Consider the following 72,089-nt stretch of genomic DNA (forward strand, 5'->3'; position numbering starts at 1 on the left):
GATGGAAAGTGAAGAAGCTTGAGACAGAGAAGTCAGTAATTTGCGGGACAGAGCATCTTCCTGAAAGCGATCGCTGCACTATTGTTGCTATAGATTCTCTAATTTCGAGAAGATGATTCAATCCGAAGAGAGGATTTCGCAAGAGTTGAAGAGCATTGAAGAAAGAAGAATTTCAAGAGAGAAGATTTATTTCAAGATATCTGCTCAAGATATCGACAAGAAGAAGAAGAAGAAGAAGCAGACAACATCTAGAACAACTTAGAAGCAGAAGCAGTCACGTGAAGCGAACTGAAATACCTGTTATTTCTTCGATCAATTCAAGGAGTTATTTATCGTCTTGCACTGGACAGAAAAGACTGTGAATTTTACCTATATATTGACCGTATAAGGAGAGTAACTGTTATTGTTCTGTGTGTTGAACTGAGAACTGATTACAAAAGGGAGTTTAGCAATGTAAGGGCCAAAGATTCAGATAACGGAAACAGCCGTTATTTATAATAAAAGTGACGGCTCGCCATTTAAACACATAATAGTCAAGCAGTCTTCATGATTGGAAATAGGAAGCTGTGTTTGTAATATTCACACGACGTTATGAAGTTCCGCATCATATCCCAAAACATTTTTTTTTTTCAAAATTTTACAGTGTGATCATCTACAAAGCGACGAACTACGGGAGCTGTGAATATTTATTTGAATTTTAGTAATTAATTTTATAACTGACAAGAGAGCAAGTGCAGTAAAGGCAACAAGGAGTTTCCTTCACTGCACTACGACCGAAGGTGAGCCACATCGGCACTTTCAGAGATTATCACCCAACTACCATCCTCCATTCGCATCATTTGAAACCATAATTTTTAAGTATTAAATACATGTGGGTAAAGTCAGAAGAACAGTGCCAGCATTCCTTAAGCAAAGTAATTAATAGAGTTTCATAGCATATCAAGTGCATTGACAGCGTAGAACTCTTCTCACAGTTAGGTTATTTGCAATGGTACAACATAACTACAACTGTGCAAACATATGCAATTGTGCAAGAGATAATATCTTTTCCTGCCTCTTTCAGCATTGTCTTGTGCATTATCGAAATATCCGTTTCTTAAAACTTTCAAGAAATTTGTAAAAGAGTTGACGGTGATTTAATTTAACAATACAAGATTAAAGATAGGACACGACACAAAAATATAACGTTTACCATAGAGCCACGTTGAGTTTAAGATATCATTCAGTAGTGAGTTGATCTTCTGCTGCATCAAGTATCATTTTATACTGTTATAATGTAGCTGTAGTTAAGCATTCCACATTCACATGCAACCGTCATTCTGCCATCATTTTCAGTCTGAAAATTTCACGCAATACTGAACAGACAATACACATCAGTAGTGCAAATCTATTTAGTTGTTCTTTGTGTAACACTACACCAAACGTAATTAATGTATCTTACCTCACAGCTGTTTTCAATAGCAAACAATCAGTCTTCCAGCAATTATCATTACAATACACCTTCTGATATAGACTTACGTCTATGTATTCATATATTTGTATTCATTATCTTGTAAAGAATGCATGAGAGTGTTAGTTTGGCTGTACCAGGCAGACGTAAGAGGGAAGCTAGTCCCATACGCTATTCGAGCTTGGAACATCGTTGAAGGGCTCAATTAAAGGTACAGAAAGCACTTTCCGCCACGTACCGTTAGGTAGGCTGCGGTCTATGATGTAGATGTACAATACTTTCAAACTTTATCCATTGTCGTTCGACATTGCCAGTGTTGAAGAGAAATCTTCAAGATTACCGGTCAGGAAATTTGAGATTTTCTTTTCACTCTTGCTAAGCGGGAAGGTCCTCGACCTTTATTTTATATTCCTATTTACAGCCTATTCAGTGATGCTGTAACGGCCTTATAATCACCGATTTCCTGTTATATGCTGAGGTGGAAAGTTGGAGTATTTTGTCACCAAGAGATCTAAGACGTTACCTTAATTTTCGGTCAATGTGTTTAGAACAATTGCATACGATTTCCTGTTGCTACTACTCGTCTTAATTACTTGAGTTTCCCAATCTGTAGCTGGTAAGTCAATTTTAACGTTAAGTTTGTATTACATGCAGAACTAGAGTAACAAATTTCCAGGTCGAACTTCGACACTGCGTGATGCGATGTAACTTCTTAAAAATTGGGAGTTAAGTGCGATAAACTTGCTGCTAATAAGTCTCTGTCTAAAAGAGAGGTGAACTTCTTCTCATTCGATATCCTGGTGATCTTGACAAGAAAAGGATCGGTACAATTGCCATCATTATGCATTGCAACGAAATAACAGATACTATTTTATATGTTTTTGAGACATGTTATTCCTCAGAGCGATACCGGTGGTCCGTCGGCAAATAACAGCTCACCAATGAACGAGAACTCCCCCACTCACATCCTTATATACACATTCAAACACTTACGCCAGTGCTGATTTTATAGTTTTCAGTAATTGCGATTGAAAAGTATTTCATCAAGTCAACTTGACATACGTACAGAAACAATTTCATTTAAAAAAAGTAGCCAGAAAACAATGATAACGTTTGGATTTACCTCACTTATGGGGAAAAAACAGTTTGATTAATTACATAGTAACATAGTGTTCCTGGCATGATTTTGGAATACATTTTAACAGAGCTTTCAGTTAACATTTACGGTAATTCTGTATCTTACACAGAAAGCACCTTTTGACGATTTGTTTACACGTGTTGGGTTTCGTTATTTCGTTAAACTCACATAATTACTTCGAATATCAGTAAGCTCTGATAAAGCCGTTTCTTATAACGATGTATAGAAGCAGGTCTTATATTGTGCTGAACGTTGCCTTGCGAATTTCGCCGACAAAGAAAAGTGAGCGACGCGGTATGACACGTTTTCATTACACGTTAATTAAAACAGAATACGACAATTTCAAATGTTCCTACCAACTGGTCAAGTTTTTTGGATTTTATATGTTAGTACTTCAGTATCATTTACATATCACATTATTTAGTAGCTGGAGATTGTTACTTTGTTTACGCTTCTGCCATTATGATTATCTTCTTTTTTCTCTAATTTGGAGTGGTTGCATATGATAAAATTTGGTGTACTATGACAATACACAAAATAGATCCATTACATTCTTATAACAGTATTTTAATCTGGGTGGAGGCTAGCCCTCGTGAACTAAGAGTCGTTGTAACGGTCTGTCCAGTTTGCTTTCCATTCCGTTCCATCTGACTGTACTCAGCGGTAACGGTCTCAGAAAAGTTGGGAAACACTGGCCTAGGAGTAGCTATTGAGTGGCGCAACATGGCACTGTGCGAGACTCGCGATTTGAGTCGAGAGCAGAGCGTCGCTCGCACTGACAACCTGAGGCAGCGGGTCGTAATCACAACAGGTGACTCGAGGGAGTGGGGGGCAGAGGCGGTCCAGCATAAGAGCAGCGCTCAGGGACGCCCGCTTCGCTTTGCTGCGTCAGCGCAGCAGCGGAACACGTTTTACAAGCCAAAGGACCACCGCCGCCAGAGATGGAAAGCGAGTCTGTGTGTCGCCGACGCTTAACGCTACGACTCTCTTTCGAAACTTTACACTATAAATACGGGCTTCAGGGCGCGTACCCCACGCACTTTGTCCTGTTAACTAAAGGCGGCGTGATTATGCATATACAGTAACAGGGTAAAGCATCAGTTAGGAAATACTTTGACGATCACGATGTCTGAAAGTACGCAGTAATGATCAGGACGGTAATTTATTGTATTAGTGAAGACTCGATGAAGGAATACATCATTATAAAGTTCGATTTACGTTGGTCAGCTGAAAGAATGGTTGATTACTGCTATTCGTATTTCAATGAAGTATTAATAAAACAGTGAAGGATTAACCTCACCAGAACTAAAGCGGGCGAACTGATTCTGCACCAATTGTTTATGACTGGAATACTATCACGTACCAATCAGTTATACTCCTCCTGACGAGCTCAGTCACTACTCACGCGGAAGCAAATTTTCTACTTATGGGATTGAAAAATGTCAAGATTTAGAACGAAAAAATTATGAATTACTTAATACGGGAACTAATAAACCAACACCCTGTTGGAAATCCCCACATATGGGCCGTGTCAAGCGTTAAAGGTCACTCGGACTAAAGAAGAACGTAGCTCTGACTAGGACATGTGCCAGTGTTAAATACAACCGTATGTGTTTGCTGTCGGAGTAACGCCGATATACGCTAAAGTTATACACTGAAGGGCCAGAGAAACTGGTATAGGTATGCGTATTCAGATACAGAGGTATGTAAACAGGAAGAATGCAGAGCTGCGGTCGGCAACGCCCATATAAGACAGCAAGTGTCTGGCGCACTTGTTAGATCGGTTACTGCTGTTACAATGGCAGGTTATCAAGATTTATGTGAGTTTGAACGTGGTGTTATAGTCGGTGCACGAGCAATGGGACACAGCATCTCCGATGTAGCGATGAAGTGGCGATTTTCCCGTATGACCATTTCACGAGTGTGCCGTGAATACCAGGAATCCTGCAAAACATCAAATCTCCGACATCACAGCGGCTGGAAAAACATCCTGCAAGAACGGGACCAAAGACGAATGAAGAGAACCGTCCAACGTAACAGAAGAGCAACGCTTCCGCAAATTGCTGCAGATTTCAGTGCTGGGTCCCACAGCAAGTGTCTGCGTGCGAACCATTCAACGAAGCACCATCGATGTGGGCTTTCGGAGCCGAAGGTCCACTCATGTACCCTTGATGACTGCACGACACAAGGTTTACGCCTCACCCGGGCCAGTCAACACCGACATTGAACTGTTGATGACTGGTAAAATATCGCCTTGTCGAAGGAGCCTCGTTGAAAATGGTATGCAGCGCATGGACGTGTATAGGTATGGGGAAAACCTCATGAATTCAGTGACCCCGCATGTTAGCAGGGGACTGTTCAAGCTGGTGTTGGCTCTATAATGATGTGGGACTTGTGGAGTTGGAGTGATATGGGACCTCTGATACGTCGAGATACGACTCTGACAGGTGAAACGTAATTAAGCATCCTGTCTGCATCCATTCATGTCGATTGTACATTATGACGGACTTTGGCAATTCCAGCTGGACAATGCGACACCCCACACGTTAAGAATTGCTACAGAGGCTCCAGGAACACTCTTCTGAGTTCAAGCACTTCCACTGGCCACTAGACTCCCCAGATGGGAACATTATAGAGTATATCTTGGACGCCTTGCAAAGTGCTGTTCAGAAGAGATTTCCACCCCCTCGTACTCTTACGGATTTATGGAAAGGCCTGCAGGATTCATGACGTCAGTTCACTCCAGCACTACTACTGACATTAGTCGAGTCCATGCCACGTCGTGTTAACGGCACTTGTGCGTGCTCGCTGGGGCCCTACACGATACGAGGCAGATGTACCGGGTGTAGTTCGCTAATGAACAGACACGCTCCAAGCTAGTCACCATTAACCCAGGTTGTCAGTTCAATTGAGACAGAACGATGAAGAAATAATAATATCAATAACCTGATAAATCGGTGAATAGCTGTTGTTGGCAATTCGATAATAATAAAGGTGCCTGACGTCACTGTAATTCATACTTCTGCGAATTCTAACAAACAGATCTTTTCAAATATTCAAATACTGTTGATAACGTTCTTCCATTGAAAAATGAGACGTTAAATAAATAACGAAGAACTATTGCAATGCTGCAGTACGATAGCCGCGTCTTCGATGCAAACAATAATCACAGTAAAAAATAAAAATTAATCACTGTGGTTAAATAAAAAAGGAATTACTGAAATTCGCCATCTTATGCTGTTTTCGATAGTTCTTGCAAACATTAACTTCAAAACTGGAGTTACAGTTTTTGTTGCATTGTAGTATCAAAGGCATGACACTGCGAATTACTGTGGAAACAATTCAGATATTAAATATAGGTTCTTCGTGAGGTCGCCATTGGAACACATCCCAGAATAAGAGCATAATCTGTAAACAAAGTTATATTTAATTTATCAATGTTCATTATATAAAGGTCTGACACAATAAATCACAATTACATTAATTGTCATGTACAGGGAATAGGCATAATAATGTGAACACCTATACTTATATGGTTTATTAATAAGAGATTGAACCCCCATTTTCCCGTAATACAGCTGCAATTCATCTTGGAACACTGGCATAAAATGATTGTAGAGTCTCCAGTGGAATGTTATGCCACTCTTCAATGAGAACGTCTCCTGTAGTCACGAGAGAGGCGGAAATCTACCTTGGAGTCTTCGCTTCAATATCGGCCGCATGGGTTCGATGATGTTCAAGTCTGGGTGGGACTGTGCTATCCAAAGAAGACGCTGCATTTCAGTTGCATGTTCCTCATAGCACGACTGTACTGTCCTGGCTAGAGTCAGGATGGGACCAGCAAAATACCATGATATGGCTGCCAACACCACCACACTTCCACCTCCATGTTTAACGCTTGGAATCAAGCAATCAGGATTGTAGGCTTCTTTTGGCGTTCTCCAGACGAAAACCCGGCCCGGTGTTGGAAATAATGACAACGTTGACTCGTCGGACAATATATGTTTCCACTGACAAATGTCTGGTATTTATGCTCCTGACACCATGTTTTACGCTCCTTTGCGTTGGTTGTCATCACTAATGGTTTCGGCGTAGCGGCTCGTTCATGAATTTCGCTTTATAGAGTTCTCGGCGGAGAGTGTCGATAGATGCGGGGTCTCGAAGATGCCTATTGAGCTCTGCAGCCGCCGCAGTTTTGCGCTGTTTTGACACAATTCGTGTTAGCGTATGATGGTCTCCGTCATTTAGCAGTGATTTGCGCCCACTATTACGTTTACACGATGATGTCTTTCCATGTTTTGTGTAGGCTGTCATGACTGTTGAAACAGTTGCTCTTGAAACATTCAATAAGTTGGCTGACTTGGTTACTGATGCTCCAGCTAACCGGGCCCTAACAATCTGCCCTCTTTTGGAACTCTGTTAAGTGTTTCATTGTCCGTAGACCTCGGCCTCCGAATGCAAATGCGAAGTGTGCACTTCTCATAAACAATCTGCACTGATGCCTGGTCCGTACTGAGAGCGCACAGTCAAGCGCGACACGTGCCTCACCTGCATTGTTGACCGTCAAACACAACCATCCCCCTTACTACCACTGTTCACATTATTTTGTCTATCTCCTGTATTAAGAACGTGTTCTTAAACTATGTGATTGATACATATAGTCATAAAATGTTCTAACTACTGATATCGGTCCGTGTACGACAGTCCACGGTACCAATATGTTCGAAAAAGCCGCGCACGAAAATGCGATTTTTCAGTGGGTCATACAGCGGGCTCTTTTGATCGCAGAGACCAGTTGTGGGCATGGCCACTTCCTTCATTTCTACTCGTGGTAAATCGTCAAAATTTTTACTACATGCTCTGACATGTTGTTGGTTCCGGCACTTCAATAAAATTACAGAATTTGCGAAAATCCAATTAGTAAATGAGTATAGCTTTTTTCTCGTTGAGCAACAGAACAGCGGCCATTGTTGACGGCGGCGTGCATTCTTTCTACTGCGTCTCATAGGGATCAAAAGAATTCATTGAATTCGAAACAAAAGTGGTTCCTGAAGTTTTTACCATTTACGAGCCGTAGTATTTTAACATCACCATCAGTTCTGTGGGCCCTGTACCTGACAGAAACGAGAGAAGCATATTCACAGTTCACAGATAATGGCCAGTAAGTAATTAGTGCTTGCTCAAAATGATTGCAAGTCACTGATAAATGATTCGCAAATAATCTCAGGGACGCTCATTGCTTGCAGCAGTGAGAAATCAGTGGATGAAGTCGAACAGATTCGGCACATTGCGTCTCTTTAGTGAGACGTGCTAGCTCGCAGTTGCGCTCCAGGAGCTTTCTGAAACGAATATAACAAAAAAAATCATATATCTCCTTTTAAATGAAACATAAATATAACTCGTTTTTAACCTGTTTAATTATTAATCCAAACTAATTCTAACACAGAGAAAGAGAGAGACTTACATAAAATACGTCTGCTCAGTTCGATGGAGACAAGAAGAAAGAATACAGTCTGCTGAAAGGAGCTTCGCTCCTCGCTTACATTTTAGTATAACACATTTGAAAATAGAATTCGTCCGGTCCGTTTCAGCCACAGGCTGAGTTCTCTGATATCGTTAATCTGATTTCACAGATCGCACACTTTTTACTACATCTTATATAGACAACATGAAACACTTCCTTAAGAAAAGAGTGCACATTCGCGCAAGAAAATAAGTTTGAAATATATTTCTATATTTTAAAGTGATGACTTTCTTCAAGTAATGCTTCAGCTTTTAAGATTTAATTTCGGGAGCCTTGTACCTTTTTTCGATATCACTAACCGTTTGTTGTTGTTGTGGTCTTCTGTCCTGAGACTGGTTTGATGCAGCTCTCCATGCTACTCTATCTTGTGCAAGCTTCTTCATCTCCCAGTACTTACTGCAACCTACATCCTCCTGAATCTGCTTAGTGTATTCATCTCTTGGTCCCCTCTACGATTTTTACCCTCCACGCTGCCCTCCAATGCTAAATTTGTGATCCCTTGATGCCGCAGAACATGTCCTACCAACCGATCCCTTCTTCTTGTCAAGTTGTGCCACAAACTCCTCTTCTCCCCAATACTATTCAATACCTCCTCATTAGTTATGTGATCTACCCACCTAACCTTCAGCATTCTCTTGTAGCACCACATTTCTAAAGCTTCTATTCTCTTCTTTTCCAAACTATTTATCGTCCATGTTTCACTTCCATACATGGCTACACTCAATACAAATACTTTTAGAAACGACTTCCTGACACTTAAATCTATACTCGATATTAACAAATTTCTATTCTTCTGGAACGCTTTCCTTGCCATTGCCAGTCTACATTTTATTTCTTCTCTACTTCGACCATCATCAGTTATTTTGCTCCCCAAATAGCAAAACTCATCTACATCTTTAAGTGTCTCATTTCCTAATCTAATTCCCTCAGCATCAGCGACTTAATTCGACTACATTCCATTATCGTCGTTTTGCTTTTGTTGATGTTCATCTTATATCCTCCTTCCAAGACGCTGTCCATTTCGTTCAACTGCTCTTCCAAGTCCTTTGCTGTCTCTGACAGAATTACAATGTCATCGGCGAACCTCAAAGTTTTTATTTCTTCTCCATGGATTTTAATACCTACTCCGAATTTTTCTTTTGTTTCCATTACTGCTTGCTCAATATACAGATTGAATAACATCGCGGAAAGGCTACAACTCTGTCTCACTCCCTCCCCAACAGCTGCTTCCCTTTCATGTCCCTCGACTCTTATGACTGCCATCTGGTTTCTGTACAAATTGTAAATAGCCTTTCGCTCCCTGTATTTTACCCCTGCCACCTTCAGAATTTGAAAAAGAGTATTCCAGTCAACATTGTCAAAAGCTTTCTCTAAATCTACAAATGCTAGAAACATAGGTTTGCCTTTCCTTAACCTTTCTTCTAAGGTAAGTCGTAGAGTCAGTATTGCCTCACGTGTTCCAACATTTCTACGGAATCGAAACTGATCTTCCCCGATGTCGGCTTCTACCAGTTTTTCCATTCGTCTGTAAAGAATTCGCGTCAGTATTTTGCAGCTGTGACTTATTAAACTTATAGTTCGGTAATTTTCACATCTGTCAACACCTGCTTTCTTTGGGATTGGAATATTATATTCTTCTTGAAGTCTGAGGGTATTTCGGCTGTTCAAAAATGGCTATGAGCACTATGGGACTTAACTTCTGAGGTCATCAGTCCCCTAGAACTTAGAATTACTTAAACCTAACTAACCTAAGGACTTCACACACATCGAAGCCCGTGGCAGGATTCGAACCTGCGACCGTATCGGTCGCGCGGTTCCAGAGTGAAACGCCTAGAACCGCTCGGCCACTACGGCCGGCATTTCTCCTGTCTCATATATCTTGCTCACCAGATGGTAGAGTTTTGTCAGGACTGGCTCTCCCAAGGCCGTCAGTAGTTCTAATGGAATGTTGTCTACTAACGGGGCCTTGTTTCGACACAGGTCTTTCAGTGCACTGTCAAACCCTTCACGCAGTATCGTATCTCTCATTTCATCTTCATCTACATCCTCTTCCATTTCCATAATATTTTCCTCAAATACAGTGCCCTTGTATGACCCTCTATATACTCCTTCCACCTTTCTGCTTTCCCTTCTTTGCTTAGAACTGGGTTTCCATCTGAGCTCTGGATATTCATACAAGTGGTTCTCTTTTCTCCAAAGGTCTCTTTAATTTTCCTGTAGGCAGTATCTATCTTACCCCTAGTGAGATAAGCCTCTACAGCCTTACATTTGTCCTCTGGCCATCTCTGCTTAGCCATTTTGCACTTCCTGTCGATCTCATTTTTGAGACGTTTGTATTTCTTTTTGCCTGCTTCATTTACTGCATTTTTATATTTTCTCCTTTCATCAATTAAATTCAATATTTCTTCTGTTACCCGGGGATTTCTACTAGCCCTCGTCTTTTTACCTACTTGATCCTCTGCTGCCTTCACTACCTCATCCCTCAGAGCAACCCATTCTTCTTCTACTGTATTTCTTTCCCCCATTCGTGACAATTGTTCCCTTATGCTCTCCCTGAAACTCTCTACAACCTCTGGTTTAGTCAGTTTATCCAGATCCCATCTCCCTAAATTCCTACCTTTTTGCAGTTTCTTCAGTTTTAATTTACAGTTCATAACCAATAGATTGTGGTCAGAATGCATATCTGCCCCTGGAAATGTCTTACAATTTAAAACCTGTTTCCTAAATCTCTGTCTTACCATTATATAATCTATCTGATACCTTCTAGTATCTCCAGGATTCTTCCATGTGTACAACCTTCTTTTGTGTTTCTTGAACCAAGTGTTAGCTATGACTAAGTTATGCTCTGTGCAAAGTTCTACCAGACGGCTTCCTCTTTCATTTCTTATCCCGAATCCATATTCACCTACCATGTTTCCTTCTCTCCCTTTTCCCACTCTCGAATTCCAGTCATCCATGACTATTAAAATTTCATCTCCCTCCACTACCTGAATAATTTTATTTATCCCATCATACATTTCATCAATTTCTTCATCATCTGCAGAACTAGTTGGCATATAAACTTGTACTACTGTAGTAGGCGTGGGCTTCGTATCTTTCTTGGCCACAGTAATGCGTTCACTATGCTGTTTGTATTAAGTAGCTTACCCGCAATCCTATTTTTTATTCATTATTAAACCTGCATTACCCCTATTTGATTTTGTATTTATAACCCTGTATTCACCTGACCAAATGTCTTGTTCCTCCTGCCACCGAACTAACCGTTACCGAAATCAAAAGGTTTACATTTACCGTACTTACTGTATGCTCGTAATATCCGTCCTCAGGCGTAAATGGAGGTTTAACTGACGTAGTGAACACATGGCAAGGGTTCTGGGATCATCATAAAGGTTCTGAGGTCATCAAACTATATTTTAGTCGCTATTTTTTCACCAATGGAACTTTATGGGCCCTGGCTCTGTATAATGCGTAATTCACTGAATAACAAGCTGTCTTGTCATGTAAATTATTCGATAGTGCCATGTGCACCTAGTTATTCTCGCCCCGACTCGATTCTTTACATCGATCGCGCGCACCCGGCATAGGCACACACCTTCATGACCGCGGGCGGCCCAGGGTCATTGTTTTCATGACTAAAAGGTATCTAAGTAACGATTAACCAACTCAGATTAAATTAACGGAAGTTAAGGAGTCCATTAACTTTTTAAATTAAGTTAAAAGTCAACCCGTTACGCAAAAATATAGCTTCGTTAATTAACGATTAACGGACTAACGGTCTTTTGCCAAGTAATGGTCACGAGTCTCGTGCCGAACTTGGAAGGAAGGAAGGAGAGCATTAGAGTTTGGCGTCTCGTCAACTACGAAACCATTAGAGATGGAGCACAATTTAGATATGGGAACGAGGAGAATGGAAATGGAACGTATCCTTTCCAAGAAAAACATCTCCTCATTTTTAAAGTGATTCAGAGAATCATGAGAAACTTATACATGGATGGCCATACGGAGATTCGAACCGCTGTTTTCCTGTACGTTAGCCCAACATTTTAATCGCTGAGCCAACCAGCTGGAGGCGCAGAACTTGTCCTTGAAGTATTCTTGTTATGAGCAACAGATGTTGCTAAGGTCGGACTTGTTTCCGCCAGATTAAACGCTGATCTTGGCTTCACAGGTCAGAGCAGCCGTCTACAGACGCTACGACGCCCAGCGACTTCTCCATTGTTCTTGGCTTCTTACCAGTGGCACAAGCAACGTTAATACTTGTCGGCGAAGGAGAAGAGCGCATTGAACGTAACTTAAAATGTCAATCGCATTGAACGTATCTTAAAATGTCAATCTAGGAATTTATACGGCTCTAAAAATAATTTGGAGTAGTGGATGGTCTCTTTCTTTCACGTGCAAAAACTTTTACAAGCTCTACGAATAGTATGTAGCTAGGCAAGATATTTTAGCACCTGATCGTCTTTCACCTTTTGCAGTGCGTATCGCTGCGAAACGTGCAGTATGGGAGTCGATGAGGTTCTGGAAGGCAGCGACAAGTATGTGGAGCCATGCTGACTCCAGTGCTGCGGCCAGCTGCTCCAGGCTTCTGGACAGGATCCATGGTGCGAACCGCCAGATCGAGGTGGTCCCACAGATACCCGACTGGTTTGAAATACGGGGGTGTGTGATGTCCAGGGGAGTTTGGAAACTCATCCTGGTGCACACTCTGTGAAATGCGTGTCAGATTGCATTGTCCTGCTGGAAAATGGCGTCGTGCCGAGGAAAAACAAACTGCATGTGAGGGTGGGCTTGGTCCCCAAGGAAAGATGCATACCTGCGTCCATCCAGCGTTCCTTCCAGAGTGACGAGATCGCCCAGGGAGGGTCACGAAAACGTTCCCCAGACCGTAACGCTCCCTTTCCCAGCCTGGACATTCCCGACGATTGTTGCAGAATGTTTGCTTTCAGATGTTTCACGCCTTACAGGCCAACAACGGCCATCGGTCCGATGGGGCATAAAACGTGATTCATCTGAAAGGGCTACACGTCCAGCTGCGGTATTGGCGTGCAGATTCCAGCCTTCGTTGCCCATGAACAGCGGTCAGCGTGGGTGCACGAACCAGGCGCCACCTGCCGAGGCCCACACGCACCAACGTTCGCTGAACGGTCACTGGGGAGACACTGTTGGTAGTCCCTTGTTTCATCTGGGCTGTCAGTTCCTCAACAGTTGCACGTCAGTTCGCCCGGAGACCACAGCCGTTGTTAACCCCTGCTATCTATGTCCAGTGGTGCACCATTGTTGCCTCACCGCCGGTTTTGGATAGCGCCATTTTGCAGTGTTCGGTATACTTTAACCACGGCGGCACTCGAAAGACTTACAGACTCAGATGTTTCGAAATGCTTCCACCCTTAGACTGAAAAAAAAATAGTGTCGTACCCTTTTTGGACATCAGATAATTTGCTCCGTTTCCTCCCCGCCCCCCCTCCGCCCCCCCCCCCAAATTCCTTCTAAGTTCTTACCGCTGACCGCTGTCTATGGCCGGCCGGTGTGACCAAGCGGTTGTAGGCGCTTCAGTCTGGAACCGCGCGACCGCTACGGTCGCAGGTTCGAAACCTGCCTAGGGCATGGGTGCGTGTGATGTCCCTAGGTTAGTTAGGTTTAAGTAGTTCTAAGTTCTAGGGGACTGATGACCTCAGATGTTAAGTGCCATAGTGCTCAGAGCCATTTAAACCATTTTTTGCTGTCTATGCTTCAAGGGTAGCAGTTAAGAGAAAATTTACACTTTGATTAACACTTTCAAATGGGAGTGGGCACAAAAGATGGGTTTCACCTCTGGAACGGTCACGTGCACATAGTCTACTAGGTTTACAATAGCGTGTACAGTATCTGGAGAACGAAACTACAAACATTATGTAAAACACCACCTAATTAACAATTATTTGCCTTGTGTGGGCAGTACCAAAAGTTTCCAATTGTCGGGCAACATGACGTAAGTCGTCAATCTGGGAGAAAATGACAGTTGCATGTCCCCTACCTTGTCCACGAGATATGGTTCACGAAGTAACTGGTGAATCTCTCTTGTACTCGCCAAAAAGGGAAGGCCCAAGCTCCACTTTAAGGGGACTTGTACGTGAATAACTGTCAAAAAATCGATTTTTTAATTTTTGTCAAAAAATTCTCTGTTGTTTTCTGAACGAGAAAAAGTTTACTTCCAGGAAAATGGACCACAGAAAGTATCAAAATTAGAGGAATTTAAAAGTGGCTGCACGCACCACGACGTCCATATGCCATATAGTCAGATCTGTTAAAAATCAAGATTTAATCTCATTTTTTTCGTTTTTATGAGTTTTTAGTCACTTAAGTTGGCTTACCCGCGAAAGCTTTACAGTTGATTATCTTTTGTTTATACAGATAGTTTAGGCATTGTTTACTGTTGCTTTGGCGCGAATATTTTGTTTACAGCGAAGTAATTGTGTGCGTGAGTTTCTTATTGTATTGCAAATGACAGTATGAAAAATGCTGTTCAGGAAAGTGTAGACAATACATGTATGTCTGCAGCCCTAGATGAATCGTGGCAATGAAGAGGCCACTTGAAAGCAATGGGAAGAATTAAGAAGTTCGGTGTTAAACAACGTAAATTTTATGTAAATCGGTTCATCAAATGGATTAACTCTGCTAATATTGAAATAAAATGTGATACAACACAGTTTCAACTACTCCAAGTGCCTCGAATCTAAAACTGAAATATTTTGACAACGAACTTGACAGGATTGTTGCTGATAATATAGAGTCACCAACTACTGATACAAGTTGTGTTATTGTTGGTCTCTCTGCTCTATTTGAACTAATAAATAAAGCTTTGCAGTGTAAAGAATGTGACAATAGTGCTGTGAAGGCAGTTGAGGAGATACGTGCTAGAAGAGGTCATGCAACAAAATTAAGAATTGTTTGTTATTTTTGTGATTTAAGTGAATATGGTTATACTTGTGGTGTAACTAAACGGAGAGTGTATAAGGCAAATATTAAACTTGCTTATGCTATGAGATGTATAGGCGAAGGGTACAGAAGTGGACAACTTTTCTGTGCTCTTATGGACTTATCTCCTGCTACAAGATTTGACAGGTACAATAAAATTATACTTTAGAAGTAGCAAATGACAGTATGAAAACTGCTGTTCAGGAAAGTGTAGACAATACATGTATGTCTGCAGCCCTAGATGAATCGTGGCAATGAAGAGGCCACAGTTCCCTAAATGGTGTAGTAACAGCTACCTCCTTGGACAATGGTAACACTGACGTGGAATGTATTACCAAGTACTGTCATGGCTGTACTAGTGGAACTGAAAATCATAAATGTTAGATTAACTTTAGTGGTTTAGTGCAGGGATGGAATCTGAAGGTGCTGTGAAGATATTTCACAGGTCAGTGGAGAAATATGGTGTGATGTATACATCTTTCCTAGGAGATGGAGACGCAAAAGGGTATCAAAAAGTTTGTGAATCCAAACCTAATGCTGACACAAAAATTGAAAAAATGGAATGTGTTGGACATGATCAGAAAAGGTTGGGTACAAGACTGAGGAACTTGAAGAGGAATGAAATTAGCTAATGGTAAGTGCGGCTTGCAGACGAAGAAATAGACAGGTTGCAGTATTATTATGGAGAAGCCATAAGACAAAATAAAAATGCTCTTGAGGCAATGAAAAAGGCATTATGAGCTTTCATTCATAAATCCTCCACAGATGACAGCCCATGTCATGCACTCTGACCATGGTGTGGCTATGAGAGGGCTGTTACATCCATAAACATTCTTTGCCATTTGCTGTAATGAAATTTATAAAAACTATATATAGGGATCTTAATGAGACAACATTTTTAGAGAAATGGTTACATGGTAGGACTCAAAATCCAAATGAAAATTTCAAAAATTGTATGTGGGAACGGACTGTTCTATTAGAACTAAAAACTTTGAAAATAGTTGTGCTAGATGCTGTTCTATGTTTCAGTGACGGTGCAGTATCAAGGCTTATGTTATGGAACTAATGGGAATACCTGGTGGACTAAATATGCATAGAGCTCTAATAGCCTTTGCTGAAGGAGACTCTTCGAAGCAGAAAAATCAGTGTTGGAACCCACCACAGAAGCAAGAAGAAGAAGTGTGAAAAAGAGAAGGGAGAAAGAACAACACAGGAAATGAGATTAGAATGGACCTGGGATGAATTAGTGTCATTCGAGTTTAATTGAAAAAGTAAGCTTCAATTTTAACTTGAAGTTCTCGAAAGTTAAATTATTTCATGTTCTGATACACTTTGGCTAAAAACTATTAAAGATAGAGAGCTGAAATTTTGTATACTGTCTTAAAACACGTTTAACTAGAAAGAACACTACTCTTATGGCTTAACTTTGAAAATAAAGTACAAAATGTTTGATAATCATACTCAAAATTTTAGTACCACAATTTATGACAGAACCATCTTTTCAGTAGTCTGCTTCAAAGATAATACTGTATACAACTGTATAAACCTTCCACTTTGCTTGTATTTTGAGTAATGTGTATCTATTATGTACATAAATAATTAGCAGGGCTTATTTCACTTGCAACAAAAAATTCAAACAAATAAAAGTGTGAGAGCTAAAGCTGTGGTTCATACATAACAATTTTCCCAAAAGATATCTTAAAATATGGTAAGCATTATATGGGCTTACAAATCTTATTCTTTCACGGTTTCTCCTGGTATTCACGGACAAGTCCAGTTAAACATTTATCCCATATAGTCTGGAGATTCTTAGGATTAGCAGGATACGTTGTCCCGCATGCGACACTTCCATAGAGTGGGTTGTCCGATCGCTTTGCAGGGTCTGATCTTAGTCGATAGGTTCATATCCTTGCTGAGAAACAGCAGAATTAACGCTCAGACCATTTTGAGCGTGGACTGTTTCTTTTCCCGAACGCGGTGTGTAAAGAGCAGGCCTTTATCCATCCACACACCTAGGTATTTGGTAGTTGCCGATCAAGGGATCAGCATGTCATTCACCGTTAAGTGCATGTTGTAATGAAACTGGTTATAGTGAGATAAATGTACTACCCCATCTTGCATCACATGAAGTGAACGATGCCGCAGTGAAGACGAAAAAATAAAAAAATCCTCTGCTACAAAGCTATGCGAAAGAGTTTAAATGTCGGTGTTTATAAATACTTAATATAATTACAACGATGATTATGGGCTTCTCAAAAAAGATAGTTCATTTATTTTATTTATGAAATGTATGTCGTAAACATTAGTTTGCAGAAACACGTCAATATATGATAGTAATTTCTTTGGTACATGTTGTTAGATGAAAATCTTTATTCTTTTGGGCAGTCGGTTGTACGAGTCGGAAGTGTGAAGATGGAGAACGATTTATGTGTTTTATTGATTTGTATTGTGAAGTGAAATGAGTGAAAATACGTGTGTGTTACTGCAGAAAGTCCACCAGATTTCACATTGTTACTGAAGCAGTATCCCGGTCATCCTCTAGACAATTACAGAAAGATGAACTACAGAAAGGAAGAGGGCAACGAACCATCAACATACAACAGAGAAGAACAGTAAAAAAGATGAGTATTTTTGTTATTAACATAACTGGTTATTAAGATTCGACTGACCTTGTCGCTGCTGTGTGACACTTCTCAGTGTGGCAAGTACTGTGAAAATGTGACCAGCCTCCCAAATTACTAACTTACACTAAACATCACTAAGTCCAAAATTGGGCAACAAAGAGGGTGAGGGCGATCAGAATGTCCAGGAGACGCCTCTTCTTCGTAAGCGGCATTGCTGCCGCCCTCGCAGTATTAATGGTAATTTTATTCATCATCGCCCAGGATTCCAAACAGTCAATCTGCCGCTGCATTCGGCGGATCATTTGTGGAATATTGCGTCCCGATGTTAAGAACGCCGTATCATCGGCATAAAGGCTGGCGCAGACATGTTATTCCAATAGCAGGTCGTTTAAGTAAATGTTAAATAACAGCGGCAATAAAACGGAGCCTTGATGAATGCCGGTGGCAGGACGCTTTACTGCAGACCTCTTTCCTTCTGTATATATGGTTCTCGGGCGACACGTCGGATGTCATAGTGAAAACTCCACAATATTTCATCAGCGCAACTGGCCGACATCTTCAGGTGCGACGAACACACTGCTAAGGCAGGCGCCAAATTCGATGGCCTCCACGCATGCGCACTTCCTGCCTAAGACTGGCATAAATTGGGGGCTCTGGTCCTGCCTTAGCAGTGTGTTCGTCGCACCTGAAGATGTCGGCCAGTTGTGCTGATGAAATATTGTGGAGTTTTCACTATGACATCCGACGTCTCGCCCGAGAAGCATATATACAACATGTCCGTCGGGAAAGCCTCAAGCAACACCTCTTTCCTTCTATTTGAAAAATAGCTGTCTATCATGTAAGTAGCTATCGATCAGTTTAACAGGTCTTGAAGGCTAGTGTTAAATAGTAAATTTTCCAACAACTTGGGACGCCATACTCCGTCACAAGCCGTTTCAGTGTCGACATATACTCCAATCGTTGGTTTAAAAACATTAAAGTTGGCCTGTATGGATTCCGTTATGCGGAGCAGTTGTAGTTTGGCGGAAGGTCTTGCCTGAAAACCAAACTGTTCTGGGCGGATTATGTTGTTCAAGGGGATCGGTGAGTGTGGCGAGAAGGACACATTCCAGCACCTTAGCCACCGTCGGCAATAAACTAATTGGTCGGTAGTTGGCTGCTTGTGAAAGGCCCTTCCCAGGCTTGAGGGTGGGGACCATTTTGGCTACGTTTCTCGCCGCCGGAAAATAGGGGAGGCACAGACAACTACTAATGGTGCACGTGAAGAGAACAAGTACGGGGCAGATGTTTCAGTTCGGCGTTGTTTATGAAGCCCAGCCCGAGCGAGTTAACTTTAGCCAGACGGATAATTTTCTTTACTTCTTGCTGCGTCGCCAATACTGGTCGGTCCTGCAGCGGGACTACGACGAAAGTCAGCTAAAAGTCTCGTGAGACGGTGTTCTTCCTGCTTACTGTTCATGGCTGGCTGGCGGCCGTTCGTAAACGATGGCGTATAATTGTGCCTTAGCAAGAAAGTCATAAAGAAACTTCCTAGCAGATTAAAACTGTGTGCCGGACCGAGACTCGAACTCGGGACCTTTGCCTTTCGCGGGCAAGTGCTCTACCATCTGAGCTACCGAAACACGACTCACGCCCGGTACTCACAGCTTTACTTCTGCAGGAGAGCTTCTGTAATGTTTGGAAGGTAGGAGACGAGGTACTGGCAGAAGTAAAGCTGTGAGTACCGGGCGTGAGTCTTGCTTCGGTAGCTCAGATGGTAGAGCACTTGCCGGCGAAAGGCAAAGGTCCCGAGTTCGAGTCTCGGTCGGGCACACAGTTTTAATCTGCCAGGAAGTTTCATATCAGCGCACACTCCGCTGCAGAGTGAAAATCTCATTCTGGAAGGTCATAAAGAAGTTCAATTTGAGCACGTTCCGCAGGAATGGAGTTTCGAAATCGCCTTAGAAGCTGCCACTCATCTTTGGTTGAAAGGAGAAGTTGTATCATCTTGTCTCCCCAGCAGCCCTGCCGCCATTCCTTCATACGCCTTCGTAATTCCCGCGACAGACGATTCATGTCATGGCGGTCGACTGGAATACGGTAGTGCTTACACAGCTTTCTGCTCCGATTCCATCGGATCTTCAACTCTTGGAGAAGAGGTGGAGGTGGTTTGTAAATATGATCAGGCATGAGAACGACGGTGGAAGCCTGTTTGCTGGCAGTCTGGATCTTGTCGGTAAGCAGTTGAATGGCATCGACACGACCAGTGGTGGATACATTCATAGTAGGGCGAATGTTGTTAAGACATGCACTGAACTGGTCCCAATTGACCGATCACGTCGAGGAGCCTTTTGTCTGGAAGATGGTCAGAAGGGAGGGTGTTGACAGTCTTCAATTGTAAATTGGGGTGGATATTCTTGATAACTGCAATGTCCAACACATCGGACGCCTGATGTTGAAAATATGGTATCCACGTAGGCGGCAGCGGCCCACGGGCAGTTGGTTCAAGGACTTATTCAAGTTCCCACAGTAATGCACCTTTGGGATCGGTGGCAGTAGAATGCCATGCGGTATTCTTAGCGTTAATGTCTCCACCGATCAGGACTTCGTCAAACGCACGAAAAATGCGGCGCAAGTCGTCCAGGGCCAAATTCTTGTTCTCCGCATCTCCCCAACATGCTTCACATATTCTCTACTGTTAGTGCTGCCATCTGACGCGTGTGGGATGTTCTTGCACGTTGACGTCGAACATAGACGGCGGTCACGCTAATGTGACTGGACCGTGCGGGTATTGTGTGCAGATGAGAAAATTACTCACTTTGGATCGGGGCAGCGAAAGGAATATGTGGTGACGATAATAAAAGAATTATCTTGGCATTCGCTTGGAGTAGGTCGCACGAGCGACGAAGAAAGTTCAGCGGGCCAGGCTAATATCTAGTCAAGTTCCTGTCACATTTGGAGTCCTATTTTGCAGCATTTCTCCATTTTTTTTCTATTTCAGTATCAATGAGTACAAATTTCACATATTTGAAGAAAATTAATTGGTATAACATTTAACGGTCCCAAAATGTATCAAAATAGGTGTCCCTCAGGACAGTGTATTTAGGCCCCAGTGTGTATCAAGAAGGGAGGAAAATAGTGTTTGCCGATGACAGCATCATACCGATAACAGAAAAAAACACTAATGCACTTGACAAGAAAAGTCAATGATGCTCTCAGTGACCAACTGGTCATTGGACAACAGAGTAACATTGTTGTTGTTGTGGTCTTCAGTCTTCAATTTCTTCGTCAACTGCAGAGCTAGTTGGCATATGAACTTGTACTACTGTGGTCGGTGTGGGCTTCGCGTGTATCTTGTCCACTATAATTCACTATGCTGTTTGTAGTAGCTTACCCGTACTCCTATTTTTTTATTCATTATTAAACCTACTCCCGCATTACCCCTATTTGATTTTGTATTTGTAACCCTGTATTCGGCTGACCAAAAGTCTTGTTCCTCCTGCCACCGAACTTCACTAATTCCCACTATATCTAACTTTAACCTATCCATTTCCCTTTTTAAATTTTCTAACCTATCTGCCCGATTGAGGGATCTGACATTCCACGCTCAGATCCGTAGAACACCAGTTTTCTTTCTCCTGATAACGACATCCTCTTGAGTAGTCCCCACCCGGAGATCCGAATGGGGGACTATTTTACCTCCGGAATATTTTACCCAAGAGGATGCCATCATCATTTAATCATACAGTAAAGCTGCATGCCCTCGGGAAAAATTACGGCCGTAGTTTCCCCTTGCTTTCAGCCGTTCGCAGTACCAGCACAGCAAGGCCGTTTTGGTTAGTGTTACAAGGCCAGATCAGTCAATCATCCAGACTGTTGCCCCTGCAACTACTGAAAAGGCTGCTGCCCCTCTTCAGGAACCACACGTTTGTCTGGCCTCTCAACAGATACCCCTCCGTTGTGATTGCACCTACGGTACGGCCATCTGTATCGCTGAGGCACGCAAGCCTCCCCACCAACGGCAAGGTCCATGGTTCATGGGGGGAGAGTAACATTAAATGTAATGAATAACTTATCACTGAAAAAAAATACTGCTGGACTTAAAGTCAACTGTGCTGTGTTGTAATGCCTAAAAGAGACGAAACTGTTGGTGATTACTGTACGCTGATAATTGACATGGAGAGAAAATATGAACGTTTTGGCAAAGATAATGTCTACAATATGTTACGCCCTTCGAATCCTTGCTCCAGTGCGCAACATTTCATACTTCAAAATGACTTAGTTTGGACCAGACATTCAGTCCTCGGGTACGAGATCATTTTGTGGGGAATAAACGCTGGGAATATACAGAATGTCTTCAAGGTACATAAACGGGCCATACGAATAGTAACAAGTAGGAGAAATAGGGATCATTGTGTTGAGTTACTTGGGATACTAGAAAGTCTGAGTGCCCCATGTGGATGTATCTTTCAGAGTATAATGGAAATTAGGAAAATATCTGTGTGCCACAAATAGTTGAATAAATGAGAATGGAACGAGATTGTGTGACTATTTACATCCAAACAAGAAAAGCAAGTCTAAGACACAAATGAGTTTGTCACAACAGCCTGTCACAGAAAATTAAAGAAGTAAATGATACGAGCACATTTAGCAAAAGGCTTAGAAACATTTATTAAATAACAGTTATTACATTATAAATAAATATTTAAAATAGCCCTAGATAGCCGTTTGCTATCCCTGAACATGTAATGTGTACCTTAACATTCACCATTCATTGTCCGTTGTACCACGGATTAATAAATAAATGAATCTATGGCGGTTGTCCAGGGAATTTGACGTCAAGTTCCTTTGCCATGATGGTCCTACCACACTTTTCCAAAACAGGGTCATGCGGTTTTCCCGAAAACGCCCCCTTAAGCCCGTGCTACAGGAGCGACTTCGAGACCAAAATCGAGTACTCGTGGTGAGTGACACTTGCCAACCACGTCGCGAATTGCTCAGTGACGCCAATTACTACTCCTGGGCATGCTGCAGACTGCGCATATGCGGAAATGCTAACATCAAAAGCTAACCTAATCTCGTCGGACTCTCTCCTGTTACACGGATGTCGCGGATGAAGGGAAAGGGTGAAACGTGGTCCCAGCACACGGCTTCCTGCTCTAGAACAGCACCAACGGGGCCACCACGCTTAACTTCCCATTACGACAGATGGATCACCATTAACAGTGTCACAAGGGCTCACTTCATGAGACAAAGCAGAGAGGTTTGGAATTTGAAACCAGGACAATGGCGTAGAGTCTGGTGGTCAGAAACTCTACGTCGCGACATCTCCTCACAATGCCGGCCAAATACTGGAAGTGAAAACTTTTTCCACCACCAGGATTCGAACCAGCTTACCTTCGAGTCGAGCGCCACCGCACAGGCGTGTGTTAGCGACCTAAGCTGCAAAGGCAGATCTATATACGAGGGGATACCCAAAATAACCGAAATTATTTTTAAGAGCCATATACTTTCAAACTGCTTATAAAACAACCTCTTCAAAATACTCTCCATTACATCAGATACATTTGTCCCTCCGGTGCTTCCACTGCTTGAAACATTATTTGTAGTGATCCTTAGGAATGGCTAACTGCTCCTTCCTCGTTTTTTTCTTCAATGTTGTCAAATCGGCGTCCTTTCATGACACTTTTCGTGCATGGAAATAAGAAAAAGTTGCACCGATTTAGGTAAGGTAAGGTGCTTGGGGCAGCGGAACCACGCCATTTTTAGCCAAAAACTGTCTAACAGGTGCGTTGTCGCTGTGAAAGAACCAGTCTCCTATCTGCCCCAAATCGGGTCTTTTTTGACGAACACTGTTGCACAATCTTCTTGGAACTTCCAAATAAAAGGTTTGATTGACAGTCTGGCCTGAGGCAACAAGCTCTGTATGAACTACGCACTTGGCATCAAAAAAACAAAATCAGCATTGTTTTCATGCTTGATTTGACTTTACGACATATTTTTGGATGGAGTGTTTTAACATTATGTGATTGCTCTACCATTTTAAATCATTCACTAACCCAGCAGTCACTCGGCAACAGCTACAGTTAGCAAATAACGTTGCGAGAATGTAAAAAAACGAACGTCCTGTGACGTGACGTGTTTATTGTGGAAGCGCCGTCAGAGATACAGTGAACTATTGACTTTGAAAGCCGCTGCGCAAAAGGCGGACAAAAGAAGAACGTTTTAACACATTCTTTTGATGTACGAGATATTCTCGATGAACAGTTACTCACTCTTCTGTCTTTTGTAATTTGTGTCGGACACGCATGTCTTACCACTGTATCATTATTGTTTAAAAAAATATTATTTTAATGCCATGTGAAAGTGCCATACTGCATAGCAGTAGATTTATGTGAGAAGCTGTATTGTGCGACGTGTATTTGGAAATGTCGAAGGATGTAAGTTCGTTATTTATTGATGGCCATAAATTCAAAGTTGAATGGAACTTGTGTATTGACTTATTATTTAGTACAGGACCTATGTCTCACTACTTCATGACCATACGTATTTAATTTTCTTTTATGTTTCCTAAAATTTTGATGGTTCACAGTCACTAATTGTTTCGTCGAAATCGGACGGAAGTTGCATACGGCGAAATATTTTCTCCGCACCTTATTCTACTGGTAAATGCATGATAAACTTCGGTCCCTTAGGAAATTCATTTTGAGCAATCAATATATATATATATATATATATATATATATATATATATATATATATATATATATATATATATATAGTCATTTACCCCTCACCAGTAAAGGTATTCAAAACCACTACAATAACTAGTTATGTTTATTGGCCTAAAATACAATATATTCTCTGGAAATATATTTTCACCGCCGGTTATAGCTGTATGCTAACGCACAAAAGTAAACATATTGTTATAATTGGCACCCAAACAGAGACACGAATTAAAAAACTCGTGTACTGCTCAAAGGAATAAAACTTTTTTTAGTAAGATAGGCATTGTGGAAATTTTCATAAAGAATTGTAGCTAATCTTGTGCTTTTGATTTGTTTCATGCATCAAACACCACCCAATAAAATTTCCATCCAGCGAACAACCGAGATAAGGCAGAGAAATTTACGGAAAAGAGATTTTTGGAACAGAATTTGTGCGAAAATCTTGTTGCGTCGCCGAAGGCAATCATCAGCAACGTAAGTTAAAATTTTGTCAGCCGTAGCCAAGCTTCCTTAGTTTCAGCCGTCATTAATCAATTTGTGACGATTTTTAGTAGTTACAGTAGAAAATTTGCTTCAAAGCCAGTAGTTTGCATTTAGTAGATTGGCCATTTCTTTAACGATTGCTTAAATTCCATTGTTGTGAATTGTATATCAGATTTTTTGAATGTCCGCTGCGTGTTCACGGAGCTGACCAGTATTAGTTTCCATTTATTTTGATCCGTGTGCAGCCATACTTTCTTAACGGTCCAGAATAGTCACTTGTTCTCGTGGCGTGCAACTCCCGACATTCCGATCTTGTGACGTAGCAGTGACGGCCGACTCGCTGCCACTAAATTACATCTCTGTCGACAGCAGACGGCTGTAGCTCAAACGAACTTCATTGACTTACTGTTTGTAAATAAGTGACCTATGACAGACGATAAAATGTCATCTCTAGATTCAAATGAACAAAATGAAACGAGTGAAGAGTCGCGTCGCTTACGGTCCCGCAGGATAATTAGTAGGGCTGAGTCACCAATCGAAACAACTGTAGAAAGTGAAGTAGGAATTGGACTTTGATGTCACACACCATAATGTTACTGAACTAGACAATGTTAGCACTGTTTCTGCCACTAGTACTCGTAGCCATATACCGGTTACAAAGGAGGCAGGTGAAAGTAATCCAAGGGTACTGACGGCCAATGTATTCAAACATCTATTGAATCAAATAAGTCAAATGATGCAGGAAGAAAGTTCCATTAAAAACTATTTAAAAGAAGAAAATCGCCAAATGGTGAATTCCATTCAAAATGATTTAAAAGAAGAAAATCGCCAATTGGTGAATTCCATTCAAAAGGATTTGAAAGACGAAAATGGTAAAATGAAAGAAGATTTGATGGAGGAAAATAGACAGATATTAGGCTCGCTTGAAGATAAACTTTCCACAGTAAGCGAAGAAATAAAACTGTTAGAGAAGACGTAGCCAACGAAGTAGCAAATCATGTTAAGGATGCAGTTTTTCAAATGCGAAGTGGAATAATTTCCTAACTGAATGACACTTTAGCTACCATGCAAAGGGAGACAGCTGACATCCGATACATAACCAAGAGTCTTGACTCCTCTGTAATCACGGTTACTCATAGATTAGACAGAGTAACTACGCAGTTAGAAAAACTAACCGAGGGAATGTCAAATTTGACTCTGGAAACTGAAACAAAAGTAAAAGAGAGGCTAGATAGGCATGAGAGAAAATTTAGAGAAAAGTATGAGAACTGGATTGCTGGAAAGGACAAATTTGTCGAAAATAAAATGAACAAAGACCTAGTAGAGACAGTGAAAGCAACCACTCTTAGTATCTTGGCAGCTCCTGGAAGCTCCGGAGAACTCAGTAGCATTAGGCGTACCCTTCAGCAAGAAATACCAAATTGGAAGCAAGAGGTAACGGAACAAGTGAGTAGTAGTTCCCGAATACAGAGACCGAATTGTCCTACCTCTTCAGCCTCAGAGGAAGAAGATGAATTATTTCGGCAATTCCGAATACCTGTTGTATCTAATGAACACACTTCATCACCATATAATTCAGTTAGCCACCGAAACCAAGAATCTGACTCAGTAGTACAAACGATGAAGGAAGAAAGCATGATAAAACATCGTGTTTTTCAAAGTTTTAACCCGGAAAAACGAAATATACACCCAGTTGTTTTTCTTCGAGGATTCTTTGGCATTTTTCCAAATTGGTGGACCGATAGACAGCGTATCCAATTTGTTACCGGATATATAGTTGGGTTGGCGAATCAGCAATATGGGGAATCGAAATGGTTGATCAGTGTCGATCATATGAGGAGTTTGAGCACTGTTTCCTCAGCAAAGTTTGGAGCGAATGTGTTCAGAAGCGCCTTCGTAAAGAAGTTTATAACGCGGAAAAATTTGACCCCAGGAATAGTAGCCTGAGAAAGTACTTCGAAAAATATCTTGGCCAAATACGGTTTTGGGATACCTCTATTAAGAGTAAAGATGTAATTATGATCTTCAAGTCTAAATTACCCATATAAATTCGTGAAAAGCTAATAGCCATACCAGATGATGATCCAGATACCTTTCTGTCGATATCAGATTCCCTAGACCTGATCTACGAGGACATGAGAGCTAACAAACCGCGGAACACTCCACACTTTTCTTGGGCACAACATTACGAGAGTAACGGCTATGAAAAACCAGGGAATGGTTACAAAAATAGTAACGATTGGCAAAACGGAAATAAAGGCAATGGGCATCTGTACAAAAGGAATAGACATAATCAACATAACCGATTCAATCCCGTGTATACCACGACTGGTAACCAGTACGGCACTCAACCGTACAAGCACAAGTTTGGAAACGGTTTCAGTCGATAAGGTTGGCAACAGCAGAGCGGATCGCAGTGGAATGCACCGTACTCGTGCGGCCAACATTCAGATTACGGGCAGCAACGAACAGCTCATAACGTCCACTCACACCAACACAACTCCATGCCTAGTAAAAATCAAGCGCATGGAATGTATAGAAACACACAGTTTAACGGCAAGCCACAGTGTGAAGATGTATTTCACAGTAACAATTCCGGAAATCATAATGGTAATAAAAATCATCAGACCCCGCGAAGGCAGTACAATTCCCCTGTATTTTTCGCGAACGTGCAAGATAGTAACACATATTGGACACAAGAACAAACGCAACAACACTTTCACACGAGATTTGTACATAATAGTAATTTTGTTCCTCAATGTTGTCATAATGTCAGATTCGTCGAACTTCCTAATGATGAAGGCCAATCAAAACCACGCAAACAGGAAAACTAATTTCAGCATCTGAAAGCTCCTTAAGGGATGCTGTGAGACAGAATGGGGGCGACCACTTCGACAAAGAGACTAACCATGACGTACTTGTACTGCGATACAATGACGGAATAGACATGAGAGAAGAATTATTACAAGAGGAAGAGACGACTGACGGTGACGAACCGATACATGACTAATTGCAAGTTATGACAAAACTTACTATAGCAGGAATTTTGACGACTGTAATCCTAGATACAGGTGCAAATATTAATGCTGTGTCCTTATGTTTCTATAAGAAAATTAGTACATTAATTAAAATTCCAACATTACCGGTCCAAGGATGTTCAATAACAGGAGCCATTGGCTCTCAGACACAATAGGCCAGTATACAAGCTTGGTACCACTTCAGATTCAATCAATAGCAATCAAATATATTTTTCTCGTTATCAAGAATTTAGCAGTGCCATGTCTCTTGGGAATGGATTTTCTAAGACAATATAGAGCCCGAACAGACCTTTATACTGGCATTTGCACATTGTTGGTACAGCAGACAGAAGTAGCACTGGAGTTAGTGAAAGAAAGAGTAAAAAACTTTGGCACTTGTAATAGAATTAGATTACAAAGTATAGGCAGAACTCCTTGTCGTAATCATTTCAACTTGTTCTATTGTAACTGTGATGTATTTAATGATACAATAACAGTCAGTGACTTACCCTCCCCGCAGGAAATAACCAATAAGACCTCGGAATCAACAGAGTTATCTGAAACTCAGCGACAGGAATTATTCAGTTTGTTGTCACAATATATCGAACTGTTTTCCAAACGACCTGGTATTATAAAGGACTATGAATATACTATGGAAGTGGTGCCGCACTAAACTTTCTGTCGGACGACATACCCCATTTCGTTTGCAAGGAGGGAAGCAGTTCGCAATGAAATTAAGAAGATGCTGAGCTGGAAAGTCATAATAGAGTCTTCTAATTCGCCATTGACGATTTTGAAACAGGATAACATAGTACGACTCGTACTGGCGCGTGAAACATAAATAAAATAATTGTACCAGTACGAACGAGACCTGAACAGCTGCAGAGATTTTATGGAATTAAATAGGCCTATTTGAGTAGCATTGATTTGAAGATGTCATATTGGCAAATGAGACTAAATCCTAACTCACGAAAGTGTATGGCATTTATCTTCGCCGGCAGATCTTATCAATTTCGGGTCATGCTTTTTGGATTGAATGTTAGTTCTGGAGTATTCATCTCTGCCCTAGTTAATGTATCTGGAACCGCGTGACTGCTACGGTCGCAGGTTCGAATCCTGCCTCGGGCATGGATGTGTGTGATGTCCTTAGGTTAGTTAGGTTTAAGTAGTTCTAAGTTCTAGGGGACTGATGACCACCGATGTTAAGTCCCATAGTGCTCAGAGCCATTTTGAACCTAGTTAATGCTCTTGGTCCAGATCTTCTCGATGAAGTTACTCTCTACGTCGATGATCTTTGAATTGCTACTAAAGCCTGGGAAGGCCCCGTTGAACTAATACAGAAAGTGTTTCAGCGATTCCTGGAATACAGAGTCACTTCCAACTTGCAAAAGCCACACTTTGGACGAGCCGAAATGAAATTGTTAGGACACTGAGCCGTGCGTGGCTCGGGTTCATGCCATACCTCATTGGACATCCTGTTTTTACTGTACAACCACCTCGTTATGTTAATTTCAGTTACTGGTGTCACTGAGTTGCCGCCTTGCCTGCCCGTGAGCGGCAACAGCGGCGCTTATCGATATAAGCCCTGGCGTATTATCTTTGCTGACTGCTATTACTTCCCGGTTGTCGTGTGTTCGGGGTTAGTTCGGATGTGCCAGTGGGTTAGTAGGCGCTAGCAGTGCAGTTCGGACCTGGCAGTGTTTGACTTAGGACGCGGCAGAAGTTCAGTCGGGGCGCGGCTGCAGTGAGGTCCGGACAGCCATGACTCGCCGATACATATCACTTGAGTGCGCACCATCTTGCTTGGTCGTGGTCGGTCGTCTTGTCGGAAGACGTGTATGTTGGCAGGCGATCGCTTATGGGTTGCCTGCGTGTGCCGACACGTGATTCGTCCTTATTATTGCACAGTTGCTGCCGCTAGTATTGTCTAGTCCTTCGTGCAAGTGTTCGTGAAACTGTGTGTAGCTTGTGATGTCGACTGCTCATTTTAGTGCTGTCTTCGTGCTGATGTGTGGAGTCGGTCGGTTGGTGTGGATCAGCCAGGAAATCTCCGCGCAGCGCAATGGGCCGGGCCCGCTGGCGGTCTCTACGCAGTGTCGGAGTGTGTCGGAGCTGTTCCGATTCTTACGAGGTTCGTGGCTCACGAACCCAGGACATCATCAAAGTTGAGTGGTGATTTAATTACCAAAGCCAGTCTGTTCACACTGTGCCGTTGGTTTTCATGGTTGGCTATTGGGGGTATACCGTGAGCAACAGCGAGTGTTCGAGTTGGCGAAGCTTTGGCCACCATCCGGTGGAGGTTAACTGTATTTTGGTTATTTGAAGTCCAAGTGCTCCAGCGGAATTTCCTGTCTTATGGCCGTTAGCGTTCCGATTACCTACCCCGGCTGCCGACGTAAAATTCAGGCAATGTGCTTTCCACACCGTGTTGTCGCTGTCCAACACGTGTGTGTAGTTTTGACAGCTTATGCATACTTAGTTGTGGGCGGCTACGCTTTTTATGTTTTGGCTTTGGAGTTACTTGAGTACTGGTCGGGTGGAAAGCAAGTCGTCCTGAGGTGGGTCCGTTGACTGTCTCTTGGTTGGGTTGCCGACGAATCGGATACCGTTGGGCCGACTACCTGTCTCCTCTAAGTGAACGTTAATATTTCAAGTGCAGACCAACCCCCAGAAACTTCTGAGCGCCGCTGGCTGTACTGCCTTTACTTATTGGTGTTTGATTGTGTATTTTAAAGGCTCATAGCCGATGGTTTGAATTTGGACATTTTTAGTTGGGTTTTAAATAATGGGCCTTCAGCCGCTTTAAAATCGAAAGTTCCTTACTTGTGAAGTCTTGCATTGTTTGGGCTTTCTGCCTCATTTAAAATACTTTGGATAAAGCTTGGGGTCTTTTGAAAATTTATCGTAGTTGTGTTTTTCAATCATGCCGTCTTAAAATTAAAATTCCTTACTTGCTAAGTCTTAGATTGTTTGGGCCTTCAGCCTCCTTTTTTAAAATCATTTAAGGATAAAGCTTTGGGCCCCCTACCTTTGAAAATTTATTGTAGTTATGTTTTTAAATCATGGGCCTTCAGCCGTTTTAAAATAAAAATTTCTTACTTATTAAGTCTTCGATTGTTTGGGTCTTCAGCCTCATTTGAAATATTATTTAAGGATAAAACCTTGCGCTTTCTGCCTTTTGAAAATTTATTGTAGTTGTGTTTTAAATAATGGGACTTCAGCCGTTTTAAAAATTAAAGAGGTTGTGCCCTTAAGCCATAAGGTTGTGTGACATATTCAGTCGATAGTTAAGCTCGGAAATTTGCTCTGTAATGTTTGGGCAACCAAATAAAGTTATGTGTTCGAGTGTAACTGACAGCCGCTCATTTTTGGCCCCTTTCCACAATTCCAACTACCTGTTCTGTCCTGAGGATTTAACTAGGCGTTTCGGACACGTCAATTCATCTGACGGAATCCGTCCTGATCCGGCTAAGCTAAGCGCAATTAAAAATTTTCCTGTTCTGTCTTCTAAACGGCAACTTAAAGGTTATCTCGGACTCATTTCGTTCTTTAGAAGATTCTTACCAAAGCAAGTGATGAACGACCCTCATTTATTGAAATTGTTAAATAAAAATAGTGGAATTGGACTGACGGCTGTTTAGGGACATTCCTCGATATCAAAGAAGCTTTGTCAAATAGCAACATTCTTCATCAACCAGATATGGAAAAGTAATTTTGTGTGTCATCTAATGCAAGTTTTCAGGGATTAGGCGCATTTCTTCCAGATCCATGAAGCCAATGGAAAACCAAAAATCAGAATTAGTTTTGCTAGTAGGGTTCTTACAGAAACTGAAAGATCCTACTCTGTTACCGAATTGGAAGCTCTTGCAATAATTTGGGCTTTCAAGATTTTCAACTACTACATCAGTGGCAAGAAAATCAAAGTTTATTCTGATCATCAGGCACTTAGTTTTCTTCTGACGTGTAAACTCCTACATCCTCGCTTAACGAGGAGGTGTCTTTTTTTGCAGGAATATGATTTCGAAATAATCTATATAAATGGCAAAGATAACATTATTGCAGATGCTCTATCTCGCATGCCTGAAGGCTCTTCTGATAGTACTGAAATTTTGGAACATGTCAAATTACAGAATTATTTTGATAAAGGATCCAATACATCGCAAATATTTTCTTGATCTTTGTAACCAGATTGTCGAATTGCAGGAACTGATCCAAAATGGAGAGGTGTGAAATAGATCGTCGAAACTACTCCTACCCATCGCATGTGCAAATATTACAAATTGCATAATCAAGTTCTTTTCCACCGAACATCATTGCCATCAGGAACTTGGCTAGTATGCATTCCGCAAGAATATGTAGAACACTTACTCTGGTATACACATATTTCATGGGGACACTTTGGTCCAGAAAAGTGTAAGGGTAAAATAGCAAAGTACTGCTACATCCCTAACATTCATAGCACAATTTGCAAGCTCTTGAAACACTGTGTCATTCGTCAAAATGCAAAACCTTTTAATCTTTCTTATATAATGCCTTCGAGTCCTATCATCACAGAGAAACCTAGACAAATCCTAGGCATAGATTTGGCAGGACCACTCCCACAAGGTCGTGGAGGACTAAGGTAACTTGTAGCTGTCATCGATCTATTTACCAAACATTTGAGATTGTACGCTATGAGATCTGCAAACACTCAACCAATCATCAATCGTTTAGAACGTGACTAGTTTCCTAGTTTCGGAAGACCTGAATCAATTATCTCAGACAATGAGACTAACTTTGTTTGCAAAAGATGGAGACTTTTCCTTGCTCGTCTTCAAATTAGGCAAATCCTTATCTCAAAATTTAGCCCCCGGTCGAACCCGACTTCAAGGAGTTTAATCGTTTCATTTATACGTATATACCAAATCAGCAGTCTCGCTGGGTTGTGTGGTGTCACCGCTAGACACCACACTTGCTAGGTGGTAACTTAAATCGGCCGCGGTCCTGTAGTACATGTCGGACCCGCGTGTCGCCACTGTGTAATCGCAATCCTAGCGCCACCACATGGCAGGTCACAAGACACGGACATGACCTCGCCCCAGTTGTACGGACGACATAGCTTGCGACCAGACCTACCAAGTCTTCCTCTCATTTGCCGAGAGACTGATAGAATAGCCTTCAGCTTATTCCATAGCTACTACCTAGCAAGGCGCCATTTGTATCAGTGCTTATAGCTTACTACTATTCAAGAGATGTATTCCAACAAGAGAATAAAGTTAAGTATCTTATTCCAGCTACGTACTTTTCTTCTTATTCATTAATAAGTCTCATGTTCCAGTACTTCACGCCCGTCTGCGTTAGTTTAGCGTGCACTTTCAGCCACTTCATTCTACAAGGTGTTGGCCCAGCTGCCGACACATCACATGGCGACGAGAGAAAGTGTTTTTTCTGCTTTGGACTGAATTACTTTTTTCCTTGTTGTGCTCTGATTTGCTTGTGTCATGGCTTCGCCACAATCTCCAGATGTACTGTCCGAATTTTTTCGCTTGCAGAATCAGCAGACGCAGGCGTTATTGGAAGCCCTTGGACAGCTCGTCCAGGGTCAACGTGAGCTGCAAACCGATGCGGCAGCCGCCGCTTCATCGCTACCGCAGCCACACAACGCTGTCGCACCGCCATTTAGGCCCTTTGAGGCCGAGTGCGAAACCTGGACTGAGTGGGCCAGCCAGTTCCAGTTTCATCTCGCAGCGTACAGAATACAAGGTAAAGAGCGGCAGCCGTTTTTGCTTTCTTGTGTCGGTGTGTCTACCTACCGTGTGATAGTGAAATTGTTTCCCCGACGCGACGTAGCAACTCTGTCCTACGAAGAAATTTTGTCTGCTTTAGATGCCTATTTCAAAGAAACAGTAAATGTAGTTGCAAAACGGTATACGTTCTTTCGTACAAAACGTACGGCCGGTCAGACTAATCGGGAGTGGGTTGCAACTTTGCAAGGCCTTACTAGAGACTGCGCGTTTGCCTGTGAATGTGGCCTCCCATATTCCGATACAATGGTGCGTGATGCAATAGCACAGAACGTTTCTGATGTTCGCATACGGGAACAGATTTTGAAACTCGTCAATCCCTCCCTTCAACAAGTGATAGACATATTGGATAGGCAAGACACACTTGACTTTGCTCAGGACTCATTTGAAACTTCGCCAGCAGTGTGTCACATTAATCGGCCCGCCGGGCCCGCTGCACGGGACGCTAGGCGGCCCTCGCGCCCGTCGCAGCCGCGCTCGCAAACACGTGCGCCGCGTAAGCAAGCAACTGCAGTGAAATCATGCCCGCGGTGTGCAACTAGACATTCGCGTGAAAATTGCCCGTCACGCCAAGCTATTTGCTTTTACTGTCAAAAGGAGGGACATGTTCAAAGTGTTTGCCAGAAAAAGCTTAGATCAGACAATCGCAATAATTCCAGGCCTTTTGCTTCGCGCCGGAATCGAACCCAGGACAATCAGGCTCGTGGACCTTCGCCCATGGACATTAATGTAGTTCATTCCCACCCGTCCAGTGACACTTTAGCTAACAGTGACTGTGTTCGTCCCACCCAAAGTGTGCGTCGACGTCGCCGAAAATCCCGTAAAGTCGCAAGTGCTTCTGTACCGGTATCAGTTCAAATTGCACGTGACAGTCGCTCTTGTCGTCAGCAGGACAATAAACTTTTTGTGGACTTAGACTTTGAAGGCAAAGTGATCCCATTCCAGCTCGATACCGGAGCTGCAGTTTCATTGATTAATCACGACACGTACAAACAACTGGGCGCCCCGCCGTTGCGTGCCGCAAATGTTAAGTTAACTAGTTACTCAGGACAACAGATCCCTGTGTTAGGACAGTGCAGCCTTCTTGCAACATACAAGGGACAAACAAAACTTGTATCATTTTACGTTCTTCGTTCTTCTAGTGCAGTGAACTTGTTTGGTTTAGATTTGTTTCAATTGTTTAATTTGTGTATAGTAAATCAGGTCCTATCAGTGAATCAGACTGTGCCTTCCGCCAGTGTTTCTAGTCTTTGTGAAGAATTTGCAGACATTTTTGCACCGGGCCTTGGTTGCGCTAAGAACTATGAAGCACATTTGGAATTGAAAGACAACGCGCAACCGAAATTTTTCAGAGCGCGCAATGTTCCCCACGCATTGCGTGATGAGGTCGCAAGAACATTGCACGATTTAGAATCTCAAGGTGTAATTGAACGTGTGCAGGCTTCTCTCTGGGCCTCACCCTTAGTAATTTTGCCAAAACCTTCCGGAAAATTGAGACTTTGTGTGGACTTCAAGGCAACTGTGAATCCACAACTTGTGACTGCTACTTTTCCTTTGCCCCGCCCGGAAGATCTTTTTGACAAACTGTGCCCGGGAAAATATTTTTCAAAATTGGACCTAGCAGATGCGTACTTGCAGATACCTGTGGACGAAGACTCCCAGCGCGTCTTGGTGGTAAACACGCATCTTGGCTTGTATCGCTTCAAAAGACTGCCATTCGGGTGTGCATCCGCCCCTGCATTGTTTCAGCAATATTTACAAACTATTTGTGCGTCGGTCCCTACTGCTGCGAACTATCTGGACGATATTGTGATCTCCGGACAGACAGAAGCAGAACATTTGCAAAATCTCCGCACATTATTTCAGGTATTGCGTCAGAATGGTCTTCGCTTGAGGAAGGACAAATGTGTTTTTTTTGCTCGGGACTTACCCTACCTGGGGCATGTCATAAATGCCCAAGGTATACATCCGAGTCCAGAGCACCTCCGTGCCATACAGGACTTACCTGCTCCGCAGAATTTGAAACAGCTACAGAGTGTGTTGGGTAAAATAAATTATTATCATAAATTTTTGCGCAATGCTTCTTCCATTTCAGCTCCGCTTCATCGCTTACGCCGTAAAGGTGTTCCGTTCGTCTGGACGACGGAATGCGAACGCGCCTTTCGCCAGTTGAAATCGGCGTTACTTTCAAATACTTGCCTTACGCCATTCGATCCCCGAAAACCCCTTTTGTTGATGGTAGATGCATCGGATTTCGGGATCGGGGCTGTGCTTGCGCACAAAGATGGCTCGCATGATCGCCCTATTGCCTTTGCGTCCAAATTGCTCTCATCTGCGCAACGAAATTATTCACAGATAGAGAAAGAAGCTTTAGCTCTCGTGTTTGGTGTTACCAAGTTCCATGACTTCTTGTATGGTCGTCCCTTTACCATCATCACCGACCACAAACCGTTGACATCGCTTTTTCATCCGCACAAGCCTGTACCTCCACGTACAGCGCAGAAATTCATTCGCTGGTCACTTTTTCTCTCGCAGTACCGCTACGATATTTTGTATCGGTCCACTGCTAAGCACGGAAACGCTGATGCGTTGTCCCGTTTGCCTGTTGCTGAGGATAAGGCATTCGATTCTTCCGAACTTGCTTGCATGTTCATTGATTCGGAAGCCGATGACGTGGTCGCATCGTTTCCGATTGATTTTCGTCGTGTAGCTACAGCCACAGCTGCTGACCCTATCCTTGCTACTGTTTTGCGTTTTGTTGCTACGCAATGGCCCTTGTCAAAGTCACGGATCGAGGATCCTTTGGTTCGCCGTTTTTTTGCTCACAAGGAGAGACTTTTTGTACGACGTGGTGTTTTGTTGTTGCGTTCTGATAATGATCAATCCCGAGTCGTGGTCCCACGTTCGTTGCAGTCCTCTGTCTTAAAGCTTCTTCACCAAGGACATTGGGGTATAGTGCGAACGAAACAACTTGCTCGTCAGCACTGTACTTGGTTCGGAATCGATACTGCGATTACGAATATGTGCTCCTCTTGCGTGGCGTGTGCCGAACAACAATCCGCACCGCCGCGGAAATTCTTTGCATGGCCGAAAGCCACTTACCCTTGGCAACGCTTGCATATCGATTTTGCTGGTCCATTCTGGAATGCTCGATGGTTGGTTGTGGTCGATGCTTTCAGTAATTTTCCTTTTGTTGTCCGGATGTCTTCCACGACGTCTTCTGCCACAATCCAAGCCTTGTCTGCTATCTTTTGCATTGAAGGTCTTCCGCAGACTATTGTTTCCGACAATGGCCCACAATTCATGTCCGCGGAATTTCAGTCATTCTGCAAGGCCAATGGTATTCAACATCTGACGTCCGCGCCGTTTTCGCCTCAGTCAAACGGTGCCGCTGAACGATTGGTCCGGACTTTCAAGTCCCAGATGTTGAAATTGAAAGAGTCGCATTCTCGGGAGGACGCTTTGTTGCTCTTTTTGTCTTCGTATCGCTCTCAGCCCCGCGATGGTCGCTCGCCGGCTGAATTGCTCCATGGTCGATCTCATCGCACCCTGATGTCTTTGCTACATCCGCCGCATCAGGTTCCTGTGCAGCGGCAGGCTCCTGCTTTTGCTCTTGGCGACGTTGTCTATTATCGCACCTATCGCGGTTCACGGCGTTGGCTCGCAGGGCGCATTCTTCGCTGCCTCGGCCGCGCGATGTATTTGGTTTTGGGGGCCTCTGGTGAGGTGCGTCGGCATCTCAATCAGCTGCGCCTCTGTCGTCGCCTGGGTTCTGCCGCTCCCCGTCTGCTTTCAGCGACGGAGCCGTCAGGTCAGCGCCTTGGGGACCCATCTACTGGCTCGCCTCATCCCCAGGTGTTGCCGACGCTGCCTTCCATTTTGCCCCATGGCGTCGCGCCGCCGCCGCAGCCGCCGCCGGCGCCGCCCGCAGTGGACGCGTCGCTGCAACCGCCTGGCGCCTCCCTGGGTCACGCGCCGCCGCTCGCTTCCCGTGACCAGCCGTCCTCCGCCATGGACCTCTTGCCCGCTCCGGACCAGATGTCGTATTCGCCCGTCGGGTGCTCCGACCACATGGAGGTCGACCCTTTTTTCTCATTACGTGCGCATACACCGCATGTTGACGTGCACCCTGGACTAGGTTTGCAGGCGTTTCCTAGCTCCCCTCGGACCGAATGGCCGGGTGCGGGTGGCACAGCCTCGCCTGTTGTTAGGCTCCCCACCTCATCGCATACGTCAACATGGGGTCCTCCCCACGGCGGGCGGAAGCCTTATCTCACGACCGTTCGCCGATTTGCGGGGGAGGAATGTGGTGTCACCGCTAGACACCACACTTGCTAGGTGGTAACTTAAATCGGCCGCGGTCCTGTAGTACATGTCGGACCCGCGTGTCGCCACTGTGTAATCGCAATCCTAGCGCCACCACATGGCAGGTCACAAGACACGGACATGACCTCGCCCCAGTTGTACGGACGACATAGCTTGCGACCAGACCTACCAAGTCTTCCTCTCATTTGCCGAGAGACTGATAGAATAGCCTTCAGCTTATTCCATAGCTACTACCTAGCAAGGCGCCATTTGTATCAGTGCTTATAGCTTACTACTATTCAAGAGATGTATTCCAACAAGAGAATAAAGTTAAGTATCTTATTCCAGCTACGTACTTTTCTTCTTATTCATTAATAAGTCTCATGTTCCAGTACTTCACGCCCGTCTGCGTTAGTTTAGCGTGCACTTTCAGCCACTTCATTCTACAAGGTGTTGGCCCAGCTGCCGACACATCAGGTTGACTTTGTGTTACCTATCAAGGAGATTGTGAATAATCTACCGCACCCGCCTACTGGTTTCACTCTAAGTGAGTTAATGTCTTCTGACCAAGAGAAAAATGAATGGGTCAATTCAGTTCCTAAGTATAACAACACAAGCGCTAGTTTAGACGCCAGAATAAGACAAGCTCCAACAACATTGACCGCCCAAGCCAATTTACGCAAGAAGGCGTGTGACAAAGATATTAGTAATGTGTTAACTTGTAAAGGAGGTATGGACTAATTATTTAGTATAGAACCTATGTCTCGCTACTTCATGACCATACGTATTTAATTTTCTTTTATGTTTCTGCAAATTTTGATGGTTCAGTCACAAATTGTTTCGTCGAAATCGGACGGAAGTTGAATACGGCGAAATATTTTCTCCGCACCTTATTCTACTGGTAAATGTATGATAAACTTCGTTCCCTTAGAAAATTCATATTGAGCTGTCAAAAAAATTTTCAATAGTCATTTACCCCTGACCAGTAAAGGTATTCAAAACCACTACAATAACTAGTTATGTCTATTGGCCTAAAATACAATATCTATGATTATGTGCATTTCTCTGCAAATATATTTCCGCCGCCGTTTATATTTGTATGTTAGTGCACAAAAGTAAACGTATTGTTAGTGTCGATGACGTCTTCACTGACTTGACTGTTGCTCCGTTTCTGGATCGTAACCATAGCACCATGACTCATTATCTTTGACAGAAATCTGGATCTGTTTCAAGCTGTTGTTTCAAGGCATGACATTTTTCAACTCGACGTTCCTTTTGATTGTCAGTCAGAAGCCGAGGAACGACTTTGGCAGCAACGATTTTCATTCCCAAATCCTCGGTTAAAATTCACTGAACCGAGCTCCAAGACAAACGAATAAACTCTGACAGTTGTTCAATTGTCTGTCGATGGTCTGTGAGCACAAACTCTCAAATTTTTTCAATATTTTTGTCAATTCGGGCAGCTGATGGACGTCCAGAACGGGGTTTGTCATCAATCGACATGTCGCCATTTTTAAATCGAGCAAACCACTCGTACACAACTTTTTTCCGATAGCGTCATCTTGGTATGCTGTTTTCAATAGTTTTAGCAGCATTTTTTACCGAGTAAAACAAAATTTCACAGCTGTACGTTGTTCATTTAACCTTATCAGCAAAAAAAAAAAAAAAAAAAACGAAACAAAAACACAACAGCGCTAGCAAAAACAATCACTGCAGATGAACAGAACAAGCCAGGTCGAAAACACAGGCGGCACTTAACTGGCAATGATTTGCGCTACACACGCCTAACGGCAGAAATGTTTACGGTAGTGATGTTCAGAGATGGTGAACAAACTGCCGTGTGATGAGTATTGTTTAGAGATGTTGCTGAAAATATCGTCCATTCACACTAACGTACAACTGGAACCTGCGTTCTAATGATTGTCTAACACCGTCAAAACAGCAAGGTGTTTCACGAATAATGGTTGTAGCTTCAACTAAGCAATCAACTTTTCTGAAGGGGGTTGGACCACTTGCACGGAAAGACATCTGCACGGAGCCTGGGGCTCTTCAGGTACAGGCGAGTACAAGCACCCTAAGAATTTGCTTCCTGGTTGTCGGTGTGGCACAGTGTGCTGTAATCTAAGACATATGTCATTAGGCACTAGTTTTGATATACGGTGAAATGTTAAAGAAGACTGTTTCGACCCTCTTCAGGGGCAAGTTACATAGCCGGCCGGTGTGGCCAAGCGATTATAGGCGCTTCAGTCTGGAACTGCGCGACCGCTACGGTCGCAGGTTCGAGTCCTGCCTCGGGCATGGATGTGTGTAATGTCCTTAGGTTAGTTAGGTTTAAGTAGTTCTAGAGGACTGATGACCTCAGATGTTAAGTCCCATAATGCTCAGAGCCATTTGAGCAAGTTACATATGACCATTTACGTTTGAAAAGTTTTCGATGGTTTTGAACCACGGCATGAAATATTTTTTGAATGAATAAACCACCATTTGACGGTGTGTTACTGTATTTACCTTCTGTGCTATCTAGATTTCGGCTTTCATGCCGTTATCAAATAGAATACCGGAAGTTCGTAGACAACGAATATGTCGTACCTGTTACGGCTTTGGACTGCCTTAACAGATATGACATGTGTAATAACTTTTAGTACTGTACTTGATAATGGCATAAAATCCGAAATAAATAATGTAATAAAGCCGAATGGAGGTTTATTCATTCAAAAAATTTTACATATAAGGACATCAGTTTTGTACAAATTGTTGCCTCTGGGATCTCTAGTTATATCAACACTTCTAACATCCAACAGGGATAAAATAATGTATTTTCCAAATTGCAAGAGTCATTTAGCCAGTTTCTTGCCGTTACCAGGGAACACAATTAATTTTTTTTGCAATATTTACGTTATTTAAAAGATGACGATTAGTATGACGAGTATTACATTCTTTTCCATACATATACAATTTCCAGTGATTGTGACATTTTCTTTATCACTGTAATTTCTGTGCGTAGGACAAACGAGTTAGAAACCGTCATATGTTACCGTCAATTTTGATTGTTTTGAAAACCTTTGCACTAGCGTCGTCAGTTTTAATTCCTGTCTTCTTCCTCGTTTTCCAATCGATATTTAAAATTAATTGGCCAAACTGGCGGCCAGGGAACTGTGCGTCTTCTCGATGCTTTTTTACTAACGGGAACATCTGGAATTTTGATATTAATGTGTTTTTTCCTCGGTTACATCCTTCTGAGACGTTGTTAGTGCGATGGCGCCTTTCACTGCAGTTACACCTCAAGGTCCGTAAAAAAAATAGGTTACACCTATTTCTTGGCAGGTGCTCGTTATCGAGCCATTCATCCACAAAATAGTCGTAGAAGTCCTGAAGCTTTTGGTTTTCAGGTGTGCTCTCCTGAATACACAGCCACCACTATCTTACATTCCCAGAGGAAGGTGTGCTAGAGTTGAATACATCCTTATGACAGCGAATCTCTTCATTTTCTAAGCAGAAACAAGGCCGCAATACTAAATTTGTTTCCACATACGCTGACTAAAACGATAATTGCGACCCGCAATCTCTGTTTCAGGAAAGAAATTTGTTGTTGATTGGACGATAGCAATTGCGAAATCCTCCATAAGAGACGCTGGATTCATTGCAGGGATCTTGTATTTAATGACTCTTAAAAAACGATTATATGTTTCTCGCTTTGGGTTCGGGAGCAAAGCATAGACAGCTGAACCAGTGTCTGTTTCCTCCCAAGTATTTCTAAGATCAGCGTCAAGTATAAACAACTGTACAAACTGCTTGCTCGAACTCTGGAACGTCCCCATCACAAAGAATGATTCACAGGTTAATAAACATCATGTTCTGTTTTCGCTGGCAAATACCAATATTCTTTCATTCGATCCTCTATTGTCATTTTTAGGTAAAAGTTTGCTGCCATCGTTCATCAGTAAATATTGTTTTTAAGAGATATTCCTCCAGCATCAATCAGATCTTGTGTTGGTGCCATATATTTTCGCCTAATGCTATGCAGCAGTCGTTTCGCGCTTCTGTGTGACCGTAACGATGTAACTAACTCCTATCCTCGGTTGAACAGCTGTCCCACTTCTTCAGCTTAAATTGATGGAATCATAGTATCTGTTTCTTTTACAAGCTTCTCTGCAATTGCAAAATGTTTCCACTCTTCATTTGTCGTTTCATCTGGAAGACCAACATGGCTAACTTCGCCTAGATGTATGGTCCTTTAAGTGGATATTCTTCCTTTGCACTTACTCTTTGTATAGTTTTCACAACGCCAATATGTTACATCTTCTTTCTTAGTATAGTTCACAAAATGCTGATGCCCGTTGAATATCAATAAACTCCGTTGGTAGTCACGGTGAACTCCGATGCCAACATTAATACCACGGAACACTACTTGCCAGTCAGAGATCATCTACAGTACTGAACTCCTTTGTAGTCTGTCAGTAAACTGAGGCGCGGGCAGTGTTCTTAAAGCAGTTAGTGGACCTTGTAAGAGGCGAGGTATGCGCTATATGCGCTGCCTGCAATAGGCAAGACTTAGGAGAGTCTCTGACCAGAGAGCAGTATGTCGTTAGTTGTTGCTTGTCGCTAGTCTCCGCTTGTCTGCGCGTGTCGACAGTAGTCTTGAGTAGTGTGCGTGAGTCGGCGGTAGTCGGCGCGTGTCGGCTGTCTGTTCTGGTCAGGACTCTAGAGGATGAGTATTGTTGTAGAAGGTAAAGAAGCAGCCTTGCGCATATCTAGTAATGTATATTAATTGTCATTTAATTTATTTCAAAAAATTCCCCAATAATAATTTTTATAATATAAAGTAATTTTTTTTTAAAAAAAGCATTCATTTCAATTTAAAGATTTTATCCAATGAATAATTAATTCCTTTCACGAATCACAAAGCATGGGCCAGCACTGCACGGAGCTGTGCCGAAAATTTTTATGTAAGAGCAGATATATTTGCAGTTTTTATTGAGGTAAGAATTTTTGCTTCCTTTTTATTCAGAATGCAGAGCCGAGGCGCAGCGCTGCTATCGTCATAAAATTTACCAGGTTACTAAATTTTCTTCATTATTTTTGTTGTATAGGAATTTTTCTGTTTCGAACTTAACATTCAATGAGAAAAGAACTTTGTGGGAACATTAAGTGTGAATGCATTTCTGCACACAGATTATAAATGGAAGCCAATTTTGTTCAGAGCTTACAATATTAAAATATTCATTTAATTATTATTTTTATGAGAAGTTTACGCTTGGTTCATTTTCATTTAATTACAATAATTTTGTTGGGAGGTTACACTTGGTTCATAATTTTAAATATAAATAATTTTGTGGGGAGGTTACAACCTTCCCAGTAGTACATAACATGTGGTAAGTGACAGCCCGGTTCAAATGGTTCCAATGGCTCTGAGCACTATGCGACTTAACTTCTTAGGTCATCAGTCGCCTAGAACGTAGAACTAATTAAACCTAACTAACCTAAGGACATCACACACATCCATGCCAGAGGCAGGATTCGAACCTGCGACAGCAGCGGTCGTTCGGTTCCAGACTGAAGCGCCTAGAACCGCACGACCACTCCGGCCGGCTAACAGCCCGGCGTACTCTGCTTCTGCAGCAGCTTGTTCCGAGGTGCTATTACCTCAAGTGTCTTGAGCGCCGTGAAAATGTCGACACATTCCATCCCCGTGCAGCTATCACAAACTCATCTGAAGTATCTACTGTCGTGTCATACAGCAAACTCTTCGTCTTCACCCACAAAAAAGAAATCCATATGATGTCAGCAACATGTCTAAAACAATACTGATCACACGTCAGTCTGAATACCATGTGTGAACATGAGTAGTGCGAAAACTTTCTGTGCTCCTGTGTCAGATTTATCACATGAAAGGTGGTTCTTCTTATCTCCTCTCAACCCTTTAAAATGTTTACGTACGCATATTATAATATTAGTAGCCGTGGAAATAGTCTCATGAGTAGTTAATAGTCTGCAGTCCTATACAAGAGGGACAGTCTTTTCGTTTCTGTTCCGCACGGGTCGGTCACTGCTCCGTGCCGCATGGACTTGTACTTAGCTGAGGCGACTTAACTAAGCGGCAAACCGGTTACGATAGACTCTGTAACGCGGAGCCCACACAGTCCGCCCGCCTCTGCAGCTGAGGTCGGTAACACGGGCCGGCGCTCGACACGGAACTGCTGTTGCGACAGTGTGCTGCTGCTGGAAACAGGCTCCGTCGCCCTAACACGGAGACGACGCGTGTTGCTGTGGACTACAGCGACTTTGGAGCAACAGCCCGTGGCGCAAGAAGGCGGTCGCTTACGCGCCTGGTTATTGGCTTAACACGCGGATGGCTCTTCCTTTTGGGTGTAATTGGTTTACCGGCAAGAGTCCGGCGGCTATCGACCGAGCGAGCCGCCGGCTTGCTGCCTCTGCTGCACTCACTGGGAGGGACTCACCGTGTCCGGCTAGAGCCGGCCTCCTCTCGCCGCTCCAGAGCCAAAGAGGTAGCTCCGGCATTGCGCTTCATATTAGTAGCGAGGCTTATGAAAAGTCGACACAAGCTCGTAGGATCTGTCTACCACGAAAGTAAAGTTCTATGTACTGACTTGGCAGAAAATCCTAAGAAATTTTGGTCTTATGTCAAAGCGGTAGGGTCCGGAACCGCGCGACTGCTACGGTCGCGGGTTCGAATCCAGCCTCGGGCATGGATGTGTGTGATGTCCTTAGGTTAGATAAGTTTAAGTAGTTCTACGTTCTAGGGGACTGATGACCACAGATGTTAAGTCCCATAGTGCTCAGAGCCATTTGAACCATTTCAAAGCGGTAGGTGCATCAAAACAAAATGTCCAGACACTCTGTGACCAAAATGGTACTGAAACAGAGGATGACAGACTAAAGGCCGAAATACTAAATGTCTTTTTCCAAAGCTGTTTCACAGAGGAAGACTGCACTGTAGTTCCTTCTCTAGATTGTCGCACAGATGACAAAATGGTAGATATCGAAATAGACGACAGAGCGATAGAGAAACAATTAAAATCGCTCAAAAGAGGAAGGGCCGCTGGACCTGATGGGATACCAGTTCGATTTTACACAGAGTACGCGAAGGAACTTGCCCCCCTTCTTGCAGCGGTGTACCGTAGGTCTCTAGAAGAGCGTAGCGTTCCAAAAGATTGGAAAAGGGCACAGATCATCCCCGTTTTCAAGAAGGGACTTCGAACAGATGTGCAGAACTATAGACCTATACCTCTAACGGCGATCAGCTGCAGAATTTTGCAACACGTGTTATGTTCAAGTATAATGACTTTTCTGGAGACTAGAAATCTACTCTGTAGCAATCAGCATGGGTTTCGAAAAAGGCGATCGTGTGAAACCCAGCTCGCGCTATTCGTCCACGAGAATCAGAGGGCCATAGACACGGGTTCCCAGGCAGACGCCGTATTTCTTGACTTCCGTAAGGCGTTTGATACAGTTCCCCACAGTCGTTTAATGAACAAAGTAAGAGCATATGGACTATCAGACCTATTGTGCGATTGGATTGAAGATTTCCTAGATAACAGAACGCAGCATGTCATTCTCAATGGAGAGAAGCCTTCCGAAGTAAGAGTGATTTCAGGTGTGCCGCAGGGGAGTGTCGTAGGACCGTTCCTATTCACAATATATTTAAATGACCTTGTAAATAACATCGTAAGTTCACTGAGGCTTTTGCGGATGATGTTGTAGTATATCGAGAGGTTGTAACAATGGAAAATTGTACTGAAATGCAGGAGGATCTGCAACGAATTGACGCATGGTGCAGGGAATGGCAATTGAATCTCATTTTAGACAAGAAAGGTCCTTTATCATTTAGCTAAAATATAGCAGGTCAGCAACTAGAAGCAGTTAATTCCATAAATTATCTGGGAGTACGCATTAGGAGTGATTTAAAATGGAATGATCATATAAAGTTGATCGTCGGTAAAGCAGATGCCAGACTGAGATTCATTGGAAGAATCCTTGGAAATGCAATCCGAAAACAAATGAAGTAGGTTACAGTACGCTTGTTCGCCCACTGCTTGAATACTGCTCAGCAGTGTGGGATCCGTACCAGATAGGGTTGATAGAAGAGATAGAAAAGATCCAATGGAGAGCAGTGCGCTTCGTTACAGGATCATTTGGTAATCGCGAAAGCGTTTCGGAGATGATAGATAAATTCCAGTGGAAGACTCTGTAGGAGAGCTCGGTACGGGCTTTTGTTGAAGTTTCGAGAACATACCTTCACCGAAGAGTCAAGCAGTATATTGCTCCCTCCTACGTATATCTCATGAAGAGACCATGAGGATAAGATCAGAGAGATTAGAGCTCACACAGAGGCATACCGACAATCTTTCTTTCCACGAACGATACGAGACTGGAATAGAAGGGAGAGCCGATAGAGGTACTCAAAGTACCCTCCGCCACACACCGTCAGGTGGCTTGCGGAGTATGGATGTAGATGTAGATGTAGATGTAGACCTGGAAAAAGTGTTCGACAGTGTACGAGGGCGTGCTGAAAAGTAATTCCTCCGAATTTTTTTATGTGAAAACTCTTAAAGGATTTTAGACAAAACATTAACATTCCACATCTTTATTCTTCGTGTCTATATATTTGACAGCCTCTGCCGCCAGGGGCCACCGAATTGTAGCGTGTTAACATGGCTGTGTGTAACGTAACTATGTCGACGCGTGACAGACCCTCAGGAAACCGAAAGCCAGAATTCGAATAGTAGGTCCGCGCACGGAGCACCGCCTCTCTCAGCATGGCAGTGTCGGACCGCTGCGACGTCTGCAACAACCGACCCTTTGGGTTGGCTGTCATCAATAATCCTCTGTACAACCACAGTCTAATACGCACAGTCACGACACTCTCTGGTGCGGAAGAGACCACCGTCTGACAGTTGGAGCGACACTAGCGCTCCAAGCCGTGAGAAAGCAGTCACAAGCGTCCTAAACATTATCTTTGTTTTGAATTATCTTCTACTTAATTAACGAAACAGTAGTTACATTTTTGGGTTCCATGTGTAATTAAATTACCAAGAGACATGAATTACCGTGAAATACATTTAAAAACAGCAGAATCACTCTGATTCAATGGCATACTTGGTCGAAAGGAATACTTACGATGTATTGTTTATTTGGAGCTTACCGCAAGAGAATGTAAACACATATTTAGTGCATGAGAAGCTCATACTTCTCTTATTGTCTGTTGTTATTATCATAGCTACTTTCCTTGATAATTAATACATTTTGTGGAGTCACCAATTCTTACACTTTACTGGGCTTTCTAATACACGGATATTTTTGTAAATGTAATTACTTTTGTAGATTCTTCCCGTTTGTGGCTCAGATTTAGCAACAATTGTGGAATTTGCTTTCTTCTGTGTTAGGAAACAGTGTTACTGTTTTTGACGATTTATTATCACCTATGTGTGGTTTTTCCTTAAGGTATAGTTGTGGTGACTTATAGACGCTAAATAATGTATGTGTTTCATTCCATATAGGTTTGTTACGATCCACATTCACTGATTTCGCTGAAAATGTAGAGAACAAAACTTTGCTTTGTTGGGTACATATTTGACGTTTTTCCGCAAAAGATCAGGTCTTCTGGCGTTTACTATCAATTCTTTCTTACTAAAGGGAAACAACTTTATTCAGTAAATATCTATATGTGACAAGGGAATTATGACTAAACTGTACCATAATGTGCAGTTCCATACCTCGCAGAGTCGTTAGGAAATTAACCTATGACAAATGTGGTGCCATTTTTTAGTTACTGTCGATGCCGATGGCGCTATACACACTGTTGTAAAACCTATGTTACAAATCAGTATAAACGTTAGTATTCGCACTCATCCGATGTCGTATTCAGAAGTGCCGCTTGCTGACCGTTTGGGGCGCTGCTATCGCTGTGGTTAACAGACAAGACGGAGTGTCACGACTGTAGTCCCGAGTTAGCCCCCTCAGATTTTCATCATTTCCAAAAGTTATACAACACCTTAGAGGACTTTACTTTGATAGTGAAGAAGAGGTGCAAGTAGAGGTGAGTTTCTGGCTCCATCAACGAAGTCATACATTCTACAGTGACAGTACTGACAAACTGGTCTCTCGGGAGAAATGTGTTCGTCGCCAGGGTGACTACTGCGCTGTCTCTCCTCTCGTGGCGTCAACTACAGTCTGCCTGCGACTAATCAATTAATGGATACTGTGTCCTGTTTCTAGTATAGTTGCTGGTGTGACCGTTAACACAAGTGCAAATCGTAGTATAACCAGGAGTCAGACGAACCCGCAATAGTACTCACAAAAATCTAATCTTCTTCTGTTTAAATACGGTTCTGCTATAGCAGAGCCTTTTCGCTAGCCAGAAGTAGACTTATGAACAATTTGGACGTGTAATGTCGAATTACGTTCGTGGGAAAAGTTTGAAATTTTGTGAAACAAAGGAAGAGTCCATATGTCGACGTTTGAACAACACGAAAATCGCTGGTATCAATGTCCTCTTTCACGTAGTGAAAGTATTCAACGTTATGCCTTTTCGTGGGTACGAAAAGTCTTGCAATAACTCACTTCAAATGATACCATTAACTCCACCTTGTCAAACACATCAGCTATGGATCGCAGTCAAAGATAACACTGCTGCTGGTAATCGGGTTATCCAATCTTACTCCGATATGAATTATAAATGGATTGCAAGGCACCAGCACTCCACCAAAACTCATAACTAGATCGTACTTCTTCAACACCGGCTAAGTGCAATTAATAATTTTATTCGTTTTACTCGGCGTAACTGGCATGCATTGAATTCATAATTGTAATAATATTGTCCACTGATTTTCTTCTGACTATCAGGTCACTATTAAGCTGACTAAACAAGCATTAACAATTCGTAAAACTTCATCAGAATTCAGTGCGCAATGAATACTGAAGTGCAAAATAAAAAAAAATCTAAATCTTCGAATAATAACTATCAGAGACGTTGTTACACTTCCGACCCTATTCGGTGCGTAAGAGCTCTGTCATTTCACTGTCAGTTTAAGCTCCTAATAATTTCCTCCGACTTATAAGAATAGTCATTTTAAGTTTCATGGGTAATCTTCATGCAACTAGAAAAATCTCAAATTAAAGATTGCCATACCAAACGTCTCTAGAAACTGAACTATCTTAATATGTCTTTTCAGTACTTACTACGCAGAAATCAAACAGCATGTCGGACATCCAGTATACAATGTTATGTTCATTTATTAGCAGGATATCTTCAATAATTAAATACAATCTCGACAATGTCTTCTAAGTCGCCTGCCGCCCGCTGGAGGTCCGATACACACGCTGCCGCGTCGAACTACACTCCTGGAAATTGAAATAAGAACACCGTCAATTCATTGTCCCAGGAAGGGGAAACTTTATTGACACATTCCTGGGGTCAGATACATCACATGATCACACTGACAGAACCACAGGCACATAGACACAGGCAACAGAGCATGCACAATGTCGGCACTAGTACAGTGTATATCCACCTTTCGCAGCAATGCAGGCTGCTATTCTCCCATGGAGACGATCGTAGAGATGCTGGATGTAGTCCTGTGGAACGGCTTGCCATGCCATTTCCACCTGGCGCCTCAGTTGGACCAGCGTTCGTGCTGGACGTGCAGACCGCGTGAGACGACGCTTCATCCAGTCCCAAACATTCTCAATGGGGGACAGATCCGGAGATCTTGCTGGCCAGGGTAGTTGACTTACACCTTCTAGAGCACGTTGGGTGGCACGGGATACATGCGGACGTGCATTGTCCTGTTGGAACAGCAAGTTCCCTTGCCGGTCTAGGAATGGTAGAACGATGGGTTCGATGACGGTTTGGATGTACCGTGCACTATTCAGTGTCCCCTCGACGATCACCAGTGGTGTACGGCCAGTGTAGGAGATCGCTCCCCACACCATGATGCCGGGTGTTGGCCCTGTGTGCCTCGGTCGTATGCAGTCCTGATTGTGGCGCTCACCTGCACGGCGCCAAACACGCATACGACCATCATTGGCACCAAGGCAGAAGCGACTCTCATCGCTGAAGACGACAAGTCTCCATTCGTCCCTCCATTCACGCCTGTCGCGACACCACTGGAGGCGGGCTGCACGATGTTGGGGCGTGAGCGGAAGACGACCTAACGGTGTGCGGGACCGTAGCCCAGCTTCATGGAGACGGTTGCGAATGGTCCTCGCCGATACCCCAGGAGCAACAGTGTCCCTAATTTGCTGGGAAGTGGCGGTGCGGTCCCCTACGGCACTGCGTAGGATCCTACGGTCTTGGCGTGCATCCGTGCGTCGCTGCGGTCCGGTCCCAGGTCGACGGGCACGTGCACCTTCCGCCGACCACTGCCGACAACATCGATGTACTGTGGAGACCTCACGCCCCACGTGTTGAGCAATTCGGCGGTAAGTCCACCCGGCCTCCCGCATGCCCACTATACGCCCTCGCTCAAAGTCCGTCAACTGCACATACAGTTCACGTCCACGCTGTCGCGGCATGCTACCAGTGTTAAAGACTGCGATGGAGCTCCGTATGCCACGGCAAACTGGCTGACACTGACGGCGGCGGTGCACAAATGCTGCGCAGCTAGCGCCATTCGACGGCCAACACCGCGGTTCCTGGTGTGTCCGCTGTGCCGTGCGTGTGATCATTGCTTGTACAGCCCTCTCGCAGTGTCCGGAGCAAGTATGGTGGGTCTGACACACCGGTGTCAATGTGTTCTTTTTTCCATTTCCAGGAGTGTAGATCGTGAGTCACGAAACAAATATAAAACCAATATTTTCAGTAACTCACATACAATATATAACACAAAATTACAACATATATTCCTGCTTGTCTGGCGTCGCTCACCGAAACCTATCAGTGTTTGTCACGATATATCTTAAAACACTACACTATGTTGTATAATAGATATACAGGCGTGAAGAATAGAATGTTAATAACATATGTTTCATTTAAAAAGCCTTAGTTTTCAGATACAAAATTCGGAGGCATTACTTTGCATCACACCTTCGCAAACAGGTGAAAGACCTTCACAATTTTGAGAAAAATAGGACTAAGTTATCAGACGGATGATATACTATATATACAAGAAACTTGAGGAAACAATAAGACTGCAAGACCAAGAAAGAAGTTCTCGGATAAAAAGAAGGTAAGATAGGAATGAAATGTTTCGCCCCTACTGTTCATTCATAGATCGAAGAATCAATGTCTGATGTACAAGAATGGTTCAAGACCGGGATTAAAATTCAGAGTGAAGAAATATTAACGATAAGATTCGCTGATGACACTGCTATCCTCTGCGAAAGGGAAGAAGAATACAGGAGTTCTTAAAACAGAATGAACAATCTAATTAGTACGGGATATAGATTGCAACTAAACCGAAGAAAGATATAAGTAATTAGGAGTAGCAGAAATGAAATTAGCGATAAACTCAGCATCAAAACTGTAGACGACGAACTGGACAAAGTTAAGGAATTCTGCTACCGATTAAGCAAAATAACACTCGGAGCACAAGGCAAAGAGGACATGAAAATCGACTAGAACTGGCACACAGAGCATTCCTGGCCAAAAGAGGTCTACAGGTATCAATTAATCTGAGGAAGAAATTTCTGAGAATGTACGTTTGGAGCGCAGACTTATACGGTAGTGAACAATGGACTGTGGGAAAGTCAGCAAAGATGAGAATCGCAACGCTTGATATGTGATGCTATAAAATACAGTTGAAAATTGGGTGAACTGATAAAACATGAGGAGGCACCGAGCAGAATTAGTGAGGAAAGGAGCTTATGCAGAATGCTGGCACGAAGAAGGGACGGGCCGACAGAACATCTGGTAAGGCTGCTGGGAATAACTTCCATGGTACTAGAGGGATATGTAAAGTGGAAAAAAAACTCCATGTAAAGATAGAGATTGGAATACATCCAAGAAATAATTGAGGACGTAGGAGACAAGTGCTACTTTGAGATGACTTCTTGTCGGACACTATCAAACCAGTCAGAAGATTGACGACTCAAAGAATAATTAAGGTTATTGATTGTAAGTAAACTACGGCCAGTTTTGCTGTGAGAGACGGAACCCTTCTACGTTCACTGTACGCCTACATCTAACCGAAGCAACACCGTGATAACATTGAGGAGTCCAGTTTGCGTTTCTTAGATAACTGCTGTCCGCATTTAGTTCACGGACAAAAATACTTGCCGGCAGTGGCAACAGAAAAAACACAATTCAATGCTGCTTGGCTATGCCATATGTGGGGAAAAAAAGAATGGTATTTCTATATGATTTCGCAGCTTGTGCAGACGTACGAGTGTTGTTTTCTTACTGTCAATACGTATTGGTTAGCAAGGAAGTTGAGGTACTGTCAATAGTTTCTGGACGGCAGAACAGACGTCTGTGAGTTGAGTTAAATTTCAAATTTGCAGGGTCCCCTAAACATACAGGGCGAAGATTATACAGACGGTAGAGAATGTAGAGTGACTACTTCGAGATGAAGACCCAATCTTCAAACAGAAAAGCTCAGTTTTTTTTTAAACTGAAATTCGCAGCTTACAGTAACAACTGTGGCTGGTATGAACTGCTGAAAGCGTGGACCGGTGGTCTCAGACGTTTTGCTATTGAACTCTGGGTTCGAAATTGTTTGACCCGATTTCTTACCCACACTAATCATGACAGGACTGGTCTACAGTAACTGCTGGTCCAGAAGTACTTGTGGTATTGTACAGAGACTACGGTGTACACCAAAGTCGGCAGCGCACATGTGTACCACAGACATTAGCGACGTCTCGCTGCAATACGCAGCGACGAATGGGAGAGACTGAAGAAGAAACGCCCTCTCTCAACGCAGCAGCACCCTCGCACAGAGGTCAATATAGAGCATAGAATAGACGTGCTCTGCCCCACTTCTTAATGTCAGCTAAAGCGGTCAACATCGAGTAGGATTAAAGAGTTGTTCATGTCTCAGATGGAAATGTACTTTTGTAAATGCTGAACACTGTACTTCAAGAGAAGAATCTGTGATTGCGCGCATCAAATGATGCTTTAAGGCCAGGATCTCATTCAAATGAGCAGAAAATAGGCAAAGTATGGAAATTTTTTTGAGACAATGAAATGTCCTACAAAGGATATGTTTCGCGATTATGACTGACCATAGTTTTAACTCTGTTTTAGATTTTCAATATGAAAAACAAAATGGCTCCCGTATTTACAGTTTGATCAAGGGCCTGCGAATTTGAAGTAAGCAGACTGCGTGTGGTGTATCCCCTCAGGAGTTACCTGAAATCAAAAATGGATAACACCAGTCGATGCTACATTAAATTTATGGGGGTGGATACCTAACCACTATGAAATACACTCCTGGAAATGGAAAAAAGAACACATTGACACCGGTGTGTCAGACCCACCATACTTGCTCCGGACACTGCGAGAGGGCTGTACAAGCAATGATCACACGCACGGCACAGCGGACACACCAGGAACCGCGGTGTTGGCCGTCGAATGGCGCTAGCTGCGCAGCATTTGTTCACCGCCGCCGTCAGTGTCAGCCAGTTTGCCGTGGCATACGGAGCTCCATCGCAGTCTTTAACACTGGTAGCATGCCGCGACGGCGTGGACGTGAACCGTATGTGCAGTTGACGGACTTTGAGCGAGGGCGTATAGTGGGCAAGCGGGAGGCCGGGTGGACGTACCGCCGAATTGCTCAACACGTGGGGCGTGAGGTCTCCACAGTACATCGATGTTGTCGCCAGTGGTCGGCGGAAGGTGCACGTGCCCGTCGACCTGGGACCGGACCGCAGCGACGCACGGATGCATGCCAAGACCGTAGGATCCTACGCAGTGCCGTAGGGGACCGCACCGCCACTTCCCAGCAAATTAGGGACACTGTTGCTCCTGGGGTATCGGCGAGGACCATTCGCAACCGTCTCCATGAAGCTGGGCTACGGTCCCGCACACCGTTAGGTCGTCTTCCGCTCACACCCCAACATCGTGCAGCCCGCCTCCAGTGGTGTCGCGACAGGCGTGAATGGAGGGACGAATGGAGACATGTCGTCTTCAGCGTTGAGAGTCGCTTCTGCCTTGGTGCCAATGATGGTCGTATGCGTGTTTGGCGCCGTGCAGGTGAGCGCCACAATCAGGACTGCATACGACCGAGGCACACAGGGCCAACACCCGGCATCATGGTGTGGGGAGCGATCTCCTACACTGGCCGTACACCACTGGTGATCGTCGAGGGGACACTGAATAGTGCACGGTACATCCAAACCGTCATCGAACCCATCGTTCTACCATTCCTAGACCGGCAAGGGAACTTGCTGTTCCAACAGGACAATGCACGTCCGCATGTATCCCGTGCCACCCAACGTGCTCTAGAAGGTGTAAGTCAACTACCCTGGCCAGCAAGATCTCCGGATCTGTCCCCCATTGAGCATGTTTGGGACTGGATGAAGCGTCGTCTCACGCGGTCTGCACGTCCAGCACGAACGCTGGTCCAACTGAGGCGCCAGGTGGAAATGGCATGGCAAGCCGTTCCACAGGACTACATCCAGCATCTCTACGATCGTCTCCATGGGAGAATAGCAGCCTGCATTGCTGCGAAAGGTGGATATACACTGTACTAGTGCCGACATTGTGCATGCTCTGTTGCCTGTGTCTATGTGCCTGTGGTTCTGTCAGTGTGATCATGTGATGTATCTGACCCCAGGAATGTGTCAATAAAGTTTCCCCTTTCTGGGACAATGAATTCACGGTGTTCTTATTTCAATTTCCAGGAGTGTAACTTTAAATGTAACGATATGGTGCTAACGCGAACTTTGAGTTCGATTTTTGGGGATTTGTTACACTCTTTATGGCTTTACAAAAAAATAGTTAATATTAACAAATTTCATTTATTATAAGCATAAGCTCCCCTTTCGGGGGGTCAAAGCTAGGAGGTAATAGCCTGAACCGTTTTTATTTTATACTGCACGCAGTTTTGAAAAATCTTTTCTCGAGAATAACCTGTTTAACGTTTAGGGGAAAATTTTGTGTGTATTACTGTATTCGTTCAATATGCATAAAAACTATATGTTATTATATATTTTTGATATCGCTGAAACAAATCTGAAGTGACGTTTTCAAAATTCAAAATGGCTAATCAAATATGGCGGACCAAAACTTATGTTTTGACCTATTTTGACCAAAATTTGACCAAACATTAGTGTTTTCGTTACTTACGTTTAGTTTGCAATTCCAGGACTTATACAAACCCTTCCTCTAACTCGAATTGTTTCTGGAGAGCAATTCCCTCGTTCTCCTTAACGAGAGAAGCCGATGTGTCTGAGCTGGATATGCTGCTTTTGGCAGCCTGCACACGTTGTTCGTCAGCTTTCTCAGCGAATACGTTTGCATGCATACTGCATAACAGATCATTTTGTGAACGTGCGTCACGGCACGACATGTTTTCTACCTGAGATGGGCGTCTCCGGCTGAGAGCGTCCCATGGCGGTCGTGAGGCAGCTTCGAACAATGAGCTGTAAAACTTTTGTGACGAACAGATTAGAATATGTTTTCGTCCCAACATTCTAGACACATATATCTTTCGAAAAATGCAATAAAAATCGAATTTTCGATCATTTTGAATGAGGACCTGGCCTTAACAGTCAATGACAATTATCAAGCACTCTTATGGCAAAGGATAGTACAACTTAAGTGGATCTTTTTGTCATTCATGTAATAAAGTCAAGTAATATTTTATATGTTGTAATTAAGATAAGCCATCTCCCAGAGCAAACAAAGAACCCGCACTTATGGCCGCAGTATCGTAGTTTCGTGTGGTCATAAGACTACTCTCCACAAAGCGTCGTGCTTAAACTGGGTTCATTTTGTTGGGCATTTGGAACCGACTTATTGCAGTGGAAAGTCGTGAGAAGGCTCGCTGACTTCCACGTGAAGTGCGTTCGTTGGAGTTGAGTTCAGTGCAGCTGTACAGTTTCTAATCGTGGCTTCTGACTGGACATGACTGGTACAAAATTCACAAAAATACGTCTACATACTACAACATAATAAAAGGCAACCTTTAAAGACAAGCATTTACACAGTACAACAGAAAACCATCTTAAGAAACTAGAAATATCTTGACGGCTGAAAGCCCAAACAGTTATTCAAAATAATTAAAAACAAACCTTGAGATAAGCATTTGCGGAGTACGGCTGAAGTCCGTATTAAGAATTCAAGACCGACAAACTGCATGGACAGATTCCTGATTGGATATCGAGGAAAAAAGGTCCTGTGTACGTGTACCTGGAAATGGACCGTTGGCTCGGTAGATGGAGCTGGCGAATAACAGTTCCTCTGACCACCTGCCGTGGCTTCCTTGTGTGTTGGAGGCTGTGTGACTGAAGCAACTTGCTGTAAGCAGCAGTGGGCCATGCGTGGCTCACGATTCTGACCTGTCCTTCCTGCAATTCTGAAACGGCGAGAACATTTTTTCAAAATTTTCTGTTAATGTCTTCTGGCGCCACTATCCTTGCTCACCTTCGCTGACCATGACTGGCAGCATCAGCATTATCGATAGTAAGTTCGTGCTACTATTGAAAGGTGGCTACACTGAGCCACAGCGCCAGAGATCGCTAGAGAGCATTGTTCCGCCGCCTCCACTGGCACAGTGATTATTGAGAACTCGTAGTGGGCAGTGCTTGTCGAGGACTCGTAGTAGTCAGTTCGTGTTCAGATGTGCTAGTAGGGAGTGCTTGCTGAGATGTGATACTGAAAAGTTCTTGTTGAGATGTGGTAATAGCGAGTCGGTGTGGAGATATATTGTAATGATTAGAGTGATTTTGGTCAATATATGAAGGTAACGAAACTTGATTTATTTTTCATTATTTCCATGTTTTAAATAATGCGTCATTACAGGTTCAGTCAACAAAGCATCTGGCTTGTGTTCTTGTATTAGAGTGTAATTCTGGTTTTCTTGAGTAATTATGGTATTTTTATTTTCTTTAATTAATTCAGTATAAATGATATTTAAAATTTCTTGTGTTGTTGAAGAAGAACCGTGCCAGATGCGTACGTTGAGTCATACTTCCACACACAGAACAGTTACACTTGTGCTTTGGTTTCGTAGGTTTTATAGTTGCTGGGGACTTAATTAATTAATTGTGTTAATGAAAATTTCCATTTCATTCTTTGTTGTTGTTCTTTGCAGTCAGATAGCGTAATAATACTAGTCAGGGCCAACCGTTTACGAGACTTGCGTAATCGGACAGTACAGCGACTGAAAATTAAAATTATTTCCATTACATTTAATTAAGCCCCCATGCACTATCTGTGGAGCGACCGCGAGTATTTCTGGGTTCTGCTCTGACAGGAACGAGGCGGTGTGACGGAGTCGATGGAGTGAGTCGGTGCAGTGAGTCGGCAGAGTAGCTCGGAAGGCAGACTGTCGAATGTTAGTCAGTCGGCTGTGAGTCTCATCCCCTTTGGGTTCTGGACTGAGTCGGGTTCGTCGTTACTCCGCTGTCGGACGAGTTGGCAGTCAGTAGCAGGCAGGTCCGCACGGTGCAAGTACGCGCCGGGACCGTGGTCAACGCAGATGGAGGGCCGTTGGTCGGTAGGCCGGCTGGTCGTCGGATGGCGACATGTGGTCTGTTGAGCACTGACACCAATATCAATCGGGTAGAGTTGGCAGCCAGCCAGCAACGGTCGGATCCGTATGGTGTTAGCATTCGCCGGGACCGCTGTTGGCGAAAGTGGGCTGCCGCTGGTCGTTTGCTCGGCCGGTCGTCTCTCTCGACGACGTCTTCGATCCTCAGGACGAACACCATTTTCTGAGCTGGGATGTGGTTGGACCTTGTTGGTTCATTGGAACTCAGTAGCGACGTAGTCTCCACAGCGCGAAGCCAGGCGGGGCTTTTGGCGGCGGGCACGCGCTGTTGCATTTCGAGGCGCTAGCTATGTGAGCCACTTTTCGTTTTCCTCCGAAGCAGGATCCTCAAGTTGAGTAATTAGTTGCCTGTTCTTAAAACTCGACTGTTACGATTTCTTCGCTTTTGTGGATTGTTCTTTCCTCAGCCGTTAACGCGTGTGATAACAAGTGGCGTGTGTTGTTGCCTAGAAACCGCAGCCTTCTTCCGTAGCGATTTGACAGTTGTGACTTGTCTTTTCTGAATTCTTTTAAACTTGTCTTGAGTGATGTTTGATGCCTTTATCTTGGTGAGGCCGTGTCCGAAGTTATTTTATCTTGGTTTACTAGTTATCGACCGATATTTTCTATTGTTTGTGCAGTTGGATCAGACGGTTGGAAATCGTCGGCCGGTCGGTCGGTCGTGAACCGTCCTTAGGTTGTGGTGCCTTCTCTTATCTGACCTTAAGCCTTGCCTGCCTGTCCCACTTCATTACACACTCGAGGGACAAAAATGGTTCAAATGGCTCTGAGCACTATGAGACTTAACATCTGTGGTCATCAGTCCCCTAAAACTTAGAACTACTTAAACCTAACTAACCTAAGGACATCACACACATCCATGCCCGAGGCAGGATTCGAACCTGCGACCGTAGCAGTCGCGCGGTTCCGGACTGAGCGCCTAGAACCGCTAGACACCGCGGCCGGCTCCTCAAGGGACCTTCTCAGGCCGATCCTGCAGTATTTTCTGAACACCACTTGTCATAGTTTTAATTTATGTTTCCCCCTTTTTTAATTTTATGAGTACTGTGGTTAGCCTTCTCTAGTGTATTAATAGTGTTTTAATTGATTGAAATTAGGCCTTCAGCCGCGTTTGTTTTGAAATTTGCGGCTTTCAGCCGTAATGTGTAAATTCCTGTCTGTAAGGTTTCTCTTTAATTATCTTGAATTCTTAATATGGACTTCAGCCGTACTCTGTAAATGCTCATCTTAAGGTTTGTCTACATTAAGCAGATTCAAAAGGATGTAGTCTGCAGTAGGTACTGGGAGATGAAAAAGCTTGCACAGGATAGAGTAGCATGGAGAGCTGCATCAAACCAGTCTCAGGACTGAAGACTACAACAACAAGGTTTGTCTTTAATTGTTTTGAATAATTGTTTGGGTCTTCAGCCGTCAATATATTTCAAGTTTCTTAAGATGGTTTTCTGTTGTACTGTATAAATCCTTGTCTTTAAAGGTTGCCTTTTATTATGTTCTAATATTATTGGGCTTTCAGCCGAGGAATTAATTAAAATTTTCCTTAATATGGCTTTTAGCCAGAATTGGTAAATGCTTGCCTTTTAAAGAATTTCTTTTGTTGATCTAAAATATTATTTGGGACTTTAGCCAAGTAGATATTTTAAGTTTACTTAAGTAAGGCCTTCAGCCGTTTCTCTAAATCTCTGTGTTTTAAAAGGAATTGACAAACTGCCTATTGGCTTCTGTCTCGGGTTCTTTGGCCGACGTTCATCTAATGATTTTTCTGACGTTTCGCCAGCACGAGTGGCTGGCATTGTCAGAGCTTCACCCTCCATTGCCGGTGGTGAACTGGCAATGGAGGGTGAAGCTTTGACAATGCCAGCCACTCGTGCTGGCGAAACGTCAGAAAAATCATTAGACGAACGTCGGCCGAAGAACCCGAGACAGAAGCCAATAGGCAGTTTGTCAACAAGTAGCCACGAAAGCCTAAACAATTTAGTATTAAAAGGAATTATTTAAACCTTATTATTGAGAAGTTACTTGGGTCCTCAGCCGTGAATTGATCCTTGTTGTTTTCGAGGAATAAAGTTGTGTGTTCTTGTGTAACTAACAGTAACTGATCCTGACTCCTTTCCACAACCTGATCCGCTCTGTCCTGCGATAGCAGATTTCAAGCAGAATGGTCCGGTGTTCATGTCGAGTACAAGGCGAGATGGTGATTGTTTCCGGCCGGTTAGATGGAAACGGTAGACAGGCAGCATGGCTAAACCAAAACCCTCGCAGACACCAACCGCATCACACAACATTTCAAGCCCTTTTCGGGCGTTTGTGTGATCAGGGGCCCTCTCAGAGAGACGAACGTGCAGGGAGGCGGCGGACTGTGCGTACGCTGAATTTGGACGACTAGGATCTACAGGATATTAAGACGAACCCAAGTATAAGCTCCAGGCAAGTGGTCCGCCAACATGGTGTGTATCCTGCATGCCAACCGCTACTATCCCTACCACCTGTAACCCCATGGAGGCCACTTTTGGACGTCTGTTGCGTCGAGGATGCAATACATCTCTGTAATGTGTTCTGGGAGGATTTGTTGTCGCTGCATGCTCACCATCCATTTCCGGACACATGTTCATAGGAACGTTTTCCGTCATTTCCTGTCAGGAATCCTTCCCTGCAGTTTGTCGATTTTAGGCGCTGCAGTCTGGAACCGCAAGACCGCTACGGTCGCAGGTTCGAATCCTGCCTCGGGCATGGATGTTTGTGATGTCCTTAGGTTAGTTAGGTTTAACTAGTTCTAAGTTCTGGGGGACTAATGACCTCAGCAGTTGAGTCCCATAGTGCTCAGAGCCATTTGAACCATTTGTCGATTTTATTTATGTTCGCCCTGTATATCTGTTTGATTTTGCTTCTGTTGTGGGCTTCGTCGAATACTGGAACCTTGGGCTAATACAATTACATTCATTGAAACATCACGTGTTTGAATCGCCGTTTCTCGAATGTGCCGCGGTAATTGTCCTACTTTTTCCTATGTGATTTCTTCAGTTTTGGCGTCAGCGCAAATTTAAAAGCAATGAATAACGTTTGCGGAAATCGTGTACTACAACAGAGACCAGCTCTCAGGTTGTCCTAGACCGTGAAGTCATTAAGAATAAACGCAGCATCTACGGACCAGACATACTTTAACACACTGAGTTAGGCAGGACGAACGGATCTCAAGTGCTATGTTGGTGAGTCTCCCGGGGCTAGACGACGAAGCGTTGGTGGTGCATCTAATCTATTTGCCAAGCTGCCAAATTCCTCCTAAGCATACTCCAGAAGGCAGAATTTTTCTCTGTTGATAGTTTGCAATTATTGGTGACCTCTCTTTGGTTATCGGTGTAGCTACAGAGAGAAGTGGAAGCCCTTAAGATCGGGTGCGAGGCTATTCTCCAAATTTTGTACCCGCTGTGTAGGGGGTCATTAACAGAGATGGTTAGCGATGTCTCATCTGAATAGGGGACGTTATGTGCATTGAGCAAAAAGGTGAGAGGTGAAAGAGTATCGGTTAGAAGGGAAAGTGACTTGCAGAACAGGTATTTCTTTAGAGTGCAGCGAGTAGACTAGTCGTCGGTTATTATAATTGCGTAGGCTTCCGCGGCCAGAGTCACTCGACATAAAAGTTTTCTGCGTGCGGTGCCGCGTCATAATGTATAAAACTACTGCTGCTGGACAAAAACCAAGGTTTCGGCCACGGTTGCAGCGGCCTTCTTTTGGGTCAACTGGATCCAGAAGACCCACGAGAAGGCCGCTGCAACCGTGGCCGAAACCTTGGTTTTTCTCCAGCAGCAGTAGTTTTATACATTGTGACGCGGTACCGCACGCAGAAAACTTTTATGTCGAGTCGTTGGTTGATTACATATATGTAATACACACGGCTGCAGTAGCACTCAATGTTCGAATGCCAGAAATCGAAGTAGTGTATAACATTTTACGAGGAATGAAATCTCACGATCGTTCGCGAATGTTATTCTGCGAGAGGCCGCGAACCTCTAGTGCGCTATATCATATAGTTTCAACGGCGTCCGCCGGCAGTTGTGGTCGAGCGGTTCTAGGCGCTTCAGCCTGGAACCGCGCGACCGCTGTGGTCGCAGGTTCGAATCCTACCTCGGGCATGGATGTGTGTGATTTCCTTAAGTTAGTTAGGTTTAAGTAGTTCTAAGTTCTAGGGGACTGATGACCTCAGATGTTAAGTCCCATAGTGCTCAGAGCCATTTTTTCAACAACGTCCGAAAAACCAATTCATGTAGGGTGCGTCTCGTCCTGCACATCAACCAACTGCTGATAGCTATTAGATTTTGTAGCGTTCACTGCCGCTGGTTATATGACCACTATTTGCCGTGGAGAGGCTTTATGACGGTGGAGTCGACCGCCGAAGCCTGTTGCAATTAAAAAAATAGTAAATACAGACACACAGTTGACGGTTGACATATATTTATCAGCTCCTGTCCCACTATACATTTTAAGATAGATACTGTATATGAACAAACCTTGTAATTTTGTCAGAGACTGCAAAGGACTTGGAAGAGTAGTTGAACGTAATGGAGAGAGTCCTGAAAAGAGATTGTAAGATCAGTATCAACAGCAGTAAAACGAGGGTAATGGAATGTGGTCGAATTAGGGTATGAAGAGAGACACTACAAGAAGGGTAAGATGTCTTATTTTCGAATGCTGGCCTTTTTCCTGATAGGTAGATGTTTGCTCCCTGGATAAACAGTGAACTTTGACGCTTCATAGGTTTACCGTGTGGATGAAACCGGCACAGGGAACTCAGTCTGAAGTACTGAGAGTGGAAAGTAAAACACATGTTGCTACACTATTGTCAGCACACAGAGACTCCTTGGTTTTAGTTGTTACTATGCTGTGGGGACACTTGTTCCACCACTTATCGTATTTATACGACTGAGAATAAAGGCAGAACTTTTGAAAGGCACATCAGCAGGGTCAGCCACTCATCTGGGTGGATACAGGGTCACATCTTCACACAGTGGATTTAATGGGAACTGAAACAGTCCTGCCAGGATCCAGTTGTGCTCCTGTTAGATGGACACTACCCACGTGCAAGGAATCTGGACATTATTCAATTAGGAAGACGGCACAGAGTAATACTGGCGTGCCTGTCACCCTACTGTACCTAGCCCTAAGCTAGAGCCACTAGCCAGCTGTATGGGGCCATTCGAAGGGTTTATTCACAGAAAATTGATCTCCGGCTTGATAACCATCCATTTCAAGCTGTGACCATGGCTGAAGTTGGGGAAATATTTGGGAAAACTGCGTGCTAGCCGCAAATATGCAGACAGCCATAAATATTTTGAAGAAATGTTGAATAATTCCATTCAACCCAAACATTTTTGGTAACGCAGGCTTCCTCCCACAAGAACCCAGTGCAGAAGAAAAAAAACAGATGGTGACTGCTGCGAAGAGGTAGAAAATTATTCTGCTGCCGTTGTTTCGCTATTTCAAGTGCTCCCACCGCCAGGGTTATCTCAGTCTTCTACAAAGGGGAAAGCCAACACATTATGTACACAGAACATACGGGGAATGCATCTACTGTTCTGTCCAATACCAGGAAGATAAATCTGGAGAAGATTAGATAAGGTGTTTAGGATGTTTGTGTTAAGTACATGAACCGTGTGCTGGGACTGATAAACATAGCTGAGATACGTATAAATGTGAAAACTTAAAATGATAGCCTCATTGTAGTTATAAGTGTACACATGTATCATTATTGTAATCAAACTGCAATGTCTCAACATTACTTTTTGTAGTTTTTGTAATACAACAATATGCCTACAGGTATGCAATCTTGAATTTTCCGTATGAAATAACCCTATCCAAAATTAGGAACCACACTATCTGAAATTGTGCACACTTTTAGCACACTCTCCAATATACGCAAGTTTCTTTGACATAACTTATGTAATGTAATCTGTTGACTTTCGTTATAAAAGGTTATGTATAGCCAAAATCTATTGTAAGTTATACATGTCAGTCATTTTCTGGAGCTTTCAGCTGATTTTTAATCAACCATATCCTTAGATTTCCTTAGCTATCCGAAAATAGCGCTCCTCAGAGTAGTAGATGAGTTCTGCTATTTGGGCAGCAAAATAATTGACGATGGTTGCAGTAGGAGGACATAAAATGCAGATTGGCAATAGTAAGGAAAACATTTCTGGAAAAAGAAATTTGTTAACATCTAGTGCAAATTTAAATGTTGGGAAGTTCTTTTTGGAAATATTTTAATCTAGAGAGTAGCCTTGCACGATAGTGAAACGTGGACGATAAGGAGTTTCGACAAGAAGAGAATGTAAGCACTTAAAACTTGCTCCTGTGGAAGAATTCTGAAGGTTCGTTAGGTATATGAGGAGGCACTAAAGCGAATTAAGGAAAACGAAATTTAGGGACCAATTCGTAGGGCACGTCAAGGTAATCGAGGGAAGTGCGCGAGACAGAATTGTAGAGGGAGAGCAACGCTTCGATACGGTACACGGGTTTAAAAGGAATTAGGATGGATAGAGACGAAGGGACAACATAGTACAGACCAGTGTAGGGAGCTGCCTCAAACCAGTCTTTAGACTTAAAAAACATCAGCCAACGTGGCGCAGTGGTTAGCACACTGGACTCTCATTCGGGAGGACGACGGTTCAATCCCGTCTCCAGCCATCCTGATTTATGTTTTCCGTGATTTCCCTAAATCGTTTCAGGCAAATGCCGGGATGGTTCCTTTGAAAGGGCACGACCGATTTCCTTCCCCATCCTTCCCTAACCCGCGCTTGCGCTCCGTCTCTAATGACCTCGTTGTCGACGGGACGTTAAATAAAAAAAGGAAAAAAAAATCACTAACCATCAGCCAACGAATGACGTGAAAGTGTACTTGTTGATGAATGTTTAGAGAGAATTAAATGATTTTAGAAACGCATAAAGTATATCTATATAGCCCATTCCTTCTTTCTTCCTATTTGAACCGTGCTGATACTCGGTCTCAAACAACGTTCGCGTCGAGACATTTCCTTTCGATTCATGTACTGCGTAATACTTCTCCAGGGAATTGCGAAACAGCTTACTACAGGCATATCTGCACCACCTTCTTCTATGACTGTGTTTTTTCTGTTTCCGTGCACTCCTGCCGGATTTAACGTAGATCCAATGGGCTGGAGAGCTGTACAGCGTGTGTACTGTGTAGCGAGAACCTGTGCATAAGCTATCCAACGTGTAGCGTACCGCCGCGACATCTATGAGTAACAGACAGAAGCAGTGCTGCGACGCCGCCTATGTTTGCGGCTGGCAAACACTTACTGGACTGTGGACGCCCCTCTCAAGGTTTCGCACACGGTCAGTATTTATTGACAATACTAGGTTGCATAACGCAGACCCGCACACACTATCACGGATCCTGTTCTGGAATGCAGACTCGATCCACAACAAAAGGGCAGAATTTGCCGCGTTCATGGAGCGCAAGGGAATCCTTGTCGCGCTACTGAGCGAGACTAAACTTAAACCGCATAAACAATTAAACTTTCCTGGCTACTGTGTCTATCGTACCGACCGACCGGGCGACGCCGTGGCAGGTGGAACTGCAATCGTCATACACAAAGACATTGAGCACACAAACATAGAGCTCCCTGAACTGGAAAAAATCGAGGCTACGGCCGTCAGAGTCAAGTTCAACGGAGCCTACACCACACTGATATCGGTATACAACAGCCCTGTAGGCATTTCAACACGTGATATCAGCACATTACTCAACATCTCACCGCGAGTAATAGTCGCTGGAGATCTGAACGCAAAACACCCAGAATGGAATTCACGTATACGAAATCCCAACGGCAAAAAACTGTACGAACATTCACTTGGCAGAAACTACATTATACTAGCGCCGACTGAACCGACGCACATTCCCTATCAGAGGGGACTCAGGCCAGACGTGATAGACATGGCCCTCATCAAGGGCATTACAACGACACTCAACGTTGCCGTTGAAAACGATCTGCCCTCAAACCACCAACCTGTAATACTATACATTGAGGAAACACTGCAGCACATGGAACAACGCAAGATGTTGGACTACGGACGTGCGAATTGGACAAGGTTCAAGCAAACGCTCGATAGCCACATCCCACCTATACACGAAATTAATGAAACAGCACAAATTGACGAGGCAGTAGAAACCCTCACTAACGCCGTCCAGGACGCAATGGCAGGCACCATACCTGATCGCACCTCACAACAACGCAGTGCGGCCCTGCCCCAGGAAATCCTGGGCCTAATCTCAATGAGGAATCGCCTCAGGAGACAATGGCAGCGCACCAGGCGTCCGTACTTCAAACGGCACATTAACAGACTACAGGGCATCATACATGATAAAATACAAACACATAGAACACAACAGTGGAACCAAAAACTCGAAGGGCTGGACACCACACGACCTGGCGTGTGGCAACTAGCCCGACACTTCACCAGGGAGAAAATATACACCCCAACGCTTCAAGGGCCCGACGGACCTGCATATTCAGCGGAAGAGAAAGCAGAACTAATGGCCCGAACACTCGCAGCGTCATTCACACCGAACCTGGTACCATCAGATCCAGTGTTCACACTTGCTTCTGACCAAGAGGTTACATGCATTCTAGCCCAACCATCGCGCGACGACATTCGACATGCTAGCACAGCCGAAGTCTCCTGGGCTATAATGCATTCCGCCGCTAGGAAAGCCCCTGGTCATGATGGCATTCAAAACCGTGTCCTCCAGGAGTTCACGGATAAAGCAACTGAGTACCTAACACACATAACGAATGCCATACTAAAACACCAACACTTCCCCGCCTTTTGGAAGACGGCCAAGGTCCTGATGTTCAGGAAGCCGGGGAAAGACCACAGCCTCCCACAAAATTACCGACCCATCAGCCTTCTGAGCTCGCTCAGTAAGATTGTTGAGAAGGTGATTCTCAAACGCATCACTAGGCACTGCATAACAAATGACATCCTGAGACCGGAGCAATTCGGCTTCAGGAATCACCACTCCACAACACAACAACTCCTACGGGTCGTTGAACATATAACACATGGTTTCAACATAAACAAAGCTACAGGGGCAGTGTTCCTGGACATCTAAAAGGCTTTCGACCGTCTATGGCACAACGGCCTCATCCGCAAACTCAGCGACGCGGGATTCCCCGACGGGCTGCTGCGTCTAATACACTCATACCTCACAGACAGGAGTTTCAACACTGATGTGCAGGGAAAACAATCAACACGACACGGTATACACGCGGGAGTACCCCAGGGAAGCATCCTAGGGCCCCTACTGTTTAACCTCTACATAAACGATCTCCCAACCACACACAACACAATGATGGCAATCTACGCGGATGACACAGCCATCCTTGCGCAAGATTGGAAACCATCAAACATTACGTCACGCCTACAGACTGCACTCAGAGTGGCCGAGCCTTGGTTGGAGAAATGGCGTGTTAGAGTAAACGTCGACAAGTGCGAAGCCGTTCTGTTCACTAGAAGACCGAAGCAACTGCGCAAACACCGTTACTGCAGACCAATAACCCTACATGCACGTCCAATACGTTTCCGCGAGAAAGTCAGATACCTCGGTGTCTGGCTGGACCGGAAATTACTCTGGGGGGACCACATACAACACATGACCAACCGAGCTAGCGCGAGGCTCAAACAGCTCTATCCTATGCTCAACAGGCGTAGCACACTGAACAGAAGGGTGTCGAGGTCCATGTACATGACACTTATCCGACCCCTGATGACGTACGCAGCTCCTGTCTGGGGATACGCTGCGCCTACACGCCTGCGCCGTCTGCAGCTCATACAAAACAAAGTACTCAAAATCATAAGCAATGCTCCACGATACACACGCATCGCGGACCTTCACCGGGAATACCGACTTGAGACTCTCACGGAGGTAATCCACAAACTCACCACAAGACTATACAGAAACTCCAGACATTCGCAGAACCCGTTTATTCTGAATCTGGGGAACTACGACCATAACCATAGATGGAAACATAAAAGACCAAAAGACATACTTGTAAGGGCATAACATCTATGGCCAAGCATACGCAAACACAACGGCACAGGCGAGCCCCTGTTAATCAGACGCTATTACTGGATATCCAGCTGAAATACACTGCCGAATAACTGGCACCACACAGGGAAGCCGTACCGTACACCGCATGCAAACAAGCTCCACACATCCCCCACACAGTGAGACGATCTATGGCCGATCTCCCACTACTGTATAACGATCTTGAATGTTCCAGGAATGTAGCAGCTGCAGCCACTGGGATACATCGCCATCGCTTGTCACGGTAATGATGCATGATACCCATACTAACAAATCCAACCTTGCATGAGCTATCGCAGCTAGTAAGCCACTACTGCTCTTACTACCCATCCCACTGTCGCAGAGGTTTTTTTCCCACGGCACGAGCCATGGCACTTTTTTCCCTCTGCTCTTCAAATCGCTACCCTCACTCGCGTTTCGTCCACTATCTATCACCTGATGGACCGTGTTAATGCGTAGCCTTACCCAGACGCACGGACAACATCACAGCCCAGCATCCTGTGATCCACTTACTAGATAACTAACATGTTTTACGGAGGTGACAGTAGAACTTTTGGTTTGGTCACCACGTTGGTGCGGGCGTGGAGGGGCCCCATCTCTATTTTTGCCAGATCTTCAGTGTATTTAAGCGATCCTCACATCATCAATAACATTCTCAGTTGGAATCACGCTCTTACAAAATTAAGATGCCCAACAGCCAAAAGAAAGTGCGTGCCGATATAATTTGCAAGAGGCAACAGAAAACAAGGAAATACAGAAAATGAATCCGAGAATGACTGAAAAAAGGAGATACTTGTTGTCTGTCAATTTACTGACTGAAATCAGGGTATGTACTCGAAAGGTTTCATAATCAATTTTCGGATGAGTGCATCGTACAACAAATTATAAATGCTGATACGACATAAAATAGAGAAAAGAAATGTATTAATGAGAGGCAGTCGCAGTCGACGACAGATTGGGAATAACTTGAGATTTCTGGCGACAGGCAGCTCATTCGGATGCTTGTGTTTTAGAGCTGTAATACCAACAAAAACAATTAAAAAATTGATATGGTAATACGTAAGGCAACTATACCTTCCCTGCAAGGATATAGACAGGTTCAAAAATTGTTCAAATGGCTCTGAGCACTATGGGACTTAACTTCTGAGGTCATCAGTCCCATAGAACTTAGAACTATTTAAACCTAACTAACCTAAGGACATCACACACATCCATGCCCAAGGCAGGATTCGAACCTGCGACCGTAGCGGTCGCGCGGTTCCAGACTGTAGCGCCTAGAATCGCTCGCCCGGCTTATAGACAGGTAATTAACGTAAAACATTTTTTACACTCGTAATAAGTTGGTAATAAATAAAGCATTGCCCTAGAGAATACACCGACCATTCTAAAGGAAGAAATGCAATGGTTACCGCTGCACAGACCTGTTAAAACATAGAACTACGCATACCAAAGCGTTCATAAAGCTGCGTCAGCCTCTGAATGACGAAAGCTGCAAATTATTGATATTCGACCTCACAACGCTCAGTACTTATTGACTGTACATCAGTATGCGTCCTCAAACGGTAAGTATATCAATGGTCTGATAATATTATTCAGCATATGTGAGCCCCTTAAATACCGAAACACGGCTTCCGAGAATGATAATACGCAAAATTGCAATGTGTAGTTTGCCACAAGGTTACTGCACATAACTTTTTAAACTATCGTGACAGCGAAGTGACGAGATCCGTACGTAAATGGACTATAGTCCTCGTTTCACAGCCTTCTAGAATCCTTTAAAAAATATTATGTAGCTTCGGAAAGTTCCTAGTCAAAACTGATGCAAACGTAGTGACAAGTGTGCTAAGAAGACTGCCAGCACAGCGGGCGTTCCTCCCGTTGCCTGAGTTTGCATAGCAGATCACAAGAGATCCTCTGTATTTGCTATTTCGGTCTACAAGCACAGTACACTCCTCGGTCCTTTTTGCAAAAAATTTTGCCAGATTTTACCTAAAACAGTTGGAAAGATTCGTTTTACAGTTATTAAAGATATTTAAACCTGTTCCTTGCAACTCCTAGTGGTTGTACAGACAAATTTAAATACTTTTAATAACTGTCAACATATACCGCGTGTTTCAAAATAAATGTCGGGGTTTTAAGGCTTTGCAGCATTTATTACATTCAGCTTATAAATAATAAATCAAATGAAAGAGCAATCAGCCGGCCGGAGTGGCCGAGCGGTTCTAGGCGCTTTAGTCTGGAACCGCGCGACCGCTACGATCGCAGGTTCGAATCCTGCCAAGGGCATGGATGTGTGTGATGTCCTTAGGTTAGTTAGGTTTAAGTAGTTCTAAGTTCTAGGGGACTGATGACCTCAGAAGTTAAGGTCCCATACTGCTCAGAGCCATTTGAACCATTTGAAAGAGCAACCCAAACAGTTTTGTTTGTATACCTATGCACATGCGATTTGCAAATGGAAGAGTACGAAACCACCATGTGTGACTGAAGAACCTGTTGAACCGAGTCTTTCATGCTTAGCCCCAAGAAATCAGGTCGGAGGGCAAGTCTTGAATTAGGAGTTGCAGTGACGTCTGTATGGAGAGTTTTGAGAAGACTCCTACGACTGCGTCCTTATCGTTTGCGGTTGTTACAACCTCTAAAGCCTACAGATTACGTTTTACGCGCGAACTTCGCTAACGAAAAGTTGCTACATGACGATGATTTTCTGGATCGTGTCCTCTTCAGTTCACCTAAGTGGAAGCAAGGAGACTATTCTAAAGTGAATGTTTTTCGTGTCATATCCCGGTGAAAAGTTTATGATCCTTTCTACTTCGGTGGTGCAAGTGTAACTGGGGTTTCTTATGTTGATGCACTACAACTATAGCTCTTTTCTGAATTGGAAGAAGCTGAACCACAGAACTTTAACTTTCAGCTCGATGGTGAGCCTCCTCTGTGGCATAACTCACTGCGCGATTGGTTTAACGACGTTGTTACCGATAAGACGCCATGCTATTTTTACCTTTGTTGGCTCTGATCTACCCTACTTGAGAAACAGTACTGAAGAGGTTCTTACTCCAGACACGCCGATCAAGGTTTGGGAAGAACTGGCCTTTCGACTCGACGTGTGCCATGTGACAAATTATGCTCACATTGAACACCTACTAGGATAACTGTTTGAGTTGCTCTTTCATTTGATGTATTACTTACAATTGTAAGTTAAATGCAATAAATGCTACAAAACCTCAAAATCTCGATAGGCGTTTTGAAACTCCCGGTATATCTTCAGTAAGATAAAGAGGCGATATTTTTACGTCTCGAGGAAGAGCTCAAAATTTATCTCTGGGCAAGAGAATGTAGATTAATTACGACTGAAGTTTAGAAGACTACTACACCAAGCACTGGATACATTTGTAGTTAGAGGAACTGTTCATGATGCGAGAGAACCTCCAGAGTATACAAACCCCGTATACAAACTTATAATGAAACCAAGCTCCTGGAGAATACGTGTAAATTTAGACTGGGGCTACAGAGAGACGTTGAGTAAAAAGCATTTCGTTGCCAAAAGAGCAATGCATGAAACCTTCAACAACTGCCGTAGCAGAATAGCATCGACACGTTTCTTGCAAAGCCCAAATAAGTTCTGGTGATATGCAAAGGCTGTTAAACTCTCCGGACCTTGGAAGGTCCAACGGTACCGACCGGCCGCCTTGTCATCCTCAGCGCACAGGTGTCACTGGACGCGGACATGGAGGGGCATGTGGTCAGCACACCGCTCTCCCGCCGAGACCGGAGCCGCTACTTCTCAATCAAGTAGCTCCTCAGTTAGCTTCAGACGGGCTGAGTGGAGTCCGCTTGCCAACAGCGCCCGGCAGACCGGATGGTCACCCACCGCAAGTGCTAGCCCAGCCCGACACTGCTTAACTTCGAGGATCTGGCAGGAACCGGTGTTACCACTGCGGCGAGGTTGTTGGCCAAAGGCTGTTAGTTGCACTAAATTTAGCATCCAGACACTCATGGATGACACAGGAACTGAAACTGAGGGTAGCAAATCAAAAGTAGATAGTGACGCCCATTGACTGGAATAGCACTCACATAGTGCATATTGAAAAGTGTATGAAGCTTGCGTTCGAAAACATAAACGCACGAATATTTCGTCAGGCAGAACTACACAGCTCGTAAGTACACTAACCTGCAAGTTTACTAATGTTTATAAAAACCATCTCATGAGCAATTAGATCTTGTAAAAGAAGTAAATCTTTCGTAAAAATACCATTACCGATATGACAACAAAATATTTCTTTTCTTTCCCAGTGCAGCAAACGAATAACACAAACAAAACTAGGTCCAACT

The sequence above is a fragment of the Schistocerca nitens genome, chromosome 1 (genome assembly GCF_023898315.1).
Source record: "Schistocerca nitens isolate TAMUIC-IGC-003100 chromosome 1, iqSchNite1.1, whole genome shotgun sequence".
NCBI classification, from domain to species: domain Eukaryota; kingdom Metazoa; phylum Arthropoda; class Insecta; order Orthoptera; family Acrididae; genus Schistocerca; species Schistocerca nitens.